Source organism: Ovis aries, chromosome 12 (genome assembly GCF_016772045.2).
Source record: "Ovis aries strain OAR_USU_Benz2616 breed Rambouillet chromosome 12, ARS-UI_Ramb_v3.0, whole genome shotgun sequence".
Classification (NCBI taxonomy): Eukaryota; Metazoa; Chordata; class Mammalia; order Artiodactyla; family Bovidae; genus Ovis; species Ovis aries.
In genome coordinates, this window is record NC_056065.1 from 37366950 (window position 1) to 37439038 (window position 72089).

Consider the following 72089-nt stretch of genomic DNA (forward strand, 5'->3'; position numbering starts at 1 on the left):
ATCTGAAGTTTCTGCATCATTTTTTTTCCATGAGTAGAAACTGACATCTTTAAACCTGAATCTGCGGTACTGCAATTTGGCATTCCACTTCAATTCTTGAAAAGCTCCATTTATATTGATCTTGTCTTTTGGAATTTCCTGCAGGCTGCCTCAGATAAAATAATTTCCAGCCCAATCTTCCTCTTGTGTGTTCTCTGGTTTGACATTATGCCTTCAAAATCAAATCTTATTATTTAACACAAAACAAAAACACCTTATTACAGAATATTAAATCAGTAACGTTAACAAACTGACTTTGTTGATTCATTTTTACCATGATTGATAAGCCAGTGTTTGAGCTTTGACTATTGATAGTCAAAGCTTTGCAAATTTCTTCCAGACTATTCATAATTTAGCAAGATACTCTAACAACCACATGCACACAAATCACTCTCCAACCACTTGTGTCTTAGACCAAGTCCATGCTTTACTCTCTCATTTTTTAAGATACAGCCAAAATTACAAAACTAAGCCTGAGCACAAAGGCCAAACATTTCACCTTCCTGTTTTCTTCCCATTATCTTCCTGAGCTGGTGACTATGAAAATACACTAAGCCCGAAATAACTGTTGGGTGCTGCCAGCTCAGTCTCAGTCATTTCCAAGCCAAATGGGACTTGACAGACCTTTATAAGTTGTAGTGTTTGTAAATATCCAAGGAAATTACTTCATTCAGTCAATTATTTCTAGGGAAAGCTGGCAGAATAATGTAGTAATTAAACTGAAGACTAAACAGGAGAGCTATTTTGCTCAGAAGTTCTAGTTAATGCTTTCAATGCATTTTCCTTTCTCAAAAATGCTTGCAGTGGTAGTGTAATGAAAAAGAATAGCTTTTTCATTGAGAAACATATTTAAAATATTCCAGTGAAGAGAACATATGGAAAAGGAAAGAGAAATTCAGTTTTCCAGTATCTTATTAGATTCAATACTGATTTCTTATTTTAAGGTAAGGAATTCTGATCAAAAAACAGCTGTATTCAAATGCAAATAGAAAAGACATTCCAAAGTCAGGACATCATGTGGTCAAGACTCAACTGCCTTTGTGCTAGGTATTCACTTCATAGTGAATATGTTGTCTGCAACTTATTTTTGGCCCTCTGGCGCTTCTTTGGCTCCTCCAATTGGCCACCTGCATGCTTTGATTTGGGGCTTCCCTGGTGGGTCAGCGGTAAAGAATCTGCCTGTAATATAGGAGACGTGGGTTCGATCCCTAGTCCAGGAAGATCTCCTGGAGAAGGAAATGGCTACCTACTCCAGTATTCTTGCCTGAGGAATCCCATGGACAGAAAAGCCAGGCAGGCTACCAGTCCATGGGGTCGCGAAGAGTTGGACTTAGCAGCTGAACAACAACAACAGTGTAGCCATGAACAGCATACTTTCCCACATTAGCTCTCCCAGCTGTCTAGGTTATACACTTGGAGAGAGACAGCAGTTATAATACAAAGTAATAATAAGAACCCAAAACCAATGGAAAGAACTCTGAATTCTTCCTAAAGGAAAACGCAAGCCATTAAATTACTTGTAGCACTTCATTTTTAAGTCTTTTGCATACAGGTAACTACCATCTTTCCTAGTACCTGATGCCATGAATACAAAGGTTTAAGAGAGAGAGAGAAGCTGTTAAGTCATCTGCAACAATTGAAAGAATGAAGTGGGAGAAGCTAGCAAAAATCAAGACTGGTTAAGGGAAAGGAAGACAGAAAATTCCACGATTGAGTGAGATTGGGAGCGTTAATCACTAAAAAGTGCTTCTGTTGCACTTCAGAAACATTTCTCATTTCTGTTTGTCAGTATACATGATATTTCCTTTACTAAAGATTCCTCTGGATGAATAAGCATACTCTTGAAAATGCAAATAACAGGGGATTAAGAACTCCCAGTCATTCACATTCTGCTCATATAAGCTACATAACAATTTAATGAGATGTATGCCACAGTTCTTTATAAACTGAGGAATACTATAAAATCAGAATGACAAGGTAGGTAAGAAAATAGATTCTAGAGACATATTGTCTGAATTTAAGTCTTACCTCTGTCATCAACAAACTATGCAGGGCTTCCCAGGTGGCCCTAGTGGTTTAGAACCTGCCTACCAATGCAGGAGACCTAAGAGATGCTGGTTCCATCCTTGAGGCAGAAAGATCACCTGGGGCAGGGTATGGCAACCCATGCCAATATTCTCGCCAGGAGGATCCCATGGACAAGAGAAGCCTGGTGAGCTGTGGTCCATAGAGTCACAAAGAGTTGAACACGACTGAAGCAACTTAGCACATACACATAAGAAGCTATGCAAGTTTGGGTAACTCACAGTCTCTTGGTGCCTCAGTGTTCTCGTCTACAAAACAGGAATAACAGTTGAATGCACTCTACAATGTTGAAAGATTTAAATTAGTTAATATACATAAAGCATTTAAAACAGTGCTGAGACTTGTACTGTTGACCAAAATGGAGTAAGAGGGATTGAATTTATGTTCTCTCCTAAAACAACCACAAACAAACAGAATATATGAAACAATGATTTTCCAGACAAGTTATCCCTGAGACATGGGAAACAAATGAAGCAAGCCCTATGACTGCCCCAATTTAATTCCTTAAGAGAGTTCCCAGGCTACCACATGGGGTAGGGGAGAGAGGAGAATCCAAGCAAAGCCAGCTGGACTCCCTGGCTTGAGAAGATGAAGTTCAGGATACCAGAAGGGAAAGAGCTGAACAGGAAAAGAATGATGGAGATCAGAAAAGGATCCCCTGAAAAATGCAGCAAAGCAGTGATCAGCATATGCACGTAAGGAAAGTATGTGAGGCCAGGGAAAGAACTATCCAAAAGCATCAGAGAATACAGTATACAGTACCCCCAAAGGACAAGGAATAGGGACTATTGCCCCCAGTCAGACTGGAAAACCTTTGTAATTCATAGAGTACTTGGTATTCAAAAGATTCTTGCCTCACTAGTAGGAAATTAGTCTTTAGTAAACATTTCTCCGGTCATGTCTAACAAATTTTAAACGTTATAAACCTCAAAAAAATAAAACTGTCTCCAAGTAACTTAACTTCATCTCAGAACAAAGTTCAAAAATATTTACAGGAAAACAAAAACAGGTAACACCCAACATGATAAAATTCACATCTTGAATCAGGTTGAAGATTACCAGGCATACAAAGAAGACAGAAAATATGAATCATATTTAAGAAAAGAATTAATCAATTGCAACTGATCCAAAACTAATACAGATGTTAAAATCAGCAGATGATGACATTAACAGTTATCACGGCTGCTAAGTCGCGTCAGTCGTGTCCGACTCTGTGCGACCCCATAGATGGCAGCCCACCAGGCTCCGCCATCCCTGGGATTCTCCAGGCAAGAACACTGGAGTGGGTTGCCATTTCCTTCTCCAATGCAGGAAAGTGAAAAGTGAAAGTGAAGTCGCTCAGTCGTGTCCAACTCTTCACAACCCCATGGACTGTAGCCTACCAGGCTCCTTTGTCCATGGGATTCTCCAGGCAAGAGTACTGGAGTGGGTTGCCATTGCTGTATTTCATATGTCCAAAAAGTTAAGGAGAAACACCAAAGATATAAAAAGCTCCACACAGAACATCCATAGAAGAAAACTACAATGTCTGTGTTAGAAAAAATATTCTTGATGGGATTAGTAGAAGGTTAGATATTGGAGAAGCAACTATTAGTGAATTTGAAGCATAACAATAAAAACTATACAAAACAAAGCAAAAATGGGGAGAAACCCATGTTAAAAAATAAAAAGAGTATCAGGTGAACTATAGGAAGATTTCAACTGGCTAACAAATATGTAATAGAAGCCCCAAAAGAAGAGAGCTGGGAGAACAGAAAATATATTTGAAGAAATAATAGTAGTCTATTCTTTTTTATTACCAAGTAGTATGCCACCACATAGATATAAAACAACTTGTTTACCCAGTCATCAAGCAATAGACATTGGGATTGTTCCCAGTATTTGGCCTAATGTGAATGAACCTTTTCTGTATATTCAAGTACAAAAAAAAAGGTAACATTAAAGACTTATTTATATATGCAAAAGCTGAAAGAATTCATCAGGAGTAGTCCTATACTGTTATAGTAGGCAGGAGGAAAATTATGTCTGATGCAATTATGGATCTGCACACAGGAATGAAGAGTACAGAAAGTTGTATCTATATGAATAAACATAAGACTTTCTTATTTAAATCTTCTAAAGAAATAATTTTTAAACAAAAATAACGATAACACATTGTGAGGTTTATAACATGTATTAGTTAAATGCTTGAAAATAACAGCAAAGGCCAGAAGGAGAATAAATATTTGGAAGTTTCTTTTATGTAAAGTGGTATAATACCACATGAATGTCGACTGTGATGAGTTAAAGATATATACTCTGATTTTAAAGCAATGACTGAAAAAATAAAGCAGAATTATAGCTAGTAACTCTCACATCCATACATGACCACTGGAAAAACCATAGCTTGACTAGAGGACCTTTGTTGGCAAAGTAATATCTCAGATATGCAGATGACACCACCCTTATGGTAGAAAGTGAAGAGGAACTAAAAAGCCTCTTGATGAAAGTGAAAGAGGAGAGTGAAAAAGTTGGCTTAAAGCTCAACATTCAGAAAACGAAGATCATGGAATCTGGTCAAATCACTTCATGGGAAATAGATGGGGAAACAGTGTCAGACTTTATTTTGGGGGGCTCCAAAGTTACCGCAGATGGTGATTGCAGCAATGAAATTAAAAGACGCTTACTCCTTGGAAGGAAAGTTATGACCAACCTAGAAAGCCTATTAAAAAGCAGAGACATTACTTTGCCAATAAAGTTCCATCTAGTCAAGGCTATGGTTTTCCCAGTGGTCATGTATGGATGTGAGTTGGACTGTGAAGAAAGCTGAGCACTGAAGAATTGATGCTTTTGAACTGTGGTATTGGAGAAGACTCTTGAGAGTCCCTTGGACTGCAGGGAGATCCAACCAGTCCATTCTAAAGGAGATCAGCCTTGGGTGTTCATTGGAAGGACTGATGCTAAAGTTGAAACTCCAATACTTTGACCACCTCATGCGAACAGTTGATTCATTGGAAAAGACTCTGATGTTGGGAGGGATTGGGGGCAGGAGGAGAAGGGGATGACAGATGATGAGACAGCTGGACGGCATCACTGACTCGATGGACATGAGTTTGAGTGAACTCTGGGAGTCGGTGATGGACAGGGAGGACTGGCGTGCTGCAATTCATGGGGTCACAAAGAGTCAGACACTACTGAGAGACTGGACTGAACTGAACTGAACTGAAGTAGAATTTATAACAGGATGCAAGACTCGTATAACATTGGTTAACTGCTCAAGGCAATACACCATATTAAAAATCTAATAAAGAAAATTCATATTATCATGTCAATAGGCCCAGAAAATGCATGCAAGAAAACCCATTATCCATTTCTGATAAAAGCTCCTGGAAAACTAGGAAGAGAAAGGAATCTCATCAACCTGCTAATGGGCATCTACAAAAAGACGTAAAGTTAGCATCATTCTAAATGGTGAGAGACTTTACACTTTTTCCCTAAGATCAGAAACAACAGCGTACCCAATCTCATTCTTTTATTCAACACTATATTGTTGGGTCTAGCCAGTGCAATAAGGCAAGAAAAGAAAAAAAGGCATGTAGACTATCAAGAAGTTAAATTTCAGACAACATGCAGAAAATCCAATGGAATCTACTTTTTAAAATCTGCTATAACTATTAAGTTAGCATATAAAATTAATAGTTATAGCAACATTTTTTAAAGTAGAATCCATTGGATTTTTCTACCTGGATGATCATGTTGTCTGAAAGTTTTACTTCTTTCTAGTCTGCATGCCTAGAGAGAAGAGGGTGTCAGAGGATGAGATGGCTGGATGACATCACCAATGCAAAGGACATGAACTTGGGCAAACTTTGGGATATGATGAGGCACAGGGAGGCCTGGTGTGCTGAAATCCATGTGGTCACAAAGAGTCGGACATGACTGGGCAACTGAACAACTACTATTAAGTGTGTTAATCATGGCTGATCAACACATTTCTATGTAGTAGACACAAAAAATTGAAAAAAAATGTTATTTATTAATACAATAGCAGCATGTTATTAATCACTTAAAGATAAATCTAACAGATGTCCAAGACATATACTGAAAATTATGGAGTATTGCTGAAATGCTATTTTAAGGCTTTATAAGAAACAAAATGACACCTTGATTCTTTTCAGCTTATTTTTAATGTCTTTTATTTACTAACCCACAAGTCCATGGCTGCAACTAGCAATAAGAAACAAACGAGGTTCACAGAAATTCATACTAGAAAGGAATCTCAGAATATATAAGATGTGGAAATGTTTCAACTCAATACTTAACTTTGAAAGGTTTCTTCTTTCAATATTTATGTGAGTACTCAGCAGGCATCAAACACTGTGGTACACTGACTGAGTAAATAAAAGAGAAATCCCCTGAAATTGTGGAGATACTATTGAGTAAAGCGAAATAGAACATAAATGCAGATAATTTAGGAGTTATAACGGTGCTGTGAAAGTAATAAAGAACACAAAAAGGTAGGAAGAAATCTGGGGTGCTATTTGTAGAGGATAGGGTGATCACCTAAGGGGACGTTCAGGACAAAACCTGAAGCAGAAAGAGCCAGTCAGACAAGGAAAAGATCGTTATAGCCAAATGGAACAGCATTTAGGAAAGTCTTGGGTAGGGCAGTATGGGAATGGGAGGAGAGACTGGGATTTTCTAAAACTCCAAAAAGCCAATCTGGCTGGAGTGCAGGGAATGTGGAATAAAAGGAAAAGTATCTTAATGGTAAGGTAAGAGGTAAGCAGGGTTCAGATCCATGTAGGCTCATGCAGAAACAGCGATTTTATTCAAAGTGCAACAGGAAGCTGTTTTACAGTTTTAACCAGAATAGACATTAGATTTTCTTTTTTAGAAGATTATTCTAGTTGCTATGGCAGAGAATCAACTGAAGCCAATGTAACAGTCTAAGTTGTCACAGATGGTCTCCTTTAGCCATAAACACAAAAATGCTGTATATGATACATGTTTTTATTTAACACAGAACTTAAAGCAATGTGGAAAGCAAATCCAAAAGGCACTCTACCTGTATATGGGCTGGTGACTCGGATTTCTAAACACTTTTGAAGGCAAAATCAACGAAATAAAGTTCAGAGCGTGGAAAGGATGGTCCACATGGTAACAGAGGATTAAGGAAAAAACAAAACTCAGCCTACTGCTTTGTAAAAGCAGCAAGGAATGTGGTTGTGTATTTTTTTAAGGGCACCTAAAGATATCTGGAGCCCCTGTTGGCTCAGACAGTAAAGAGTCTGCCTGCAATGTGGGAGACCTGGATTTGATTCCCATGTCAGGAAGATCCCCTGGAGAAGGAAATGGCAACCCACTTCAATATTCTTGCCTGGAGAATCCCATGGACGGAGGAGCCTAGGCTACAGTCCAAGAGGTCGCAAAAAGCTGGACACGACTGAGCAACTTCACTTTCAAAGATATCTCAGCCCTGTATCATACCTGGGGTAAAAGCCTAATTTATGCTATAGCTGAAAAAATTACTTCAAATCTGGTTTTAAAATTATCTTAAAATCTGGTATAAAATGAAACTTCTAGGAACCAGTAAAACCAATTTGTAGTCTCTCAATCCAAGATATAAAGGGTTCTCAACAGAAAGAACTTTGAAGATAAACTCCCAGGAAAATATTCATTAGTTTACATTATATGAAGAAACGAGGCACCAAGAAAAGTGAAAGTCGCTCAGTTGTGTCTGGCTCTTTGTGACCCCAAGGACTGTAGCCCACCTCTGTCCATGGAATTCTCCAGGCAAGCAAACCAGAGTGGGCAGCCATTCCCTTCTCCAGGGGATCTTCCCCTCCCAGGGATCGAACCCAAGTCTCTTGCATGGCACGCAGATTTCTTTACCGTTTGAGCCACCAGGGAGGTGGCTATCTTAAAAAACTGTATGAATCTGACTCCTCCAATCCTTTTGGATGGCCTTTTAATTTCTAAATGTTAGAAAATCTGTCCATATTTTAAAAGAACCATTTGTACACACCTAAATTTAAGAAATCGTTTTTAAAGTTTAAAAGCTTAGAGGTTACAAGAATTCCAAACACCCTTCACCTTCTAATCACCTACTTAAGCTTGAAATACTCATTCCAACTCTTTTCCTGGGGGAGTATTTTTAGTCTACTCCTTAATTTCAACTTGTTTAAAAATAGTGACACATTAAACCCAAAAGCCATACATGTAATTCTTAAATGTAAGCTAAAATAACTGGTTTTAAAAAGGCAAAACAATGAAAAGAGAATAGGAAAAATTAAATGTGATATCATTTAAATCATTCTGATCTACATGTACTTAGACAACGTTTGCATCTTTTAATCTCTGAAATCTTGCTTAAAACGAGAAACGGTAGCCCAGAGTGGTTACCTGTTTAAGGTAATACTAGGACCTTGAGATTGGGACTCTAGGCAGGCGACGCCTAGGAAACATTTTCCCATCCCCCCTAGTCCACGTTTTACACTGCCTTCACTGAACATAAACAGAGAGGAAAGATTGCTTTTGAGGCGGGACTTAGACATCCCTTAGGAGAAAGGTGACAGATTAGCGAGAATCATTCACACATCAAAAAACCGAGCCGCGATCAACAGAAATCTAGGAGCCGCAACGGCCTCTGGGAGACCTAACCATGCTGTTACACGTGTCCGTTCCTTTCCCACTATTATACCCCAGTCTTCTGAAATGATTCTTTATAATTAAAAGCTTAAACCTGGACATTCTTGAGTCAACCTGCAGGATAAAGTCAGTGCAATTTTAAAGGAACCCTCTACAGATCACGCAGTGAAACCTCGCATGACCGCCACGCAGAGGGCTCCGCTCCAGTAAATTTACAAAGAGCCCCTAGAGGCAGGGTCTGTCCTCCCTTCTCCGCCACCGACTCGTAGCCACTTTCTCACTGCTTGTTTATCTCCAGCCTACTCGCATCGGTATTTCCTCTTTTTCCTCTTGAAGCGATAATCCAACAAGCACAGGAGACAGGGAGAAAGAGAAAAGCCAGGTCAAACGGAACGAAGAAGCCAAGATTTCCAAATGCACTTTATCAGGCACTGCCGGAGACAGCCTGAAAGAGATCCGGGTCCTGCTGCAAGGGAGAAGGGGGCCTTGCGTCCAGAGTTCGATGCGCTGATTGGTTGGTCCGCCGCGGCAGGGGAAGAACCCGGATGTGCCTGGGTAGTCGTGTTGGCAGTCGGGGCTCAGAGGTTTGGGGTACTAAGCGTGCTGGCAAGCCAAGGTGGATGGCGCAGGGTTGGGCTGGCTTCTCTGAGGAGGAGCTGAGGCGACTAAAGCAGACTAAAGGTAAAGGGACGGGTCTGCAGAGCTTTAATTCTTCGATCCGTTAAGGGAAGGGGCGGGGCTGCAGTTTTTGAGCGAAAGGGGGCGGGGAAAAGGGTTACCTGTTTTAGGGACAGGGAGCTGTAAATCGGAGGACAGGATTGAGGGGGCTCGGGAGCTGGATGCACTTGGAGCCACGGCTGAGGTGGCGGTGGGGGTGTGTGGCAGACCCACGAGACTGAGATCTACTTTTTAAAAAGAGAGTTATTTCAGGGATTTGACTTTTCCCTGGGAAAGAAATGGGACTTGGGAAAGGAAGTGACCTGTAGGAGGCTTGCTGCACAGATCACTGGTTGGAGGGTTGAGGTCAGAGTAAAGGAAGGAGGGGCACACATCGTATTAGAGTTAAATTGTGGTGTATGTATAGAAGCAGTGATTGGGAAAAGGAAGTACAAGGATCTGAATAAATGCAGAAAGTTGCAGTTTGTCATGATACATCTGGAGTCTTGCATTCACTTCTGGTTGCCAGATGATTTTTGCAGTTCCTTCCAACTCTTGAGAGTCAGCAAACCAAAAGGGTCTTTGAGAGATTAGGTGTGAAATGTGCAGCTATCTGTCTATCAATCTGTAGACATGCATATCTACTGACTTCAGTGTAAGCTAAAAGTTTGTGCTTGCTTCTCCATCTTTATAGTGTAATCACTAAATGGACTTTTACTGTTTTGTTATTTTTTAATGAGGAAGTTAAATTTGCTGATATTTGCTGAGAAACTCGTAATATAAACTGTGCTTTATGATTGAAATTTCATAAAGTCGTGTATAGTGATCTTGCTAGTACACACTTCTTCTGTGAGTTTATACCACTCTTGGTACCATAACTTAACACATTCTGGGGGAAAATTAATAATCCCTTCTATTCCTTTTATTAGAGTGTGAGAAAAAGTTGGATGTTGCTCAGATCAGCTTTTTTTTTTTTTTTTTTTTAGCATGGCGGTGAAGATAATCTAGGCCTGAGGAGTGAAAAGGAAGTAAATCTGTAATGTGATAGCAGTGTAGATTATCTGGATCAGGAAAATTTTGACTGACCCAGAGACCTTTAAAAGCTGAATCATAAAAGTTACACTAAAGTTTGTAATTAACTGACATTCCTGGTACTAGTACCCTGATTCTGATCTGACCCAAAGTTAAGGGGGGCAGCTTCTGCATTAGGGATGCTGATACAATCAGAATTTCATCCCTGCCTTCAAAGAGCTTATAGTCTGCTGAGGAGACAAACTATAATATAATATGATAGTAGATGTTGTACCAGAGCTTGCTACAGAATTAACAGAAATGTTACTCTGCTGGTGGTTGGATGGCGCTTGGCAGTATTTCACGGAGATTGTGTGTTAGTAGAGGTGAGTTTGCCCAGGGAAGGAACACTTAATGCTAAATTGAACACTGCTGCTACTGCTGTTGCAAAGTCACTTCAGTTGTGTCCAGCTCTGTGCTACCTCATAGACAGCAGCCCACCAGGCTTCCCCGTCCCTGGGATTCTCCAGGCAGGAGTACTGGAGTGGGTTGCCATTTCCTTCTCCAGTGCATGAAAGTGAAAAGTGAAAGTGAAGTTGCTCAGTTGTCTCCAACTCTTAGGGACCCCATGGACTGCAGCCTTCCAGGCTCCTCTGTCCATGGGATTTTCCAGGCAAGAGTATTGGAGTGGGGTGCCATTGCCTTCTCTGAATTGAACATTGGATTCATTATTTGAAAGTACATTTCTAAATATCTCCATAATTTGGTATAGAGAGGGGATGAAGGACCTTAACTTTAAGACCTATCATTTCACTGAGATGTTAGAACATAGACAACAACTAGTTTTTGACTATCTTAAGAAAACATCTCAGCATTTTGTGTACTCAGCCAACCACAGTGATTGAAAATAGTGGATCTCGCAGCTCTGCCTCTAAATCTTTTTGTCTTGGATTTCTCATTTGTAAAACTAAAAGAGCTGAATCTTTTATTTTAATGCTCTTTCCAGCTGTTCTCCAGCCTTAAAAATATATGTAAATAATCTATGAAGATGGAGTTGGTTGCCAGCAAAAATAAAGACAGCAATAGTCTAGCGAAGCCCATACGGGCATCTGGGAAAGTCAAAAATGTTCTTAATACTCTTGTTTATATTGTTTATAATATTAAAAAGCTGTCACTAGGAAGCAACCTAGTGTTCATTAACAAGGCAACGGATAAATAAATTGTGGTATAATCATCCACTGGGCTACTATCCAGCTAGTGGGAATTGAACTGCAAGCCGTATGTATTAGCATGTATAAATTTCATAGACTTAATATGTGAAAAGAGCACATTGCAGAAGAATATATACAGTCTGCTACCAAAATCATACAAAGCAGGCATATTCATTTAGGAATATAGGGAATATATTAAAAAAATTAAAGGAATAAAACACAAAATTTAGGATGGTGGGAAGGCAAGGGAATATGATCAAGAAGGGGCAAATGCAGTTTCAAAAGTATTGATAATAGTGAAATCAGGTTAAGCCAAGTTAAGCTGCAGTAACGTATAGCCCTCAAATATCAGTTGTTTGAAATTGTAAAGGTTATATTTCACTCCAGTTTCATGTCTAACGTGGGCTGACAGGTGATTGTTCCATATAGCACTACCCTCCATGATTTGGTGCTGTCATAGTTCACTGTAGTGGGAGAAGACTGTGAAGTGAGCATTGGCAATAAATGCTTCCATCAGTAGAAGATCAGTAGACTCTTAGAGAATATTCTCAATAGAGTATTATACAGCGTTAAAATTAAATGGCTACAGCGACATGAACAACATGGATGAATAATGGCAATATCATATTAAGTTAAAGAAGATTATATCCTGCATGACACCCTTTATATAAAGTTAAAATAACTAAATAATATAACATTTAAAAGAAGTATTTGTAGACACAGTATGACATAAAAATCAAAGGAAGGGAATGATTAACATATGATTCAAATGATGATTGTCTTGGGTGGGGAAAGCAGGGCTTAATTAAAGGATGTAGAACAAAGATCACAAACTCAGCCCACTGGCTTGATTTAAGCCAAAAATATTCATTTTTTCATCCCCTCCCCCCTTTTTGGATTATCTACTCTTAAAACTTCTTTTAAATTAATACTGAGGAAATTATTTCTGGTTCACTTCTCTTCCCAGTAGATTGCTGTTGCACTTGTTATTGTATCAGACCTAGTGCTAGTTCAGCATTGAATTGTAAGCATAAGTGTTATGTCACTCCCGGGTCAGAGCAATTAATTGCTAAACCGAGACCTTCCTAAGCTCTTTTCTTACCTGCCCTGGGGGCTAGCAAACACTGACTGGGTAGTCAGGCTGGAGCCCTGAGAGGCTGATCAGCAGGAAGCCCCTGCTGGCCTTCAGTTGGCACTTAGCTTTAAGAAATAAACCTTTGTTGTTTAAAACCATAAAGTTTCCAGGGTTCTTTGCCCTATAGCATAACCTAGATTTTCTTGATTGATACAGTACTCTATATTTTACATGAAAATCTGAATTTTTCTAGTGAAAAATCAGAATGTCTGGTAACATGGACATAAATTTTTTAGTGACAGCTGTCATCTTTAAGGGCTTCCCTGGTGGCTCAGCTAGTAATTAATCTGCGTGCAATGCGGGAGACCTGGGTTTGATCCCTGGGTTGGGAAGAGCTGGAGAAGGGAAAGGGTACCCACACCAGTATTCTGGCTTGGAGAATTCCGTGGACTGTATAGTCCATGGGGTAGGTTAGAGGTGGCTAATGGATTGTCCCCTTTAAACTATACTTGTGCTCCCAGTTGACCACAGCCTCCTTGATACTTGCAGCCTCCCAAAAAAGTATGCAAAAGAGCATGTTCCTTCCCCCCGCCCCCCAATTATTCCTAAAGACTGAATTTTTTAAGAGCAGTTTTAGGTTGATGGCAAAACTGACAGGTAGATGCAGAGGTTTCCCAGATAGTCCCTGCCCCAACAGGTACATAGCCATCCCCAGTATCAACGTCTTCTGCCAGAGTGACACATTTGTTATAACTTTCATTGGCCCGACATAGTCACCCGAGTCTGTAGTTTACATTAGGGTTCACTCTTGGTGTTATACATTCTACAAGTTTGGACAAATGCATGATGTCATGTATCTGTCATTATAGTATACAGTATATTTACACTGCCCTAAATATCCTCTTTTCTCTGCCTGTTCATTCTCTTCTCTCCTTAAACCTTAGCAATTACTGATCCTTTTACTGTCTGCATAGTTTTACCTTTTCCAAAATGTCATATAGTTGGAATCATACAGTATATAGCCTTTTCAGATTGTTTTCTCTCTCTTAGTAGTATGCAGTTAAGGTTCCCCCATGCTCTGTGTGGCTTGATAGCTGATATCTTTTATTTTTAGCTTTGAATAATATTCCATTGGTCTGTATGTACTACAGTTTATCCATTCACCTACTGAAAGACATCTCGGTTGATTCCAGGTTTTGGCAGTTATGAATTAAGCTTCTATAAACGTCCATGTTCAGGTTTTTGTGTGGATATGAGTTTTTATCTCATTAAAAATACTAAAGAGCACAATTGCTAAATCATATGTTAAGAAATGTTTAGTTGTGAGAAACCACCAAACTGTCTTCCAAAGTGACTATCATTTTGCATTCTCACCAACAATGAAAGAGTTCAGGTTGCTCCACATCCTCACCCACATTTGATATTCTCTGTGCGACAGATTTGGGGCCTTTCTAATGGTTGTGCGGTGGATCAGTTCAGTTCAGTTCAGTCTCTCAGTCGTGTCCGATTCTTTATGACCCCATGGACTGCAGCACGCCAGGCTTCCCTGTCCATCACCAACTCCCAGAGTTTACTCAAACACATATCCATTGATTCGGTGGTGCCATCCAACCATCTCACCCTCTGTCATCCCCATCTCCTCCCACCTTCAGTCTTTCCCAGCATCAGAGTCTTTTCCAATGAGTCAGTTCTTCACATCAGGTGGCCAAAGTACTGCAGTATCAGCTTCAGCATCAGTCCTTCCAATGAATATTCAGGGCTGATTTCCTTTAGGATGGACTGGTTGGGTCTCCTTACAGTTGAAGGGACTCTCAAGAGTCTTCTCCAACACCACAGTTCAAAAGCATCAATTCTTCAGCGCTCAGCTTTCTTTATAGTCCAGCTCTCACATCCATACATGACTACTGGAAAAACCATAGCTTTGACTAGGTGGACCTTTGTTGGCAAAGTAATGTCTCTGCTTTTTTAATATGCTGTCTAGGTTGGTCATAACTTTTCTTCCAAGGAGCAAGCATCTTTAATTTCATGGCTGCAGTCACCACCTGCAGTGATTTTGGAGCCCAAGAAAATAAAGTCTCTCATTCTTTCCATTGGATTCCCATCTATTTGCCATTTGCTATTTGTGTAGTGGTATTTCATTTTAATTTGCATTTCCCTGTGGTATATGGTTTAGATTCTTTTCATATGCATAGTTGTTATGTGTATGTCTTCTTTGGTGACAAGATATCTGTTAAGGTTGCTGACCCATTTTTTAATGCGGTTGTTTTCTTATTGTTGAGCTTTAAGAATTCTGTGTATATTTTAGATTGCAGTCTTTTGTTAGATGTGTCAGTTGCAAATGTTTTCTTCCAGTTTGTGACTTGTCTTCTCTTCCTTTGACATTGTCTTCCACAGAGCAGAAGTTTTAAATTTTCCTCAAGTATAGTTTATCCGTTATCTCTTTTGGTATTATATCTGAAATTCACTGCTATACTTGACATCTTCTAGATTTTCTCCTGTGTTGTCTTTTAGGAGTTTTATAGTTGAGTTTTGCATTAGATCTATGATTCATTTTGAGTGAAAGGTATAAGGTCTGTGTCTAGATTTATTTTTGTGCCATTTGTTGAATATTTTTGTTCTATTGTATTGCCTTTGCACCCTTGTCAAAGATCAGTTGACTGTGTTAAAGTGGGCCTATTGCTGTGCTCTCTGTTCTATTCCATTGATCTTTATTCTGTTCTTCTGCTAATTCCCACTGTCATTACTATAGTTTTATAGTAAGTGTTAAAGTCCAGGAGTGCCAGTCCAACTTTGTTCTTCAATATTTTATTGATTATTCTGGATCTCTTGCCTCTCTATATAAACTTGAGAATCAGTTTGTTAGTATCCACAAAATAACTTGCTGGGATTTTAATTGGTGTTGCTCTGAGTCTATAGATGAGTTCAGGATGAACTGACATTGACATCTTGACAGTGTTAAGTCTTCTTATCCATGAATGTGGAATATCTCTCCATTTGTTTAGTTCCCTGATATCATTTGAGTTTTGTAGTTTTCCTCTTAGATCTTGTACATATTTTGCTAGATTTATATCTAAGTAATTCTTTTTTTGAATGCTAACATAAATGTAACTCTGGTTTTTTATATCAAATTCTACTTTTTCATTGCTGCTGGGAAAGTGATTGGTTTTTGTATATTAATCTTATATATATTCTGCAACCTTGCTAGAATGACTTACTAGTTCCAAAAGGTTTTCTTGTCATTTGTTTAATTCTTAAGTGACCTGATTTGTTGTTTGGGAGTTTAAGAATTAGCATTTTTAATGTCATAGGTAGGTTCTGTGAAAATGCAAAATAAAATGGAAGTTGCATTACTCACTTTCAGAGAGATGTTAATAATTCAACTAACAAGTATAACTGAAAGGTAAGCAGGCTCAATGACATTTTCTGATGGTGTGAATAAAGATCAGTAGTCTAGAATAGGTTTCTGTTGCAAGATATAGTACACTACTTTGTGTTTCTGGCTAAAGTCAATAGTAATAAAATTTTACTTTTGATTATATGTCTTTTGAAAATACTTTCTTTCCATATTTCATTTAATTCTTACACCAACTCCTTGAGTTAAGTAAAGCAAGTAAATTTTCAGCCAGTTTGACAGATGAAGAAAGTGAGGTGTAGAATATTAATAATCGGTTGACTTGCCTAAGGTTACTGAGGTGGAGAAAAGCAACAATGGAAATTTGACTCTCAAGCTTTAACTCTCCTTTGGGAAATTTAAATAATAAGCTTATGTCGTTTCAGAGGTCGTTATTAGGTTTTACAAACCCCATTTAGTTCATTTACAAAAACTTATCAGTTTCATTTCTTGGGCACTTAATGGACTATATCACTTATTGATCTTAAGCATAGTGTGAATGTGAGTCAAAGTCACCAGTTGTCTGACCTACAAGGTTAATACTGGTATGGACAGTCCAAAAAGTACATTTAATTACTTTCTTATCATTTAATTCATAATACTTTTTTAAAAAAATACTTCTCCCGATTATTTTGTCTTCCTCTATTTCTTTGCTCAGGCTGCTATTAAAATTAGCTTGCATACATTGATTAAAGGCTAACTGAACTTTGGGGAACATAGGCCCAGGCTGTTTGGAAGATGAAAGGAAGCAATTTAGGGTTAACTAGCATCCCTAAAATTAAAAGACTTCATTCAGTAATACTTTCTGTATTGTGTCTACCTATGTATTAAATTACCCTAAGATCCGTTAAGATTTGAGAAAGGTGAAGCCCATTTGAAAAAAGCCACCATTTTATTTCAGAAGAACAGACAGAACCATCAATCAAACTTAAGACATATCAGTGAATTCATTTGTCTGCCAACTTTGGTCATATTTCTGACGGCAAATCAGGATGAAACCTTGCTTTGTATTCTAAGGCCTAACTCACTAAAGAAATGGACTTCCTCAAAGATAAATTGACAAGTAGGATAGTTTTTGTTAAATGTTAGCAGTATGATCAGAGAACTGTCAGATTCTGCAGGAAGATGGCAGATTTTCCCCTGGGATTTTAAAGAAGACAAGGGAAGAAAAACCCTGCAGAATTACTAGAGTTGAATGTTAATGCTTTATTTTCTTAGAGAAGTTATAATTATTTGCTGCTCACACAAAGGAATTTTTCTCCATTCTTTTTTTTATATATAGATCCATTTGAACCACAGCGGCGTCTCCCTGGGAAGAAAAGTCGACAACAACTTCAGCGAGAAAGAGCCCTTCAAGAGCAAAGTCAAAAATTTGGACTTCAAGATGGGTCAACCTCGTTACCTCCAGAGCAGCTGCTTTCTGCACCAAAACAAAGATTTAATACTCAGAGACCAAGTTCTTCTCTTCCTACTCCCCTTACGCTCACCTCTCCTGTTGGTGATGGAAAACCACAGGGTACTGAAAGTCAACAAAAGGAACTGGGACTTAAGAATTCCCATGAAGTTCACAAAAATGCTGAGGTTCTGCCTCCAAAACCAGATTGCCAATTGGAAAAAAAGAAAGTGGAATTGTTAGTAAGTCTATATATCCATGAGACTATCTTTCCATTTTACCTTTTTTTTTCCCCAGTGAACTTTGAAGAAATACAGTTTTAATATTTTGTTTGATAGTCTAACCTAGAAATGTGATGAATAAACTATTGAAAAATAGCTATGACCTAAATATAAGTAGCAGTGTTAAGCATTTTATATGTTTTATGTTATTGAGTCTTCACAACAGTCTTAGGATGCTTGTTTGTTGTTTTCACTTTACGGATGCGATATCTTAGAAAAGATACTGTGTTCCCAAAGTGAATACCCTGCTAATAAGTAATAGAGTTGGGGTTCACATGCAAGTCTCTGGATCCAAAGTCTGTGCCCTTTACACTCACCAGAACCAGTTCTTATTTGTATGATACTCCTGCCCAGATTGAACTCATTCTTTCAACTTTCAGATAGCATCTTCAATGACCCAGAAAAGGGTGCTTGTGAAGAGACATGAAGATCTAAGGAAAGAGTATAGGGAATTGAGAGGACAAATTAAATAATTCGTCATGAGATTTCTTTATTTGTTGTATTGGTATCAGAAACCACCTCCTGAATTTAGCCACATTCTTGTGGCAGTTGCCATTCTGTGACTTGTGAATTCTTATAATCAGTTTTTTTCTATTATATAACCTATGTATGAATAACCCTTCTTTGTTTCTCCTGATTTATCATTCACAGGGAAGAAAGAATAGTCTCTTTCTGTTTTCCATTTTCTGAGTCACTCTTTTTCAAAGTGTCGTATGTTTTATCTAATCTCAGCTCTTTTTCCAATCTCTGCTGATCCAGATTCTCTACTAAGTTTAAAGTGTTTCCTGCCCACCAGGGTTTACCGCCAATGAATCATTTTGACAAGAGATATAAAGCCATTTGAATTATGGAACCAAAATTAAATGTGCCTACATTTAATATTTTAAATGTAATCTACTCTCATAGTCCTGAAACAAGTTGGGGAGGGGGGCTTAAATTGGAAAATTGAGATTGAATGTCATTAGGAAAATTATTATTATCATTTTAGGTACTTGAGAAAATTTTCATAGAAGAAATGTCATCTCGGGAATGGTTGTTGAAAAGGAGAAATTCTGAGGCTATAAGAGAGGAAAAGGAAAGCTATATATTAGAGAATGTTCAGAGATGACATCTCACTTTTCTGAAAGAGGCACATGATAGCCCAGAAAATTGTAGAGAATTAAAGAAGTATGAAGAAGGGCTTGGAAGCTGAAGATGCCTATCTAGTGAGTTCCTTGACCCCACAGGGGAAATGATGCTCTGATAAAACTAACCGAGAACATCCCCGTATCAGTGCTGCGGATCATTTGACAGAGAGTACTGGTTTGAGCTGCAACTAAAATATCTGGGGAGGAGAAGCCTGCAAACAGTAAAAATGAGCAAGGACCAGTGGCAGCACTAAGGTGGAGATAATAGGAATAAAGAGAAAAGGATAATTTTGCAAGCAGTTACTAGGTCTCAGAAGGGAGGTTTTTGATACAATGGCTGTGAGAAATGACAGTAATAGGGACAGACGGCTTTGTCATTACCTTGTTTAATTTGCATTGACATTAAGTTTGTGAATTTACAGAAAATTTTAATGTATTTTAGAATTGGATAGATTGGAAGACAATTCATGTTTGTAGATCTTTGGAGTTTTTTTTGAGCCCAGCATTTATTTCTTAGTGTCTCACTCTTTAAAAACAAGAGCTAGAAAGAAGTGAACAAATTGAAAGAAAAATATATGAAATAAACATTGGTTATTGTTTGTTACAGAAAACTCTTAAAAGATTTGACATTAGCTATAGAACAATTTATTTTGCTATCTATTTTGCATATAATACATGATTAACTTAAACAAGTTTCTTTGTACTCCTAAAAAATGCCATAGTTCTCTGGCTTCAAGTTTGTGGATTTCTGGCTTATATGTGTATAATAGATTTCAAAGGGCCAATTATCTAAGCCTTTACATCAAATTATAGTCTTTGTTCCTATTAGAACCAAATAATGAACTGCAGATGGGTTCCTTTTAAGAGAACTTTTTTTTTTTTGGAGAAAAAAAAAATATATATATGTATATAATCTGGTTGATTGAATTTTATACTTAGGAACTGAGACTGGCAAGGTGTGGAAAAGTACCAAAAGCTCATTTGTATACATTTGCTCCCAAGGCAAGAAAAATCTCGTTGGGAAGTCCTCCAGCAAGAACAGCGGCTAATGGAAGAGAAAAATAAACGTAAGAAAGCTCTTTTGGCTAAAGCTATTGCAGAAAGGTGAGGCACCTGAACCAGGAGAGGTTGTTTGTAACCTGTAATCAGTTTTGTCATGTTCTGTATTTATTTTCCTATGTCTGTTCTAATAAATGACATTTTCTCTACAGTCATTACTTTTAAGACCTATTTAGCAAATTATGCTTTACAAGTGATACAGAGATTCCAGTCTTAATTTATTAAGGAAGGCTTTTAAAGCATAGATTATAATGTATTTATGAATATAGATGCAGTTAAAACTTAAGATCATCATCAGTGTTTTTTAGTTTTAACCAACTACATACTCATAAGGGAGCAGTAAATAGCTGTCAGTATAAGTAAATTGGGCTTCCCTGGTGGCTCAGATGGTGAAGAAGCTGCTTTCGGTGTAGGAGACCCGGGTTTGATTCCTGGGTTGGGAAGATCCCCTGGAGAAGGGAATGACAACCCACTCCAGTATTCGTGTCTGGAGAATTCCCATGGACAGAGAAGTCTGGTGGGCTACAGTCAATTGGGTCGCAAAGAGTCAGACATGACTGAGCAACTAACACTTTCAGTTTCTTTCTTCATAAGTAAGTTGGCAACAAATGTAGGTTTTAATTTTGACCTCAGCTTAATCATCTGACATGTAGAGGAATAAGATTATTCCGAGTAAGTGACTTATACTCCCACAAATCTTAATTGTATTTTTTATGGCCATTTTAAAATTTTATCCTGCCCCCACTGATAAAAGATACATGATATAACTTAACTTTATCCATGATTCTAGGTTGCCCTTAAGAGCACTGTTTTATATTGCGTATGATTCTGCTTTTCTCTCACCTTCAGAACCAGTTTGTCAGCAGTCCCTTTTCCCTTGCTGCATTGCACGGGCCTGGAACAGCAACAGTCCTATTTGAGCCTCTTTCCCATCCCTTACCCACTCTTCCCTTTTAGTTTATAGTTTCTGGTATGCTGTGGCCTTAGGAAACCAAGCTCAGTCAATAAAGTAGTGTTTGAGAATAGTGAGAACTAAATGCCAACAACTATTCAGTGGCATTGTTTTTTTTTTTAGATCTCCAGAAAAGTCTAGCAGAATTATTTCTCATTAAAGCTAGGGTATGTGTTAGGGGGAGAGGAAGGCATAGGGCTGGAGAGAAAGGTAAGTAGGTATCAGAGTAATTCAGGATTTTATCTGCCAAGGGATATATGTATTTAAAACTAATGATTTTTTTTTCTCTTACTGTACATCTTGATCTTTCATGAAGCATAGAAAATTTCAACTTGACTTACATTTCAAGAAGGAAAACAGTGTGATTATTGAAATGTATTTTAGTAGTCTTCTATTTGTAAGAGGTTAGGGAGGCTGTTGACTGGAGATTTTACAAAAAGATTTACAGGCTCAGTACTTGTTTTTCTTTATATGATTTTGATTTAAGACAGCACTGCTGTAGACAGAAATGTAAGGAAATGTAACCTGAGTAGATTATTAATAAATGGACAGTGGATATTAAAGCATGTTTGCTCAGTTGTGTCCCATTCTGTGACCCCATGGACTGTAGCCCACCAGGCTCCTATGTTCCTGAGATTTCCCAGGCATGAATGCTGGAGTGGATTGCCATTTTCTCCAGGGGATCTTCCCAACCCAGGGATCAAACCTGCGTCTGTTGCCTCTCCTGTTTGGCAGATAGGTTCTTTACCACTGAGCCACCTGGGAAGCCTGAATCATTAATATTTGAAATAAAAAAAATCACTTGGTTAACTTTTGTAGACAGTAAACAAGAGTAAATGCATAATGGAATAGAAATCAAGTCGCAGTATGGTGGTGTTGCTGAGAGTTTTATTTTCCTTTGAGAATGTGTATGACATTTTGAAACAAGAGAAATCGTGATTAAAGGTTGGCTTTGTATTTGTTTATTGTTTCTGAGGTAGATGATGTACTTGGGAGTGATGAGAGGGCTGAGGTTGCCCTTAAACAAGGGGCCAAATAGAGTGTTTGGTTTTGAGCCCTGGAAAAAATTTTGAGGACCTGTAGTTTTGCCTACAGAAGAGGAGTCAAAACAGTAGAAGTTTGAAGAAATGAGTCCTAAAAATTAAAACCACGTAGACGTTCTCAGATATACAAAGAAATAATGTTTAGCAGATGCTGGCATCTGTTCTTGGTGTCCATTGAGTATCAGACAAATGAAGATGGGCTTTGCAAGAAGAGTTTAAGGAATTTGAAAAGTTGTGTTCAATACTCTAATATATCCAGTTCTCTGTACAGGTACATCCTTTTAGTGCTTAGGGAATGAATATATAAATCATATGAGTGAATGATTTATTGTTATTTTTTTAATATTACTTTTTCTCATGTCAAAAAACAATATATACTAGTAATAAAATTTGGAATCATAAGAGGAAAAAGTGCAAATGCTGTTTTGGAGATATACTAAAATATTACTAGCATTAGTTTTATTTCAGTTTTTCTTTCTAGTTTTTAAAATTATATGCTATAATCGTATTGTATATACAGTAGATTTTTTTCAGTTGTATGTGGACATGTGATTTTAAAATGTTCTTATTTTTCCACTCATGTTCCTCATCTCATAGATCTAAAAGAACTCAGGCAGAAACCATGAAACTGAAGAGGATCCAGAAGGAGTTACAGGCTTTAGATGACATGGTGTCAGCTGACATTGGAATCCTCAGGAACCGGATTGATCAGGCCAGCCTCGACTATTCATATGCTCGGTGAGTTAGGAGTCTGATTTAGTTAATGTATATTGTTAGCTGGGCCAGAGGCATTTATGTATATCATTGTTAAGCCTCATAACAATAGTATTGGTGCTGTACCTATTCCAGTTTTTAGCTAGTTCAGTCGCTCAGTTGTGTCCAACTCCTGGAGCTTGCTCAAACTCATGTCCATCAAGTTGGTGATGCCATCCAACCATTTCATCCCCTGTCATCCCCTTCTCCTCCTGCTTTCAGTCTTTCCCAGCATCAGGGTCTTTTCCAGTGAGTCAACTCGTTGTATCAGGTGGCCAAAGTATTGGAGCATCAGCTTCAGCATCAGTCCTCCTAATGAATATTCAGGACTAACTTCCTTTACGACTGACTGGTTTTTTCTCCTTGCAGTCCAAGGGACTCTCAAGAGTCTTCTCCAACACCACAGTTCAAAAGCATCAATTCTTCAGTGCTCAGCTTTCTTTTTGGTCCAACTCTCACATCCATACATGACTACTGGAAAACCATAGCTTTGACTATATGGACCTTTGTTGGCAAAGTAATATCTCACTTTTTAATGTGCTGTCTAATCAAATTATCTCCTTCTTGAAGTCTTCATTAACTCTTGAATCTGCCCTACTCATTAACCTTGTTATATCCCTGTTAGAGGATTTCTTGCTTTATTTATTTATATTTTAGTCTTTCCTGCTAAGCCATCAGCTGTTTAATATTTGAGACTCTTTAAAAGTCTGAATGACTTCCTCCAGAACGCTATATTATTCTAACACCAAGTCTGTGCTCTTTCTTTAAGAAATTTTGATTATCTGAGATGGTCAAAGGATTAGCCTAGTACTCATTTCAGTTTTCATCAAAGAAAGATCTAGGTGGTTTTTTAAAAGCCTTTGAGTATTTTAAGGAAAATACCACTCTGTATTGAAAGCTTGAAGTTTTTTCCTTTTTTCTTTTTCAATTATGCTCTGTGTAAAATGGTTTGCTGTCACATGTTTCCTTGGTTTCAATGACTGGCATTTTTTTTTTTAAGAGAAAAAATCATCATTGCATGTTCTCAAAACAAACACATGTAAAGAATTACATGAACTTTAAACAGATAAAAGAGCAAAAAATTAAGTCCAATTTCAGGGTTTTCAGTCTTTTCAACATTGCTTTAATCATCCTGGTTTGTCTTTTTTCACAAGGGAATGCTGTGTTAATGACTCAGTTTTGCATCTTTCTCTGTAACAGTAGAAATCAATCAGAATGCCTCATTAGTCCAGAGTAAACCACAGCATCAGAATGTTTATATAACAATTTAATAAAGCGGAAATGCTTGATTGTGGTTTTTAATTCACTGTTTATTGTTTAAGAAAGAGGTTTGTGGTGTCCTTGTGATTTTTGTAATTGTTGTTTGACCGTATGCTATTAGACCTAATGGGTTGCTTTTATTAATTAACTACATAAATTAATGCCATCAGTAGCTGATAACTGGTGGTTCTGTTTCTATTAATAAGGTCATTAAGGAGGTAACCAAGATTTTATTAAGATTAGACTAAGACTAGATTTTTAGCACATTTTTCCTCTGTAACAAGTTTGCCAGAGGAATGTTTTTATGCCTTTTTAGCTCTTTAAATGAATAATTCTGAATATTCTGGATGTCCTAACAAAAATCATTTGATCATGTTTTAATTTTGTCCTAGGGAAGGGCTGGAGAAGGATGCCTTTATACATTGAACATTATATAAGAAATGCCATTGTTTTAGCCTTCAGAGAACCACAAAGAAAGTGGGATTGCTGGTTAAAGGAAATAATACCCCACAGTATATGAGTATTTTTTCATGACATTTTTGTACACTTTATATAGTAAAAAGATTTTACATGATAAATTGTTGCATCTCTTAACAAGCTAAAGATGACAGTTTATCATGGTACTAACACTGAAATAGATGTTTGTGAATATCCTTATTGTATGTGTAACATTATTTTTAAAAACATAAGCTCTTGAATTAAGTCAAAGAGAGCTACAGACAATTTAGCCTAGAACCAGGGTTGTATTTAGCCTAGAACTAGGGTCATGCAGAAGATTAAGACAACATTTTCTAAATTTACAGCTGTGGTTGTTAGGCAATTATTATACTGGAGTGGGTTGCCATTCCCTTCTCCAGGGGATCTTCCTGACCCAGGGATCAAACCCAGGTATCCCACACTGCAGGTGAATTCTTTACTGCTGATAATAGTATTATGGTCTAGACTTGTGCTGAAGGTAATCCCCAGGGTAGTCAGTTTCATTGGTTCTGTGGGAGATTTCCTTGACTTTGTTTAAATAAAAATGTTGTTCTGCCCACAAAAGGTTCTTCTATGCAATTAGGCCAGAATTCACCTTAAAACTGGTTTCTGTAGAGCAGTGTCAGGGTAGACACCTCTGAGAAGATGACACTTGGGATGAGCCAGCTGGAGAGAGTTGTCACGGCTGCTGCTGTTCACAGCTGTGATTACAGTGCTGCCCTGTGCTGTGCAGACCAGCTTGTGAAACTCCCTGTAGAACTTTTCTTTAACCCTCAGTAGACTGGGAAAGATCGAAGGCAGGAGGAGAAGGTGACATCAGAAGATGAGATGGTTGGATGGCATTACCGACTCAGTGGACTTGAATTTGAGCAAATTGCGGGAGATGGTGAAAGACAGGGAAGCCTAGTGTGCTGCAGCACATGGGATCGCAAAGAGTTGGACACGACTGAGCAACTGAACAACAGAATACCAGGAAAAACAATATTCACTATTTGCTGTGCTCAGTGGTGTCTGACTCTTCGGCAACCCCAGGGACTGCAGCCCGCCAGGCTCCTCTGTCCATGGAATTCTCCAGGCAAGAATACTGGAGTGGGTTGCCATTCCCTTCTCCAGGGGATCTTCCTGACCCAGGGATTGAACCTAGGTATCCCACACTGCTGGTGAATTCTTCTGAGCTACCAGGGAAGCCATGTTGATTTGGCAGGACTGCCATAACAAATTATGGAAAAGTCAGTGGCTTAAAACAATAGAAATGTATTCTCTTGTGCTTCTAGAAACCAGAAGTCTGAAGTCAGATGTTAGCAGGGTTGCCATTCCATCAGAGACTCTGGGGAAGAGTATATTCCTTTTCTCTTTTGGTGTCTGGTGGCTGAAGACATACCTTGGCTTGTGGCGGTGCTGCTCAGTTCTCTGCCTCCAAGGTCACACTGCTTCCTCCTGTTTTCTCTCAAAATGTTCTCTGCCTCTTTCTCAAAAGGAAACATGCGGTTGCATTTAGAACCCAGCTGGATAATCCAAAATAAATTCCTCTTAAAATCTTAAACTCTGTCACACCTTTTGCCATTTGAGGTAATGTTCACAGATTCTTGGGAATAGGAAGCGAATATCTTTGGGGGGTCATTTTTTAGCCTGCCACAACATGCATCTTTTGATTTGTCTAATAACTACAAAATTGGCCTCCCTGGTGGCTCAGATGGTAAAGAATCTGCCTCTAATCCAGGAGACCCGGGTTCAAACCCTGGATCAGGACGACCCCCTGGAGAAGGGAATGGCTACCCACTCCAGTATTCTTGCCTGGAGAAGTCCATGGACAGAGGAGGAGCCTGGAGGGTTACAGCCCATGGGGTTGCAAACTGGGATACAGCCGAGTGACTAACACTTTCACGTTCAATAACTGCAGATGTCTTCCTCTGTAAATTTTCTTTGCTCTTCTGGGTAGAAAATGAAAACTAATCCTCACTTGTGTTTAGTGAAAGCTAAGAGCAGATTATAAGTACGATGTTTCCAGTCTAATTTTATACTTTATTAAAAGGTGATGTAATACTTTGGCAAAACAGTAAGGAAACTAAGCAGTTCATTATTGTATTATCCTTTTAGGTCATTCCATCATTCTCTGTTATCTTATTATTTTAATTTTTCAGCATACATGGGAATAACAGATGAGTAATGAGGAAGTAATTCCTAGGGTGAGAAAATGACAAATGTTTCAAAAAATAGGAAAAAGTGTATTTCAGCAATCCCCTAATGTAGCTTAGATTCTAAAAGGGCCCAGTGGACTGATAAAGTAACTGTAAAATATAATTAGTCTGTTTTTTCAAAATATTATAAGTAAATTTTCTCTTTGTTCTCTGGAAAACTTCTAAGAAAGAATAAAAATTATGATATATTGATACTTACAAATAGTTAGAACTGTTCAGAAAAGAAACTAAAGAACTAAAAGGTCTAAGAAAACTTTTAATTTCAGTGGGACCTAATGCATGCCAAGGGTTAATGGTGTTTTAAAAAAATTTCAGGGATACTGAAACCAAGAGATAGTTTCTAGAATCCTTTAAATAACATTCATTAAATCATTCAAGATTCCTTTACAATAACAAAATGATTCTATAATTACATTTCCAGTTCAATTTGTCTTACTGTATCATGTATAATGCTCTTATTATTCTGTTCCAAAGTATGTCTTCATAGTCTGATTTGGTATTATCCACTTGACCCCCAGACTTGTAGTGCAGTTTGTGAAACTAATCAATATTTTTTTAACATAAATCACTGTAATATATATATGTGTATGTTTCTGGCCAGAGGACTTTAAATAAATAAACAAAATGCAGAATCTTCAATGATTTATTCAGAGTGAAAGATCAGTAGAAACCTAGGGACCGATTTGCAAATTTTATTTCAATTCAGCATTCATGAGCCTAGTCAGTAAATCTTTACTAACTGACTTTGACTGACTGAGGCTGACCACAGACTTGCAGAGAAGTGGGGCTTGAGTCAAGGGGAGGGACAAGATACATATACCTCTAGAGAATGTTGTCAGAGCTCTCAAGCTTGATGGAAGAACATTCATAGGTAGGATATTATAAAATATGGGAATAAGGGATCCATATACCCCACATACCCTCCTTTGTAACAATTCTTTTAACATAGGGGTAGTTGAAAAACAGCTTGTTCTTATTCTGATATTTACTAGATGACAGTAAAATAATTAGATATGAGAAGTGAACATTATGTAAAAGTTTTCAAATGTAAACCCTAAGTCCTTAGGTTGTTTAATAAGTTTAATTGTAAATATTTGTGTGCTTAGTTGCTCAGTCATGATCCCATGGACTATAGCCCAACAGGCTCCTTTGTCCATGGGATTCTCCAAGCAAGAATACTGGAGTGGGTTGCCATGCCCTTCTCTAGGGAATCTTCCCCACCCATGGATCAAACCCAGGTTTCCTGTATTGTAGGCAAATCCTTTACCATCTGAGCCACCAGGAAAGCCCAGATACATGTTTAGTGATATACTAACAGTACTTTTCAATTCTGGTGCTCTGAAGAGGAAGTTCTGTTTCTTGAATGCCTACCAGGCACTGGGCTAGACACTTGCCCTGTTTTTTCTATTTAATGCTTAGTTAACACTCCTATGAGGTATTATTATCATCACCATTTTATAGACAAACCAAGACTTAGTTCACGAAACTACCCCTGCTCACCATACTGGAATATTTAGTCACTGCCTGCCTTTTTTTCAGCCTCTTCCACCGGAATGTGGCTGTGTTTTGTTTTCATGGTGGCAACATGTGCCTGGGGGCACACTTGATAACAAAAATGGGAACCCCACAACATTTAATCCATAAACTGAACTGAGGGGCCTGGCATGACCTGGCACTAAGGGTTCTGTTTAAATTGATGTAAGTCAAACCAAGCCAACCCAGCCAGAAGGAATTTTGGAACATGGAGGGTTTGATTGAAGAGAATTTGATATCACATAGCTGGTGGCCATATTGGGCTGTGAATATGACAGGAAAGCCTAAAAGAAAGAAACTCTGGTTTCTGACCATTGAAGAGAAGAGCCCTTTATTCTGATGACATGCCTGTGAGATTGCCTCTTACATCCTGCAATAAAACCCCCTCTGTACTTGAGCTAGTATGACTCAATATCTGTTCATCACGTCCAGAAAAGGCTTTTGCCAAAAGATGTACACACATTGTAAATGAAAAAGGTAGGTTTTGAACCCTGGGTTCTCTAAAAGCAAGGCCTGTTATTTATTTATTTTTCACTGTATTTCCTTCTGAGACTCTTGCATAAGGAGATCATACCTATTTCTCTTTTTGCCATAACTCTATTACTGGAAATTACTATTACATTGAGTAAGGTAAGGCAGGGCTTCCCTGGTGGCTCTGCAGTAAAGAATCCGCCTGTAATGCAGGGGACTCAGGTTCGATCCCTGAGTCAGAAAGATCCCCTGGAAGAGGGCATGGCAATCCACTTCAGTACTCTTGCCTGGAGAATCTCATGGACTGAGGAGCCTGGCAGGCTACGGTCCATAGGATCGCAAAGAGGTGGACACAACTGAAGCGACTGAGCGTGCACGCACTCAAGGTAAGGCAATCATAACGGGTAAGGCAGCATAGCCTTCAAAACTGGAGGCTACACTAACTTCTGTTAGTAGTAACTAAATAGAATAATTAGTTGGTAGGTAGGAATCAACCTCTTCTAGACAAAAAGAAAAGCGACACATTATATGGAAAGACAAATGAAAAAAACAAAAGGGAGATCATAAATTGACATTCTCAGTAGAATTACCCTGCATCAAATAAGACTGGCATTATCTACCTATGGAGTTTCTATATATGTAAAAATAATTGGCTTTTCTTAGTAAAAGGCTCACAGTAGTCTGTTGCAGAGTGAACAGGGTGAAAACAACCTGGGTCTTCTCAACTGGGGGCAGTTTTGCCCCGTAGGAGACATTTGGTAATATCTGGAGACATTTTTGGTTCTCACAAGCAATAGGTGCTACTGTCCATGTCTTTCTCCACCAAAAGGTTTCTCCCTTTTCTAATCCATTTGGTCAAGAGATACAGATTTTTCTGCTTTCTCCATCCATTGTTATACCTCTCATAAATTTAACTGGCTATATGCTAGAGCCGGAGAGGGCAATGGCACCCTACTCCAGTACTCTTGCCTGGGAAATCCCATGGACGGAGGGGCCTGGTGGGCTACAGTCCATGGGGTCGCTAGGGGTCGGACACAACTGAGCGACTTCACTTTCATTTTTCACTTTCATACATTGGAGAAGGAAATGGCAGCCCTCTCCAGTGTTCTTGCCTGGAGAATCCCAGGGACAGAGGAGCCTGGTGGGCTTCCGTCTATGGGGTCGCACAGAGTCGGACACGACTGACGCGACTTAGCAGTAGCAGCAGCATGCTAGAGCTGGCTTGCCCTGGTTCATGAGAGAGTTTGTGTATCTCTTCCCAATTCTGCATTCAGGGATATCACATCAGTAGCTTGAAATTGGCCATGGTAATCATAGTTTTACTACAGAAATTGACAAACACTGCATACTAGGGCTTTCCCCCACTGCAGCTAGCACGCCACTGAATTAACTTTTCAGCCTGGTTTCATTCACGCATAGCCTTGGAAAGAGAAAATGGGTACAGGAAAATGTGGTTAGGTTAGGAGAGTCCAGACGTGCATGTTGTGGAAGTTTCCGCAGCAGTACCCTACTTGGTCTAACATGTAGACAGGTGTTTGTAAAGTATTAATAGCCATATTTTCTGCATACATCATTTTTTCTGGTGTTGGAGTTACTGTGTCTAGCCCTCTGACTGTCTCCTTCAATAGCTAGCTAATAGACCAGTGTTTCTATCTGCTCCTGCAGGAAGCGGTTTGACAGGGCTGAAGCGGAGTACGTGACAGCAAAGCTAGAGCTGCAGCGCAAGACTGAGCTTAAAGAGCAGCTCACTGAACACCTCTGTACGATCATCCAGCAGAACGAGCTCCGCAAGGCCAAGAAGCTGGAGGAGTTGATGCAACAGCTGGATGTGCACGCCGACGAGGAGGCTTTGGAGCTCGAGGTGGAGGTGGAGAGACTGCTGTGTGAGCAAGAAGCAGAAGCAAGGAAACAAGTGGTTCATTTAGAGAGGTCCTGTCAGCCTTCTGGGGAGAGCGCAACCTTCGAGTTGGCTAAAGAGAACAAACAGCCTCAAGACCAGGCTGCTTCCCCAAAGGTAGACAAACAGGGGGAGAACTCCAATAGCATTGCCCTTCTTGATCCAGAACGGCCAAACCAAGAGGTCGAAACTGCCGTAAAAGACATTTCAGCTTCTCTCATCACGTGAAGTGTCCGTGTTTGTTCTTTACAATTAAATGGGGTATTCAGTAGACTTTCTGTTGTAGATTCTGCCATGACCTATGATAGATGCCCCTTCAAAACGATATTATTTTTTAAATCCATTAGTTTTAGTATAACATGTTTGGAGGTTGTAGAAAAATTTCAGATTATGATAGTTTTTTATATGTGGACATAGTTTACCTTGATTTTAATCCAGGTCTTCCATTGTATCCTTATTACTGGGTGAAAACAAGTGATTTTGAAGGATAGAAGAAAAACTACATGGTTAATTGTTTTTCTCAGACCAGGTGAATATAGAAATGTAAAGTAAAAAATGATAATCAGTACTTAATGGAACTTATTTAACTTCTCCTAGGAGAAATGTTGGAAATGAGAGTTCTATTTCATGTAATCAATGCTGCTGCTGCTGCTAAGTCACTTCAGTCGTGTCCGACTCTGTGGCCCCATAGCCGGCAGCCCGCCAGGCTCCCCCATCCCTGGGATTCTCCAGGCAAAAACACGAGTGGATTGCCATTTCCCTCTCCAGGGCATGAAAGTGAAAAGTAAAAGTGAAGTCGGTCAGTCGTCTCCGACTCTTCGAGACCGCATGGACTGCAGCCCACCAGGCTCCTCTGGCCATGGGATTTGCCAGGCAAGAGTACTGGAGTGGGGTGCCATCGCCTTCTCCGCATGTAATCAATAAAGAGACACAAAAGCGAACATGTGGAAAAGAGAATGAGAGACAAAACTAACAAAAGTACGAGGTTGAATTATCTATTCAGATCTTACTCGTGTAAAATACAACTTGGAAGTTATAGTTTACAAAAAGAACCAGACACCTTAAGTTGGCTGTTGATATACATGCACCCACATATAAACATAGGTATGTATAAATATACCACGGTATATATAATTGTACTATTAATATATTATCTCTTTTCTAATCAGCACATTGCTTAAATTTAGGCAGTGAAAACCCTTCTACAGGCTGAAAATAATACAGAAAATCTGATTGCTACTTTTGATTATTTAAAGGTGATATATTTTTTTCCTTAAAGTTACGTGTGTGTGTTTTATATGTTGGATATAAATTATCCTGTCATGGAACATTAAAATTGTTAAAATTTGTTAATTGCGATCACTAATACTTGACCACTACATTGTACTATATGTGAATGTGTAACTATCACATGAAATTATGATCTATTTATCAGAAATTCTGAAAGTACAAATGTTACATTTTAAGGCTTAACGAACTATTAAAAGAGAAGATAAGGACAAATGTAATATTGTATCCATTATAAGTTCTGAAAAAGTTGGGGGCATCCTATTTTAAAATGAGTTTGTTTAAAGATATTACCTTCTAGTAATGCAGGTGAGCTTTTTATGTTATGTAATTTGAGTTGAATTTATAGCTTTCCATTACTGACCTCTCTGAACAGAAACACTTAGATAGTTTTTTTATTTATGAATTACGTACATAAAAACTGAAAGCTTCATTGTTCAAAACAATTATTTTTCTAATGAATAAATGATTCTAATGCATTTATAATGTGACAAGTTTAAACAGTTGAGTGTGTATTCTTAAGCACTTTGTGGCAATAATGCATCCTGTTTGTTCATGTGGTAGGGACTTCCCAGGTGGCTCAGTGGTAAAGAATCCACCTGCCCAGGCAAGGGACGCAAGAGATGTGGGTTCAGACACTGGGTTGGGAAGATCCCCTGGAGGAGGAGATGACAACCCCACTCCAATATTCTTCCCTGGAGAATTCCTTGGACAGAGGAGCCTGGCGGGCTATAGTCCATGGGATTGCAAAGAGTTGGACACGACTGAGCAGCTGAGCACACACAGTCTGGTTCTCAGTTTATACTTTTACTTAAAAGTACAAGGAGGAAGGAGAACTGTGAAGTAAATGAATTGGATGGGACCTCAGAGGTGACTCAGTTTAATCGTCTTACTTTACAGTTGAGGAATTAAGAGAGTCAGAGCTTTTGCTTACAGCATGCTGGCCAACTTGCTCATATTAAAGTGCTGGTAAAGTTGCAGTTTTAAACTCGTGATATATCTCTTACGTATGTAAGGCCATGAAGCTCACTGCATTCTTCCACTTGAAAATTTTGCTCTCTAACATATTCAGGATTTGTGTTTGTACATGTGAAATGCTTTCAAATATGTCTATAAAAGTCCCTGAAACCATTATTTTACCTTGCTTGACTTTCCCAGGGTGGTATCCAAGTGCTCAGGTGATGATATAAGTGACAAAGTTATATTGCATCAGTTTTGTGCAAGGCAGCTGTCTCCCATGTGTGAGAGGAACAGAGCAAATGAATGAGAATGGGGGCTTATTGGTATGAGGACCACATGCACTGGCTTTTCCAGGATAGCCCTGGTATCTTTTAAAATCATAAAATACATTTGAAAGGCTTTTGATATATGAATTCAGAAATCCACAATAATTGTTACTTCTACGAATGAAACTATTGGCTCAAAATTCCTGCCATGAGTTTACTGGGGTGCTTCATTGAACTGTTCCTCTGGTGGTGAACTCCTTTTCCTTCCACTGCTCCAGCTGTTATCAAGGCTCTTAATAATATGCTATGTAATTTCAGAGTTAACTGCTTTGTTATCTCGCTTGTTCTATTTAAAAGATAGTGTTTAGAAAATTGTAGTGATTTTCACTCATTATCTTTAAAAAGCATACTTTGAAGAGTAGTAAACTTGAATTCCTGAATTTAAAGGTTCTTGCAACTTGAGGCCCTACTTTCTTTATTATATGAGCCATTTTTATAGGTTTCTGAGAATCCAGCTTCCCTAAAGCATGGTTTTTAAAATTGCATTTAAAAATGAAGAGTTTTTTCAAGTGTTTCACATCTGCATAATTGTCCTGAATTATAGCAATTGCAGGTGGTAAATCTTTGTACTCACTGAGAACACAGCTGGTTTCCAAGTCAGATGTTAAAAATCTCTGATTGGAATTCCTAGAACGTATTTCATTGCTGGATTGCCATTTGAATTACAGAGTGAAAAACTCAGCTGTAAACTTCTCTCATTCTTTGTTTGGATTTGGCAACAGCACTCTCAAGGAGCTTAAGTATTCAGCAACTTCCTCTTTTGAGGCACTGGCACAAAACGAACTCAAGTTATTCTGACCCAGGCCATTCCCCGTGACCTTTATAAATGATGTTATGGGTTTTGTATTTCTAAGGAGCTAAGTCAGCATTTACAAAGGCCTTGATAGATATAACTCAGTCTGCCAGACAAGACCTGGGGCCACTCTGGACCAGGGTAATTATACCCCTTCTCAACATAGATCTATCCCAGGCCAGACTTGAACTACTCTCTGGAGGGATGAAGCAGGACAGTATTTTCCAGTCTGCCTTTACCTTAATGTGAGGCCACTTTTTCAAGCTCCTAATCCCAAACAGTTTTTCTTGAAAATAAAATATCATCTCTTCATGCAGCTGATCAAAAAACAACTGTGTAAGATATATGTGCTGTTGCTGCTGCTGCTAAGTGACTTCAATTGTGTCCGACTCTGTGCGACCCCATAGATGGCAGCCCACCAGGCTCCCCCATCCCTGGGATTCTCCAGGCAAGAACAATGGAGTGGGTTGCCATTTCCTTCTCCAATGCATGAAAGTGAAAAGCCAAAGTGAAGTCGCTCAGTTGTGTGCGACTCTTTGCGATCCCATGGACTGCACCCTACCAGGTTCCTCCGTCCATGGGATTTTCCAGGCAAGAGTACTGGAGTGGGGTGCCATTGCCTTCTCCAAGATATGTGTAGAACTATATAAATGATATGGTATACATTCTGTGCCTTTTGTCCTTAAGAAGCTTATAGTCTGAAGGACTAAGATATACTTGCATAAAACAAACACTGGTAGCAAAACATAATGTATAATTTGGGGGAAGCAAAATAAATGACCAGTGATGCATCCTCCAGAAGTCCCCAATTTTTTGAGTATGTCTAATTTTAAATAGCCTATCCAGTTCTGCAATTTCTGAATATATTTAGAACCTATCATATCTTAGTTTGTCTTTAGCACCAAGGAACAACATATATACAACAGAAAAAACAACAAAAACCCTCTGCTAGACAACATGTCCAGATTTTGAGTTAAAAAATTGTAGTCAGTAGAGCAAAAGTGAATTGGAAAAAGGGGAAGTTTTTGCATGACATGATTTAAAACAGGGGCCCACTGAGATTTATCAGTTAAGAAAAAAATCAAAATTGGAAAAATGAAATTTAAGCATGTATCTTTCTGACAAAGAGTTGGTAGTATCTTATATGGAGAAGAGCATAAAAATAATAGCTCATTACAATAATTCAAGGTGTTGCTGAACCAGGGGGCAATAATTATTGCCCAAGCCAGAACAAGATGAAAATGGAATGATCGTATAAACTCAAGGATAACAGCATGGATGTACATTCAAAGATTACACATAAGAGAAGTCTCTTCAAGCCAAATGACCCTGGGCGTCTAAAATAGAGCCATAATTAAGCAATAAGACGTGACAGGGAGCACATTTCTCAGTGATTATAGCATGCCTCAAGGGATAAGTCACTAGGCCAAAGGTTTGTATGAGGAGTGAAATAATAACCTTGCAATGTATAGTATCAAGCTCATAGAGGGAAAAAGAAGGAAATGAATAAGGGGCGTTAGAGGAGTCATTTCATGAGCTGTGATTTCAGTTGTTGGGTAATACTGCCATGTGTACGTTACATGTAGCCATTAGCCGTACCCACCATCCTGAAACTGTATTTACACCAGAGCCCTCATCTAATTTAAACCCTGCAGAATTGTCCATTTCTCATATTGGCCAAGTAGAAACAAGCAGTTAAGTCACAGACTTGCAAGTTCATAGCCATATGTGAGGAATCCCAATCTGGTAGAACTTACAGTTGCTTAGACCTGGCTTTTATAACTGAAAAAAATAGAAGCAACCACAAGTTATTTTTATTATCTTGGCTCATTTATCTCATGTACATTTCCCTCAGAAACTACCAATAGCCATGGCCCCGGGTGTCACATAGATCCAGAAATATGTCCAGCCTTCTAATCTGAGCTTTCCCTTCCCTACTGCTGTGCTAATGGGAGAGAGGGAGAACTAGAGCTAGTGACCAACTGGACCTCACAATATGATGGAGGCAGGCCTCTCCCCAGGATGAGAAGTATTCCATCTTCAGTAGCCATAAGGTGGGGTAAACAGTTTCTAAGCTGGCATGTCCTGAAAAGCCCAGCAGACAAAGGTAGGTATCTTATTGCCAGATGTCTCTCCATGTTTCTGTGATTCTTTATCACTTCAGAAGATAGCTACAAATCTGAACCAAAGTCAGAGGATTAAGATTTTTTGTATGTATGAACCTCAGCATCTCCCAGTACCAGTAAATTTTGTCTCAGGCTACACCCTGGACAAAATTCTAGCCAAGCAATCGTTTATCTTAGGTATCTTAGGCCCTCTTTCTGGTGATCAGTACTCTCACTCTTTCTCTCAAAATCTATTCTTGAGGAAAAATCTGAATACAGTTCCTCCAAGATTCTTATGTTGAAATCTAAACCCCAGTGTGATGGTATTAGGAGGTAAGGCCTTCGGGAGGTGTTAGGTGATGAGGGTAGAGTCCTCATGCATGGTATTTGAGCCCTTGTAAAAGATGGCAGAGAAAGGGGAGAAGGGGACCACAGAGGATGAGATGGTTGGATGGCATCACCAACTCGACAGACATGAGTTTGCGCAAGCTCTGGGAGTTGGTGATAGACAGGGAAGCCTGGTGTGCTGTAGTCCATGTGGTCGCAAAGAGTCGGACACGACTAAGCAACTGAACTGAAGAGACAGCAGAAACGTCTCTAATTGCTTGCACTGTGTGGACACAGGAAGTCATCTTTGAACCAGGAAGCAGGTCCTCACTAGACCGCAAATCTGCCAACACCTTGATCTTGGACTTCCCAGCCTTTGGAATTTGAAAAGTAAATTTCTATTGTTTATAAGTTACCCCATCTATATACTATTCTATTAGGTTTTCAGACATTTGGTCCTGTCCAAAGCTTCTATGAGCATTATTTGGTCCATGCCAAATGGTTTTGGATGGAACCAAATATCAAGGAGCTTTTGGCATGAACCAAATGTCTTATGAACCAAGTATCTTATGGGCATTCTGGACAGGACCAAATGTCCTGTAATTTTCTGTTATAGCAGCCCTAACAGATTAAGACAAAATTACTTACATCTTGGGAAAACTTTAAGTTGGTAGGTTAGTTTTCCCCAGGGTGTCTGCATTTTAATGAATGGAATATTTTAAAATAATGTACTTTAATTTGTGTAGTGGAAGTCTTAACCCCCAGCTAAAGGAATGTCAAGCAGCAAAAAACAGGTGTGAGAATAGTGCTGCTGCCTGGAGAGGACTTGAGGAAATTCTGAAATCAAACCCTACTGTATGAGCTGAGGAATGAGTCCCCAAAGCCTTTATTGCCCATGCTGGAATAATCCTTAGATGAGGACAATTACCCCAACCCGTCCTCCCCCAACTTCCTGTTGCTAATGCAACATTCTATTCAAGAGAAACCAAGGCTGTCATTCAGGCCACATATATCAGTTATCTACATATATCGGCCAAAACTTACAGCAATTGCTTCTCTTTGCTCGTGGAATTCTGTGTGTCAGTACTTTGGTTTAGGCTGTGCGGAGAAGTTTACAGCTGTTGCTGGGGAACACTCATCTGGTTGCAGCATTTTGATGGCTTTCCTGGGGCTAGATAGTCTAAGAATGCCTCACTCACACTCCAGCTATTGGTGATGCCTAAAACCTGGGCTTTCTTGTCAACATTTAGCCTCCTATCCCCAAGAGGGATAGCTTGAAATTATATTCATGAAGGTCCCAGGGTTCCATGATAGTGAGAGCGGAAGCTGCGATACTTCTTGAGATCTATACTTAGTAGTCACATTCATTGTATCTGCGGCATTCCACTGATCAAAGTCACTAAATTAGCCCAGATTCAAGTGGTGGCAAAACTGACTCTACATCTTGAAGAGAGGAACAGAAAAGGCATGTAGCACAGGGTCAACCAGATAGGAATGGGAGGAACTGTTGTGACCATCTTTGCAAACAGTGTAACACAGTCTGTTCCCCTCACCCCCCATTAATATAATTTTCAATCATTCCACATGCAAAATGTACTCACCTCCTCCCCCAGACATCCTTTTCCATTCTGGTTTCAGGCATGGAGTTCAGGATCTTATCATTTGATCAAATGCAGATATGAATGAATATGGGAAAGCTGATATATTGAATATCCTCCAAACTAAGAAACTGTGAGATCAAGACATGAAGCAGGTGACTCCATTAAGTGCAAGGATGAAGTTTATTGTGGTATCCTCCACACAGGCAGAATCAGGAGGATAGCGATCCAGAGGCATTCACAGCTGTCCTCCCCACCAGCAAAAAGGATACAGGGGAATTTAAAGGGGTTAAAGCCCCAAATAGAATCTGATTAGTAGGGAGAAGTATGTCTGTGTTGGCAGGAACCAGGAGGTTTTCCTACTCCCCAACCCCCGGGGGGGTCTCATGACCACTAACCATCTGTGTTAACAAAATGCATTCTTCCAGTTTTTGTATTAGATGAAGGCAAGAGTAAAAGTTGATAGAGAACTTATCTAACTTGGGTGCATTCCTTTTGAGTTGGCTAAAGCTCAGTCATGCAGAAGGAGGAGAGGGCAGGACTGCAGGTCTAAGATGGAGCTGACAAAATGGAGTCAGTGCAGTTCAGCCATGCAGGTGAGGCTCCTCAGGTGTATCCCCCCAGCGTGGCTCCTCACAATCTAAAGACCTATAAACTAAAATGAAAAGTTACCTGTCCTGACTACGTATCAACGTACAATGGGGAAACAGGAAGGATAGCTTCAGGAGAAGGTGAGGGTGGGATGATTTGAGAGACTAGCATTGAAACATGTATATTATCATATGTGAAACAGATCGCCAGTCCAGGTTTGATACATGAGACAGGGTGCTCAGGGCTGATGCACTCGGATGACCCAGAGGGATGTGATGGGGAGGGAGGTGGGAGGGGGGTTCAGGATGGGGAACACATGTACACCCATGGCTGATTCATGTCAATGTATGGCAAAACCACTACAATATTGTAAAGTAATTAGCCTCCAATTAAAATACATAAATTAAAAAAAAAAAAAGAACATGAGGCAAATAGAAGGCATTCTGAAACAGAAGGCAAACAGAAGCCTAGGATATGTTGTCAGGTCTCTCTTCTGGGACCAGGGAATGTAATGAGAGCCTAGTCCTACTCTCCGGGAGTGACTCCCTAGTTCACATTCTCAGCTCCACGCTCTAAGATCTCTTACCTTTTCCATAAGAAATGACCCATATTTGCAGATGAGTAGCTTTCTCAGCCTGCTTCCTGTTCATAGAAACTTAAGCGTCTGAAGGTCTCTTTTCATTTCAGAAAGTCTTAGTCTCTTTTCGTTCAACCTGCTGGTGATTTTGTCAATTCAATTCTCTTAAACCTTTGTAGGTTTCTTCAAATCTCAGTGGTGATCACTTATAACTCCATAGTCACATTTAAATGTTAGGGAGCCAATATAAGCCTCCCAATGCCTCATATGACCCAGTGCCTCCACTGAGAACTGAACTGTGTCCTTCTGAAATGTTATGTTGAAACTCTAACCACCAATGTGACTGTATTTGGAGACAGGGCTTATTAGGTGGTAGCTAAGGTTAAATGAGGTCATAAGGATGGGATCCTGATCTGATCAGAGACAACAGAAAGCCCTCATATTCTCGCTTTCTCTCTCCCTTGTGTCCTCTCCTCCATATGAGGGCGCAGCAGGAAGATGGCCATCTGTAAGCCAGGAAGAGAATGCTCACTAGAAATCATATCAGCTGGTACCTTGATCTTGGTATTCCAGCCTCCAGGGCTATGAGAAATACATTTTTAATGTTTGAACCATCTAGCCTGTGGTATTTTGTTATGGCAACCCAAGCTGACTAATACACATTTTGACAGCAAGAAGAGGGATGCTGTTATAACAAATTCCATTCCAATAGCTCCAAAACTCTTAACTCATTCCAGCATCTAAAGTCTAAATCCAGTCTTATCTAAATATCATCTAAATCAGGTATGGCTTTTAAAACTAAGCATTTAGAAAGGATGAATTTCAGTCTATATAAACATGACTCAATAAACAAGACTTTGAGGAAAAATAGTGACTTAAAACAATTGTGTTATCTGTTTTGACCCCATTCTGTGGTTCGTCAATTTGGATGAGGATCAGAGGGCTAGTCCTTATGTTCTATACACAGAATCAGAAGCAAATAAAATTATTATTGTTTTAAATGGATTAACTTTTAGGGATGGTTCTTTATGGAACAGTAAACAATTTAGGAACTCCCCAGTGGTCCAGAGGCTAAGATTCTGAGCTCCCAATGCAGGAGGCCTGGGTTTGATCCCTGGTTAGGGAACTAGATCCTACATGCTGCAACTAAGTTTTCATGCTGCGACTAAACAAAGACCCCTTATGCCAGAACGAAGATCAAAGATCCCATGTGCTTCAATGAAGACCCAGCACAGCCAAATAAATAAATATTTTTATAAATAAATAAGCAATTGATATGGTACAATAGTGGATTGAATCAGAAACTCTTGCTTTTATATGGTGACTTAGTCGCTAGGTTGTGTCTGGCTCTTGTGAACCCATGGACTGTAGTCCACCAAGATCTTATGTCCCTGCAATTTCCCAAGCAAGAATACTGGAGTGAGTTGCCATTTCCTTCTCCAGGGGATCTTCCCAACCCAATTATTACCTTTACCAACCCAGGTCTCCTGCATTGCAAGCAGCTTCTTTATCACTGAGCCACCAGGGAAGCCTTGCTTTTATATGAGACAACAAAATACAAGTTGGCTATGAGGAAGGTCAGCATCCCTTAGGGCAATTAGTATGCCATATCTAAATGACGCCTAAACCACTTGATCATTTCCTTCGTTTGGGAAAGCATGCAGTGCAGAGTGCAAAGAAAGAATTGTGGGTCAAGTTCAGATTGTTATCTGAAGGAAAGCTGAGCTACTTTTCCAGAGTTGACTTTACATGTTTAAGGGTCTGGTTTTTACATGCCCAGGTTGGCATCCTCTAAGTTGTATATGGTACCACTTGTCCTTCAGACTCTATCCATGTGGATTACATCTTCAATATCCCTTGGACCAGACTGTGGAATTCTTCCCTGTCTGGCTCCCTCTTGACTGCTTCTATACCTTTCTCAGGATCTAAAAAAATGTTAGGCTCACAGTGTCTTTGCCACTGTAGGGCCATGGAAAATTCTGAGGCGACCCATACTCTTTTGCTCTAGATGTCCCAGGTAGTGTCTCTAGTACAATGCTGTGTAGAGGGTATCTTGGAAGTTTGCCATCAGTTGGCTTGCAACATGGAAATAAGGCATCAGCCTCTTTGTTCTCAGAACGTCATGCTCAAGTCAGGGTTCAGCCTGACTGTGGAGGATGTAAGAATAGAGTGCAAGATTCCCTTTCCGGGACTCACCAGCATCTCACCCTTTAGAAAAGCTTTAGAAAAGCTTGTCTCCCAGCCAGGGGAATTTTTATTTTACGTGGGCAGAAAAAAATTGGCTCAAGTTGATCAAATATTCTTCCAAATCTTTTTTGTCTGAAGCCTGAAGCTCAGCTTTTTAAACTCAAAAGCCAAGCATTTGGCTCTTTTGTTCTCTGGTTCTGCTGTGACAACCCTCCCTTGAGGCAAGGAATGACTCACAGTCTAGCTGCCCCAGTGGGGGAGGGTCAAGGGTAACAGGAAATCATGGGGAAAAACACATTTGTTAATACATAAAAATATTATCCCACTACACTAAGATTCCTATTCTCTCTCTCATTCTTTGTTAAATGACAAACCCGTCTTTTGTCTTTCTCCTTTCTTAGTCTTCTGCGTTAGAGAGGGTTCTTTGGGATGTAAGTAATACAGATAAACCCATTCTTGCCCACTGGCTCCCTGAAAATGAAAAGCAGGTGCTGGGAGGAATGGAAAAGGGCTGAAGACTGAGATAGAAATGTAATCACGCTCTACAAATGCACCAAGGACCTAGATTGCTGTTATAAGCCATCTTTCTCTGTTTTCACGTTGCCTCTGTTTACTCCATGGCTTTCTCTGGCCCCAAATCTGGATTCTTCCCTGCTACTGTGCTGAGACTGAAATCTTCTTGTTCTAATATATGAATTCTATTCATATATTCATATAGGGAACTGACTGATCAGTGTGGTCACTGATCAAGCAACAATAGCTGAGAGAGTGCTTGTAGGGAAGAACAAAATCTCATTTTAGGAAAAGACGGCCAAAGTGCCCACTTGCAATGGAAGAAAGGAAAATTCTTGAAAAAGAGGAGGTTGGACAGGTAACTCTTCAAATGTCCAGTTTACTGCTCCCTGGGTGGAAGTGACTTCACCTCTATCTTGGCAGCTTATCTGTATCTATCATGTAGTACCTACCAGACTGCTTATTTCATAGCCATTTAGGGATATGTCTAGCTTCTGTTTGGGGGCTTCCCAGGCGATGCAGTGGTAAAGAATCCACCTGCCAATGCAGGAGATGTTAGAGATTCGGGTTCAATGTCTGGGTTGGGAAGATCCGCTGCAGTAGGAAATAGCAAACCACTCTAGTATTCTTGTCTGGAAAATCCCATGGATAGAGGAGCCTGGCAGGTTATAGTCCATGAGCTCTTGAAGAGTTGAACACAACTGAACACACACACACACACACACACACACACACACACACACACACACGGTCTCTATCTCCTCTCTTCTATTGGGACCAGCAACTGTGGGCAAGAATTTGGTTTCTCTTCCCAACAAAGGCAAACACCATGTCCTACAGAATATAGGATTCCAAAGCATCCAGTGAAGAATCAAATGAATCAATGAATGGGAACAAAGGAAAGAGTTAATTGAATCAATAAGCCCCCTCCTTCCCAAATCAATGGATATTACAGGAGGAGACATATAAGGCATTTACACGATAGGCATAATTTTGAAAAAAAAAAAAAAATCCAGATACCTTCTATTACATGCTACAATTTTCTTCGGGAAGGGAAAGAGTTAAGCAGTTTTGCACCGTGTTCATGGACTTCTGACATGATATAAAACACTACAATTTTGGCTTTTCCATTTTAGCTGACATAGTTTAAGTTGATGAATATTTTGATTTGTGCCAGTCTCAGGCAGTTTTAAATGCTATCCCTGCAGGAGTCAAGAAGTCCAGTCATAATCATAACAATATGCCTGTCAGTCAAAAGCACCGGAAGATTGTTTAGGTGCAAAGAAAGCGTTTTCCCCTGAAAGGAAACAGGGCAATTGAAATCACCTACTTTTCAAGGCATTGAAGTCAAAACTGTTACCAGCTTCATGGTGTGAAAATCCAGGTCTCGGCACCCCCTTGGTCAGACTCCAGTATGTCCTGGGGCTATCCAGCCAAAAACAAGTTACAGTCTAAAGTTCAGAAGAAATTAGACGAAAGGGAAAGCACGGCGATCAAGGTTGATTTCCGCATCATTATTTGCAGGTCACCATTTCAGCAGGGAGTATATAATGAATTCCCTTCCATCTCTGCAGTCAATGCACCTTGGGATAGATTTGCAGAGCCAACTAAATAACTAAATCAGAGAATTCATGCAATTATGTGAAATCTGGGCAGAAGTGATTTTTTTTTTTTTTTCCCTGAGCTGACCAAGCACATAATAACTTGATAAAATTGACCTAAAGTTTATACCATAGGAACTGTTTGCATTAGAGCAGGTAAAATTGAAACATCCACATGGTATTGGGTTCATTAGGAAAAAGGGAAAAGCCAGAAACCAGTGTGGGAGAAGAAAGGGAGAAACGAACAGCCTGAAGAAAAGGATTTCAGAATTGGAGGCAGCCCAGGATTATTCAGATCTTTGGGTATGTTGATGTCAGGACCTTCTTTTTTCAAAGTTAGTGTGACCTTAGCCATTCCAGCTGCTCAACAAATTTGCTCAGCAACTTTGCCCCACCAGAGGAAAATTAAAAAACAAATCTGATATGCCTCTTCTAATTTTATTGTATCCATAGCAGCTTTTACATGGAAACGAACTGGTTAAATAAAAAGTTACTATAATAGAAAGAACACCTTTCACCCCCAAAGAATTCCATATACCCCATGCTGATATCAAAAGAATCTCCTCATGGGAAAGAGCAATGTGGAAAGCAGAGGGGAACAAAAATCTGGTGTTCAGAGTCCACTGGGAGCTTCAGACAAATATGAAACAATGACTTCATGTAGTAGATAAATTTCTCACATTCTTCAACCAGTTTTATTGGCTAAATACTCGTGTATCCAGTTATATGAACACCAAGCCCTCTCAAGGAAGAATCTGAGTGGGTATTAAAAAATATGTCCTGGATAGGAGTCTAATCATGGGCTTACCCTTTCTCCCGCAATTAACCAATGTTCCTATCAGTTGGTCATTGTTGAAGTCACCTAAAAAAACTGTCTATGATTTCCCCCTATCTCACTGACAAGGAAATGATAACTTTGAAAAGGTAAAAAAAATCTTTTAGCAATAATGGAGCTAGAGGACATATACTGTGGCTCTGTCTCTTTAGCTTTGTTTCCAAACTTTTCCTATGAGACTCTTTCATTTCATTTAGGCCGTTTCTACTCTTCTGAAACCAGGTCATGCACACATGTGCCTCTGGACCTTCATGTCCTCTGTTTCCCCTTTTTTCTCTCATCTAAGCTCTGTCTTCCCATCCTTCAGACTGGATGCTTCTATAAAACATTCATGGGCTGCTCCAGGCTTTCCCAGGTCTCTCTCATCTAGATTATTCTCAGTTGGTGCTTAGCCTAGTTGGTACTAACCCTGTTATGTCTCATATGATTTCATTAGCCTCTGAAGGCCAGGTAGGAACAAACAAAGTGCACAGGCTTTGGAATCAAATAGACTTAGTTGGAGATTTGGGATCTTTCCCTAATAAACCGGTAATCTGACCTCTCTGAAGTTTCGTGTACTCGTGTGTAATCTGGAAATAATCTCTCTTACAGAGTTCTTAGGAACATCCGATAGAGTCACATATACGGAGTGAAAGTGAAAGTCACTCAGACATGTCTGACTTTTTGCAATGCCATGGACTGTAGCCTGCCAGACTCCTCTGTCCATGGAATTCTCCAGGCAAGAATACTGAATGGGTAGCCATTTCCTTCTCCAGCCGATCCCTTCCCTGACCCAGGGATCAAACCTGGGTTTCTTGCATTGAACAGATATATTCTTTACCGTCTGAGCCCCCAGGGAAGCCCAACTGGTCCCTTATACTACAAAGTAAGTCAGAATGTTGTCTCTTGTTCCTTGCTTTGTCTTTGGCACCCAGAAGACTTCCAAGCACAGAGACAGTGCTCAAATAATGTGATGAATAATCAGTGTGCAATAAGCCTTGGTTCTCAACTATTTTTAAGAATTGGAAAAAGTGGAATTGGTTCTCTATTCCACTAGCCTAGAGGACAAGGCTTGTGAATGTATCTGTTGGTATACTCACTGAAGGAGCTCTACTGAGTGCTTGCTTCTCAGTCCTTGGTCTCCCTAATTATTAGATGACTCTCAATGGCCCATAGTGATCCATTTGTAATTGTGGTTAACCCATTTGTATATGGACTTCAGTGCTACTCCCCACTGATGGAAGCAGTAACAGATTAAGAATAATAACCATCTTGGAAAAAATCATGAGAGCCAGAAGAAGACATTTGACAAATATGTACCACGTATTAACCTTTTCCACCTGCCCAGCATGCCAAGAAATATACCATGGAAGTCAAACAAACAATAACGAAAGTATTGTAGGAGGAAAGAAGGAAGGGAAGGAGAGAAGGAAAGAGGAAGATAGAGAGGGAGGAAGATAAAGAAAGAGAGAAAAAGAAGTGTGTGTGTTGGGGGAAATGCCATGAGCATTTTGCTGTTGTCTCAAGGTTGCGTGTCTTATGCTTGTTCCCAGACCTCTCGTGATCATTCTGGCTCAGGCTGGGAACAGCCTCAGAAGAGTTTTAAAGTCCCAAAAGGCTAGTGGTATTTAGAGTCCAGAAATCTCATAGTACACTCTCTTCTTCAGAGAGCATGCCAAGCCACCATACATACATCAGAGACACTCCCTGTGTCTCTCAGAATAAGAATCTCGATCTATGATCCTAGAAGATCCCTTCCTGATTTTAACCCAAGGACTTCGCCACAGTTTTTTAAATCATCCTGGGCTCTGAAGTCATACACTGGAGAGACAGTTTAGAGCAGTTAAGACAGGCTTCCCCTTGGCATAATGGAAACCACATGCACTATTATGGATTTCTAATGCGCCATTGAGGTGGGTACACATTGCTTTGAAGAAAAGGAAGCCATTTCCAACTACATTTCTCCTGATTTATGCCTGAGCCCCAGAAGGTCCAGACAGGTTGGAAAAGATCTGGTAACTAGAGAAGTGACAGGGGGTGAGAAAGTATACTTTGTAGAAGACTGCAAACTTGGCTTTCACTTTAAATCCTCGCCTCGGGCAATGTGTGCATTTCAGAGTTTAAATCATGTTAGTAGTTTAAGTCCAATTGAGGGTGAAGGACTACATAGCCCTATGAATTAGGACTGAATTGTGTTGGTAAAAACATTTTCTAAGTTGCCTAAACATAAATCAGTCCTAACAAGGCACCTGTGATTACAAGTAGGTCTAATGCCCTTCCACATTATCCACCCATTCTTATTTCTCTTCAATTCACTTTTTTTTTTTTTTCCAAATCAGGAACGTGGAAAGAAAGAAAAAAAAAAAAAAAAACAGGCTGTACTGAGCCTCAAAAGAGAATAGAACAGTCTAGAATGACTCAAGTCCAGAGTACGGGTCACAGGTGACTGCACGTGTCTTAACAAGGGGGCCAGGACCAGGCAGGACAGGATACAGGAAAGTTTTTCTTCAGACAGCGGGACATGGAAGTCCTATATTTCAGCATCGTGTCCAAGAGCTGACATCAGCTGTCACCTGGCAGCTGGCGCCCCACATTGCTGTTCTGGGGGGGCTTCCAAGATGGGACACACAAGCCTCATCTTTCTCTTCTTCTCACCGCTAGTCTTTTGGTCCAGGAGATTCTAGCTGCCCATCCTTTCATGTGACTTTTGTTTATCCATGGATCCTTATATTTGTTTTCCTATTAAATCATGAGTTTTGACCTTAGTATATTTTCCCATGATTTTTTTTATTGCTATCTTATTAACAATGGTCTCATCATTGAATGAATGCTTTATTTCCATTAGCGAATGACTTTCTTCTTCAAGTTGCATCAGGAACAGAACAATAACACTGAAAGAAAGACAACAGGGTTATTTTGTCCTCTTTCCTACATGGTAAACTGGTCAAATAGGTTTGAAAGTTTTTGTTCACCAAATCCAGTGATCTTGGGAGTATGTGTGTCTACTTCCAGTCTTTCATCTATTTTTAAAATTTGATTTAAATTATCTCCCCATATGTTATATGCCATTCATAAACATTTTTATAAGTAAAATCTTCTTACTTGTATTGTTTGTAAATCATCACAGGTAATTCATTTTTCCAATTGACTGATGTTATTTTAGTATTCCATAGCAACTCCTGCTCAAGTTAGTGACTGAGTTCTGAGATCTGATGGAAAACAATTATTTTGTTTGTGAGCATCATATGATCAAGGTAGTTAATTGGTTGAAATTTCTTGAGTTCTCCTGAGTCACATCACCAGTAGGAAAACAGATTATGGCTTCATCTTCAGGAAATTTATTTAGTCTGCACTATATATTTTATATCAGTCAGTTCGGTCGCTCAATCATGTCCAACTCTTTGGGACCCCATGGACTACAGTACACTAGGCTTCCCTGTCCATCACCAGCTCCTGGAGCTTGCTCAAACTCATGTCCATCGAGTCGGTGATGCCATTCAACCATCTCATTCTCTGTCGTCCCCTTCTCCTCCTGCCTTCAATCTTTCCCCAGAATCAGGGTCTTTTCCAATGAGTCAGTTCTTTGCATCAGGTGGTCGAAGTATTGGAGCTTCAGCATCAGTTCAGTTCAGTTCAGTTCAGTCACTCAGTCATGTTCCACTCTTTGCAACCGCTTGGACTGCAGCACACCAGGCTTCCCTGTCCATCACCAACTCCCGGAGCTTACTCAAACTCATGTCTACTGAGTCAGTGATGCCATCCAACCATCTCATCCTCTGTCGTCCCCTTCTCCTCCCACCTTCAATCCTTCCCAGCAACAGGGTCTTTTCTAGTAAGTCAGTTCTTCACATCTGGTGGCCAAAGTATTGGAGTTTCAGCTTCCAATGAATATTCAGGACTGATTTCCTTTACGATTGACTGGTTTCATCTCCTTGCAGTCCAAGGAACTCTCAAGAGTCTTCGCCAACACCACAGTTCAAAAGCATTGATTCTTCAGAGCTCAGCTTTCTTTAAGGTCCAACTCTCACATCCATACGTGACTACTGGAAAAACCACAGCTTTGACTAGATGGATCTTTGTTGGCAAAGTAATGTCTCTGCTTTATAATATGCTGTCCAATTTGATCATAGCTTTTCTTCCAAGGAGCAAGTGTCTTTTAATTTCATGGCTGCAGTCATCATCTGCAGTGATTTTGGAGCCCAAGAAAATGAAGTCTGTCACTATTTCTGTTGTTTCCCCATCTATTTGCCATGAAGTGATGGGACTGGATGCCATGATGTTAGTTTTCTGAATGTTGAGCTTTAAGCCAACTTTTTCACTCTCCTCTTTTACTTTCATCAAGAGATTCTTCAGTTCCTCTTCACTTTCTACCATAAGGGTGGCGTTATCTGTGTATCTGAGGTTATTGATATTTCTCCTGGCAATCTTGGTTCCAGCTTGTGCTTCATCCTGCTCAGCATTTTGCATGATATATTTTATATAGTGCACCAAGTTTCCATTTATTTACTAAATAAATGACAAGATCTAATTTGTCAAACTCTTGAAATTCTCCACATATATATGTTCATTTAAAATGATCACATTTAAAAATCAAGCTTATATGAACAAGGTACCCAAGTGCTATGTCTAGCAACATGGCAGTTAATTTATTGTTATGTCCATTCTAATATCCACATAGAAAAAAATGAAAAGAAGTTCAGAAAAATGAAGTAACCCATACAAAATCATATCATTCCGGTATAAAGAACTCAGGATTTAAACTTATGTCTGTCTAATTCTAATGCCCTACTATCTCTTAAATAGATTGTTACATGAAAAATTATAGCTCTTTGAGTGAACTCCGGGAGTGGGTGATGGACAGGGAGGCCTGGTGTGCTGCGATTCATGGGGTTGCAAAGAGTCGGACTCGATTGAGTGACTGAACTGAACTGAACTGATAGCCATATAGAATTTCAGAGGTCTCAGATACTTCCTTGGATAATCCTAACAATCATTTAAGACTGACAAATCAAATGTGATTTCTGTTTTATAGCTGAGGAAATGGAGGATCAAGAGGTTATGGAATTTATCAAAGACCCCAGTCTCCTAATTCCGACTCTGGGGCTTTTTTTTTTTTTTTTCCCCTGGGGCTTTTTTAAGGACATGCTACTGTCTCCTGAAGTTTTCTTCTGGGCGTTCCCTTTGCCTCTGTCCCTACTTCTCTCTGCAGTGTTTGTGAGCCCACAGTGGATGATGAAGATGGGGATAATCACATTGATGATGAGGAGGAATAATGCCCTGCTACACACTCACAGAAGCTGTGCATGGTTTTTTTTTTTTTTCCGCCCCTATGAAAAGTTATATAATTGCCCCCACCTTATGATTATATATGGTTTCTATGTTTGCCTGATTAACAGATGTACTCTTCAGGGTAAATGAACAAAGATGAATAAATGGCTAGGTCTCAAAATCATGTGCTTCATATAGTTTAAGGTGTGGTGGAAGATTAAAGCCTTCTTTCTCAGAAGAGGAGATGATTTCAAGAGGTTTAGTCAAGATTTAAATTCAGAGATTTAATCCACTAAAGTGATCTCCTTTGAGAGATTTCATTCTTTGAAAATATAATTCATGAATACCTATCATATAACAAGGGCTGTGATACTGGAGATATATCAGTGAAAATCAGCAAAGTTTGATCTCCAGATTGAGTAAAAGGGTACTCATAGGTGGGGAAGTGATGGGTGAAAGAAGGGACAATAAATGCACCATATCCAACTTTTACTTTTGCATATCCATAATAACATATATACAAATACCTTTCACAGTTGATTATCAGCTAGAATAAAGAAGTGGTAATTGCTCTACTGACAACATACATGTTGAACCTTAAACCTCGTGTAATGTGGATATTCTGAAATTGTGTTGTTATTATTCATTATTTTTATCTTAAAATAATCATCCTTACTCTATCTACTCAAAGAAACAATTAAAGGGGAAAAAAATCATAATATCCCAAAACAGAAATTGGATGAGTATAGCTGGTATGGACTTTTGAGCTCTTTTAACTAAGTTATAGGGAATATGTTTATAATGACAATTATAGTTATATTGCCCTTTCTGGTGTCATTTATGCTAATCAACTGGGCAGGCCCTTCAGTTGTTCCCGGACGTAGAAATTGTGATATAGATAATTAAAGTTTTAAGGAAAATAGTCATTGGTTCTGCCCTATGTCTCACTTATTGATTTTTTTTTCTTTCCTGTAGTCACTTTTTTCTTAAGCTTAATAATTACTAATAATTTTCCAAGGATAATTTAAGAGTATCTGGAAGCTGCCTTTCATTATAAGTAGAGGACTAATAATAATAAGGAGCTCTACACTTAGAACCTAATATCTTTTCAAGGGCCAAGTTCTCTATCTCGTTTTGCCCAGAGATATATTCTGAGGAGCATTTAGCTTTGAGTATATAATTTTAAAGACTGAGACAAGAAAGCTTGATGTTATGGTGTTGTCTGGTCACTTCTAAGGGCTAATATGAATAGAGTTTTAATTGAATACTATTTCTCTGGGACTTGTTACATACTTTCTTTAAAGATGAAGAAAAGTATATGATATCTTATATAATCATCAACATAGCGCAACAAAAACTGCTACTATAAATAACCTAGGAAACCTAATTTCCATCCCTAAGACACTTCAGCTTCCTTTGAAGAGCGGCAAAATGGATGCCCAAATGTAAATAAACTAAAATAAAAACCAATACACCCTGAGGGATGGGATTGTTTAGCTCACACAGTGGAATGAAAAGTGGTTTTTGTTTGTTTGGGTCTGTTTAGTTTGTTTTATTGTTATGGTTTTAACTTCCCCATGGTTAGGACTCAAGTAATTTTCTTCTTTTCTATTATAAGTTGCTGGCAAGCTGGTCACGATTTGGTCTCATTCTAATGTTTAGAGAAAATGATCTTCCTGTTCCATATTCAAAGGTAAAAATATCTCCCAGCTAAAGAGATTGTCAATGCCAGGGCCAGGTCCCTTTTCAGGAATTTCCTTGCTGGACTTGGCACTTCAACTTCCGAATTAATAATTGCGTTTTGGCTTTTCCGAAATGAAAATGTTTACCAACGGGGGGTTGATTTTATGGCATTGCATCTCCTTCTTTGGCCTGCTGGGATAGCTACATCAGACTGGGTGGTGGTGAGGAGCAGTGGAAAAACCAGGAGGAAACCTGTGGTCAGAGAAGAAGGGAAGGAGAGAGTGAACAAGAAAGAGAAACATGTTCTGACTATTTGACACGCACACAGGAATTTCAACACAGGCCACAAGGCCAAGCATCCAAACAGAGAGGAAACATCTATCAGATGAAACACCCACACTTTGATCTTTCTTAGAATGTAGCTCTTTTTGGCAAAAATGCTTTCTCCTCTACTCTCATTACAGAAAGGAACTTGTCCTTGCCAATCAATAAGGATAAAACAATAACAAGAATGTTAACATTTCCCAATAGGAAAACAGTGTTGGGAACCGTGCATGCTATCTGCTCTTGGCTTGGTTTCATATTTTAAAGGGGATTTGGCAAAATAACTAAGTGCTTCTGTCTACCTCCCTTCTATCCTACCCAAACCCTATGGAGCTTGATAAACTGATGTTGGAGGAATTTGGCAGGGTCCTTCGTGATAGCCCCTCAAATGAAAGTATAAGTAGGGCATAAATAGTCGTTCTGGAGGACACTTCTTATCTCAATCCCTAATGTATTAACTGGTGGCTCAGTGGTAAAGAATTCGCCTGCAACGCAGAAGACACAGGTTCAATTCCTGGGTTGGGAAGTTCCGCTGGAGAAGGAAATGGCAACCCACTCCAGTATGCTTGCTTGGAGAATCCCATGGACAACGGAGACTGGCACAGGGTCACAAAAGAGTCAGACATGACTTAGTGACTAAACAACAAAAACAACAAATGTATTAACAGTTAATGCTGAGTAATGCTAATCTCCAAAATCACTGCAGATGGTGACTGCAGCCATGAAATTAAAAGATGCTTACTCCTTGGAAGAAAAGTTATGACCAACCTAGATAGTATATTCAAAAGCAGAGACATTACTTTGCCAACAAAGGTCCATCTAGTCAAGGCTATGGTTTTTCCAGTGGTCACGTATGGATATGAGAGTTGGACTGTGAAGAAGGCTGAGCGCTGAAGAATTGATGCTTTTGAACTGCAGTGTTGGAGAAGACTCTTGAGAGTCCCTTGGACTGCAAGGAGATCCAACCAGTCCATTCTGAAGGAGATCAGCCCTGGGATTTCTTTGGAGGGAATGATGCTGGAGCTGAAACTCTAATACTTTGGCCACCTCATGCGAAGAGTTGACTCATTGGAAAAGGCTCTGATGCTGGGAGGGATTGGGGGCAGGAGGAGAAGGGGACGACAGAGGATGAGATGGCTGGATGGCATCACCCACTCGATGGATGTGAGTCTGAGTGAACTCTGGGAGTTGGTGATGGACAGGGAGGCCTGGCGTGCTGCGATTCATGGGGTCGCAAAGAGTCGGACACGACTGAGCGACTGAACTGAACTGAACTGAACTGAGTGCTAATCTCAGGTTATAATGATGTTGAGATGGGAGGAGGTGGTGGTGGGGTAAGGGGATTGCATCATTTGATTGCCTTTTTCTGATAAGAGTGACATCCTCCAGGGGCAGAAAGCACAACCAAATATCAGCACTCCTCATGAAACAAGGCAGGTTATGACAGGATGACATTTTAGTCTCTTGATTAACCTCAAGAACAAGCTGCTATTTGTTAGACCTTCCTTGTTTTGTGAAATTATCCTTAGAAATGAAGAAGGATTATCATTTGATAAAAGAGGAAGGTGAAACTCACTTTCACTTGGCTAGATGCTTGAAATGTTTATTTCTTTTAGTCTTCATAATAACTTTATCCATTTCTGTTATTATCCACAGTTTGGGTAAGCGAAGTATAGGTTGGGCTTCCCGGCTGGCTCAATGGTAAAGAACCCACCTGCCAATGCAGGAGCCCCAGGAGATGTGGGTTTGATCCCTGGATGGGAAAGATCCCCTGGAGGAGGAATTGGCAACCCACTCCAGTATTCTTGCCTGGATAATCTCACGGACAGAGAAGCCTGGCAGGCTACAGTCCATGCGGTCGCAAAGAGTCAGACGCGACTGAGTTGACTGAGCATGCATGCAAAGTACGGGTTAAGTGGCACAAAAATTAAGCATCTTGTCTAAGGTCATATATCTAGTCGGAGAGGAACTACGGTAAGAACCAAGAGAACAGATCCTCTACTTGTCTTTGTAATGGTCATGGTGGTGCACTGCCCAGATGACCCCTTCAGGACTGAGGCACCCCTCCCCCAAGCTGTGGGAGCATTAGTTGCTAATGGCTCACCTCACTGGAGAATCTCTCTCCAGGGGTTGCCAGAGGTGAAAGAGAGTGGCCTTGCCTGTATTTGTGCCCCCTTTCTGGGAGACAGCCTGCAACCAAAGACCAGGAGTTATGGGGGTACAACTGGTCCCTATGCCTCAGTTGGGAAGAAGTGGGGCCAGAACTCCCCACAGGATCAGCTCTAGTCTTTGTTGTGTGTGTATCATACCCGGCCTTTCTCCCTGCCCAGTCCTACTCCCTTGACCACTTACAGTCCTCATCACACACTCGCCAATAAACTCTGGCACACACATCTCCATCCCAGATTCTATTTTCTGGTAAGGCTGATCTGTGACAGCCTTCTGGAATGCATGTTAAAAATGAAAAAAACAAAAATATAAACTTTTTAAATGCCGGAACATAGAAAATACCAGAAAGAGAAACAAATCATACCCTGCCTCATTGTTTCAGTAGAGTGGCCCTAGGATTCTACACATGGATTTCTGGATATAACACTCTTATTCCAAGAAAAATGTTATAAATCATAGGATCTTACTCTTTTCAGAAACCAAATGAATGTCAAAGAGATGTCCTCCCCTATATCCTACTCCCAACCACTTTGATTTTACGATTTTAAAAAGTATTGATAAATGAGGCTTTGAGAAAGTAACTGGCTTGGTTATGGTCACCCAGCTCTTTGGCAGATGAGGGCCTAATGCTGAATGTAAGATGTCACTACAAAACATGAAGCCAAGGTAATATTAAACTTTTAATCTGATTAAATTAAAATGTTTTTATAGTACCTATTATGCACAAGAAAGTACTCAGAAATGCCAGGTTCTTTCATGCCAATTTTAGAGTTAGTGATACATAACTATTGCCTTTACAAATGTAGTAAAGCAACTTAATATCATGGAAGCAAACATTACTCTCTGCTTTAACTGGATCTTACTTGATTCTACCTGTTTTAACCAGTAGTGTATTGTAATTCACATGGCTTAAAGTGATGCAGTTTCTCTCTTGGCCATCCTGTGATAATTTTAATTTAAATTTCACCATGCTGCTGCTAAGTCACTTCAGTCATGTCCGACTCTGTGCGATCCCGTAAATGGCAGCCCACCAGGCTCCCCCATCCATGGGGTTTTCCAGGCAAGAGTACTGGAGTGGGGTGCCATTGCCTTCTCCAAATTTCACCATATTACATGATAAATTGTTTATTTTCTTAAAAGGAACAACTTTAAGTGTGCCAGAGCTCTGGGAGTTCTTTTTCTTTTCAATTGGATTAGTTTATATATGGGGATCTTGGAAACTGAAAGAAGATTCAGTTGCAGAAGGGAAAACTTTGTGCATGACTCTGATGTCTCCAATACATACGTGCTCATGTGCACAAACACACACACACCATCCTCCATCAGGAGGTTAAAGGACCATGGCCTTTTGTTCATGGGATGGATTAACATTGCTGGATTTCTTGGAGGGAGAAAGGACTTTCCAAGCTGTTATATGCTGGACGTGTTGAGAGTGCATGGTTATGTAACACCATATTTTTTAATACGACTGACAGTCTGTCTTGAGATTTAAGTGTTTTTTGACAGTTTTTATGCACCTGTTAATTCAAAGCTCTTAACATATGCCAGTTAAAAAGAGCCAGGCACTAAAACATCTAGCGTTAGAGGCTAAATATGGCTCAGCTGCAATCCCAGGCAGGCAGGCAGGAGGGCGGGTGGGAGGGAGGCAGGCAGGCTAACGGGAAGAAGTCCTTCCTCCAGTCTGGAAATCAGCTGAAGCCTCCTCTCTGTGACCTGAACAAACCATTTCTAGGTGGGGTGGTTGAAAATAATACCATTTGATTTCCCAGGGAAGAGTTATCAGAGCCAACACAGGTCTTCAGCATGGTTGGTTACCCTGGATAATATTCTGTTGTGTTCAAGTGGAGGACTCAGAATCTGAAAAGACCATTATGTTCTTCACAGCATCTGTTTAGGAGAGCTCTCCATCTGTTCTCTGTTCCACACCTTCCTTCCATACCCACTTACCCACACCCAGCAAAACTGTGGACCAGTGATCCAGTTTTTCCAATGCTAACTCCATGGATTTTAAGAACTGAGGCCTTACATTTCTGTGTACCACAAAGACCAATATTTCTGGTGTAAATAAAGAAATAACTTTCGTCAGACTTAAGGCTGATTGAGGAATATTCACTTTAGTACTAATTACATGCCAAAAGAAAAATGATCTCTCTATACCTACAAGGGGGCTTCCCAGGTGGCGATAGTTGTAAAGGACCTGCCTACCAATGCAGGAGACCTAAGAGATGCAGGTTCGATCCCTGGGTTGGGAAGATCCCCTGGAGGAGAACATGGCAACCCACTCCAGTATTCTTGCCTGGGAAATCCCATGCACAGAGGAGCCTGGCAGATTACAATCCATGGGGTCACAAACAGCTGGACACAACTGAAGTGACTTCACACACAAGCGCACACTGTGCTTACAAAGTACGCTGTACTCAGGGCATTAAAACAGCATTGAGTAGAAGATAAATAAGCATTTGCTTTTCTTTTTAATTTATTTTAATTGGAGGATAATTACTCTACAATATTGTGATGGTTTTTGCGAGACATCAATATGAATTGGCCATAGGCATACATGGTGTGCCCTCCATCCTGCACCCTGCTCCTACCTCCCTCTGTTCTCTGACTGTCTGGGCCAACAAGTGTGGATTTGATATCCTCTAAACATCTGATACCTTCCCACTTGAGGCTACAGAACAATTGCTGTCCAGCAGAAATGTAATGCAAGCTACAGATGTTAAGTCTACGCATATGTAATTTAAAATTTTCCAGTAGCCACATTTGCAAAAGTAAAGGGAAATGGGTAAAAATAATTTAAATAATGCATCTATTTAATGTGCAAAATATTGTCATTTTGATGTGTAAGGAATTCATGAGAAATCTTATGTGAAATCCAGCATATATTATGCACTCAGCGCATCTCAGTTTGGACTAGCCATGTTAGTCAGCCACATTTCAAATTCTTAATATCCATGCGCAGCAAGCACAGTTCTAAAATGTTGGTCGTGAAAATGTTCCAACAAATGAAAAATGACTTTTCTTTTTTACCCTGTATTACATTTATTTTCAGGTAATTGTTTGAAAGTCCCTCTCAGCTTCACAGTGATGATTATCAGATTCAAAGTAATTAGCACAGGAAAACAGAACTATTACAAAGTGGAATGAATTACCTAGATGGAAAAGTGAATTTTGAGTCATCAGGGTATCTGAGCAGAATCTAAATGATTGTCTGCAGTGATGCTATGGTTAAATTCTGTATAAGGCAGTATACACAGTGGTTAAAAGCTTGGTATTTAGAGCCAAGTAGAACTGGATTGGGCTTCCCAGGTGGCACTAGTGGTAAAGAACCCACCTGCCAATGCAGGAGACATGAGACACGGGTTCAGTCCCTGGGTTGGGAAGATCCCCTGGAGGAGGGGCAAAGCAACCCACTCCAGTATTCTTGCATGGAGAATCCCATGGACATAGGAGCCTGGAGGGCTATGGTCCATTGGGTTATAAAGAGTCAGACGTGACTGAAGCGACTTAGCACATACACACATGGAACTGGGTTACAATCTCATCTCCACTATTTGGGTTGTGGCAAGAATTTTAGCATTTTGAGACTTAATTCTCTTATTTGTAAAACAGGAATAATGACTTCGTACAATTGTTATGTGAAAAAATTAAAGAATATATCTATAGCTCTCACAAAAAAGATATTATGATTATTACAGCATAAGAAAACTGCCTACGGATATTTGGTACTAAAGATGGATAACACAGAGTATTAAACATTTAAAGCAGTATATCTCCTTTAACTTCTCAGCTACTGTAATCTGTCATGGTATAGCAAGGTCATTATTTGTTAAAGACTAAATCGCTAGACTTCATAGTTATTTGCAACAAAAATGGTTCACTTCTAAAACCGTGATTTTGTTACATTTTTAGGGGGAAAGAAATAACTAACTTTCATTGAATGTTGAGGATTTTGTTTTTTATTTTTTTCCCCCATTTTCTGTTTGTTTCTGCAGTGGACCAACTATTTTCTGCATTCCATCTTACAAATCCCTCGAGGGGGTGTTCATCTTAAAGACTGAGGATACTGAGGATCTGGGAAATCAAAGGTACACAGTTAATATATAGTGTATTAAATTATGAGTTCAGACCTGTCCAACTTTAAAGCTTGTGCTATTTCCACTACATGGAAGTGTCTGGATTTGACTTTCACTTGTCTGCCACTTTCAATCAGTAGTAGAAATAGATAGAAATAGTCTTTCAATCAACACTAAAAGACCAACATTCTGGCTCCTAAATAGACTGTGGTTAAAATACATGTATCCCAACCAGCACTATTTACCTGCTCCACCTATGGGTCATCACCATTATACATCATCACAGTCTGCTTGGGCACTGCTTCTTTACTGCACCACTGAAACATTCACTCCTTTGAGGAGGTCACTTCTGATGAAAAGAAATACTGGAAATTGGGACCCATACGTTGAAACATACCTCAGGAGACCTCTCTTAGAGGATGCTACTCTAGCATTCTCGGGGCCACACCGGCGGCCACCCTAGAGGCGGGAGTCATGCACACACTTCTCCAGAGTGACTTTGCAGGTGTGTCTAGCACAATACAACTAGTTTAATGGTGATATCGGGGAAATGGGGAGAGTGGAGTGGCAAGGAAGAACAGAAAATAGATGCTTGAATGCCACTCTTTCGGACAATCATTCATGATTAATCACTATCAGTACCTTTAGAACATGTCTGCCATAGAAGAAAACAGAAGGACAAAAGCCCTGGCAGTTGTCCTGAGTGTCTCTGATCAAGTTGGTAGCTGTGCAGCTTTTGTTGTTTAGTCACTAAGTCATGTCTGTCTAATTCTTTTGTGACCCCATGGACTGTAGCCCACCAGGCTCCTCTGTCCGTGGAAGTTTCCAGGCAAGAATACTGGAGTGGGTTTCCATTTCCTCCTCCAGGGGATCTTCCTAACTCAGGGATTGAACCCACATATCCTACATGGGCAGGTGGATTCTTTACCTGTGAGCCACCAGGGAAGCCTTGTAGGGAGAAGTCCAGATAAGAATACCCATAGTATGGGCTCTGATTTTCAGAAGAGTCAAAATTCTCCAGTTTTGATCCTGGAACAGAAAGGAACAACCTGGTTCAAACTACATTTGTATTTCTTATCTGTGAAGTATTCCATTTAGTTTAAACACACTTCTGTGTTTCCCTTAGGCTTTCTCACTCCAGAGAAGCAGTTTCTACAAATTATATATAATTACCACTTCTGGTCAAAGGTGAGAGGGAAATTAGCATCACAATGGCAAATTTTCTCTCTGGGTGTTGCCAACTTACACAGTTCCATGGGTGATTGTAGTGTGTTAAGCCTCCGTTTACAAGCAGGAAAGCTCAGCAGAGCCCATGAGGACAGCATTAAAAATTCCTAATCATAGACAAGCATTTCAGACATTCATTACCACACAAGCCATCAATGGATTAGATCTAATAAGCCAAATACTTGCAGACCTCAGCCCTGGGGCTGCTTAGACTATTCACAGTAATGGAAAGTCAAATGGGCCTGAGTTACACCCTGCCTTCTTTTGAAACAAGCCAACATCCTCATAACGGGGTGTTAGGATACTAGCTGAAAGATAGTAGGCTCAGACATTTGGGTTTTAGCACTCTATTTAGTTAGAGACAGTAGGAAGTCATCTAGTGATTCAGCACCTACCCACCTGTGTGTGTGTGTGTGTGTGTGTGTGTGTGTGTGTGTGCGCGCACACACACACACACACACACACACACACAGGCATTTTTAAAAACTGTTAAGCTAGAGGAGGTAGGCTTTTGGAGGGAAGATAGAGGTGTTCTCTCCACTATGCTAGGAGAATGAAAATAACTCATCTTTTTCAGTAAAAAGAAATTGCAAAATATTCTTCCATAAATAAAAATGAAAAACTATACACATGCATAAATTTCTGAGACAGACGCCAAGAACTGCTCCGAAGCCATGTGAATTTTTCTCGTGCATTTGTCAGCCTGACTCCAAACCATTTTATTCTTTCCTCATTTCTCCTCCCTGCTCTGTCTGTTTTTAGTTAGTTGCTTCTTGGCATAGCTTCCGTTGGAGCAGAGAGTGCCTGCTCTTTCTTCTTTTTTCTTTTTTTCCCCTCCTTCTTCTTCTTCTCTCCTTTCCTTTTAAAACTTTTTTTTTTTTTTTCAGTGTTCTTTCTCCTGGTTCTGAAGTGACTCTGCAATAATTACTCCGGCCAGAGCAAACAGGAGGGGGGTCTCTAGAGCCGTCTGTCCACCTCCATCAGGCCTTCACACAACACGTAAAAAGCCCTACAAGGAGGGGCACAGAGACACGTTCACGAATGCAAGTACATTCTGCCCCTGATTCGCTTCTCTGTGAGAGTGTGCAGCTCCCCCACCACCTTCCTTGTGAGCGGATCTGGCCCACAACGCCATTTTGTGCCAAGGACTTCCTGCTGAGGAAGCCTCCAAATTGCTTTTGCTTTTAAGAACTAGTTTCTTGAATCCCAAAGTGTAGGGGTTACTGTGCTCATTTACTTACAGAGCTCCATTACATTGAAACCCCCTTTTTTAAAACCGGTTTCATCACAGTATGTTTTAAGTTGTGGGAAAATGAAAAATAGAATCGCACTAGCCATGCAGCCACATAGAGAACTGAGAAGAAGATGGCTGTTTTTCATCTAAATGTAAGCAAACAAGTTTTATATGAATATGGAGCAGGTCTTTAAAAGCGTCATGAATACACAGAATATAAACTGAAGCACACTGTCAGGGCGCATCTTTGTCCTTGTTCTTTTTGTCTGGGGAGCTGGAGTGGATTTAGCTGGTGTTACTGTTTCTAGCACTGTGTGGCCAGACGTTGGAAAGGACACCATAGCAGAACACACTCATAAGCGTGCTTTGGGTCAGGAATGTAAGAAGAAAGAAAGACAAGTCCATGCCTTTAATAAATTGAGAGGTTTTTTTTTTTTTTAAACTTGAGTCAGCCCTGTAGTTTAATGAAACAGTGGAAATTGGACTATTTGTTCCTGTCTAACCATTACCAAATTCATGGACACAGCTTCTTTGAACGACTTAACTGGGAAGCATGAAGCCCACTCTGTCTTTAGGTAAAACTTGAAATAAGAAGATTCTTTCCCTCTCTATCAACAGTTTTTTCAAGGAGACGTAGAAACATCAAGGCATGTGTTCATGGTGTGCATAGGATATATGAACAAAATTTAAATCTCTGTCATGTACAGAATTAAAAAAAATCATGTTCATTTCAAGAAACAAAAATAAAGGAATCAACACATCCAAATGCAAAGACGGATGTGAGAGAAAATCATCTTAAGTATGAAATGAGAGATGTAAATTGGAATAACTTAGCTTGGCTGCATGCAAGAAAAAGTGATCAAACCTTACCCTTTTCAAGTATGCAGCCTGGAGAATGTCATTTCAATCACTTTTACAGTTGCTCTACCAAGTACTTTTGAAATATCCTGTATCTACCAATGACAAGCACCCTCATCAGAGAGGGAACACAGCCTGTGGCCATGTCTACATGATGCCAAACACTTGGGTAAAAACTGAAACCATTACACCAGTTCCTTGATGATATTCAGACACTCAGCTCTTTGGCATTGTAAAGGGATACAACTGTGATTTTTCAGTTTTCATTCTGATATTTTTTTATTGTGTAGCTATAGTCAATGGCTAGATAAGTGTATGTTTATCAGTAAAATAATTTAAGAGTTATGCATAATAATATACATAGTAGTTCAAGAGAAGGAAATTTGAAGATACATAAACAGTTAAATCGTCATGCCATGGTCACCTGTGTGTTTTTATTATACACAAACTCATAACACACGTGTGCAAACATACACTCCAGCACCAGGTTTTAAAAATCCAGTTAAGTGAGATTACCCCTCTACCTTTAATTATTTGATGTGATATTATCTCAGTCTTATTAATCCATATGCCCAACAACTCCTACGAGAATAAAACTTTGCAGAAGTACATGACTTCTCTTTGTAAATCTGCAAACCATTTTTCTTTCTATCACTTGAAATATTGTCACTGTGGTTTCAGTTTTGCACAGAGTATATTTTAAAGGCACCGCTCAAACCCAGAATGCTCTGAGACGCTCTGTTATTTTAGTGAATCATATGGTTGCTGAAATACAGCTTCAGCTTCTAAAATATAAAATATACTTACTGTTTTTTTAACAGAAATAAAAATTGTATCCAAAGAACATGTGATTAATATTCTTATGTTAAAAGATCCAAAATCAAGATGAGAATAAATATTTTGTGTTTTGGTATTTGCCAACAGAGTTACTTAATGTCTGTTAATTAGGAGATGGAGAAATGAGGAAATGTAATTAAAATGAAGAAGCATTTTATAGTTGACTTATTTAAAATGAGTTTTTAATGATTTCTAACCTATGTTCAAAAATAAATGGTAAAGATAGTGTATAAACTATTTGATAAAAGTTGTTTTCAAAAGACCCATAACATACCACTAACCTTTTCCCTGAGCCTTCCATTCTACAAAAATTCTCTTGACTATAAAGCATATTCATAAATGCCACACCAGTAGAGACATACTTATCATACCAAGTCTTGTTATTCATTGTACAGGAAAAGCTCCTCTTCCTATTTTCTCAGTTTTAAAATGCAACTGCCTATAGGTAATATGTACATGAAATGGCATTCCTTTTCAAGATATTGAATGTCATAAGTCAGGTCATTTTAAGATTAGAAGAATCAGTGTTTTCAAGACAATGTACTTGAATTATCTATGCAGAGACACCCATGTTCTTAAATAAGGTTGGAATTGTGTAGAATCATTCATAAAGTTATAAATTAAACACATTGTTCAAGAAAATACTTGAAATGGGCACCGTGAAACCATGTAATTAAATAAAAATTGAAAGCCTTTGAACATGTCCAGATTGGTGTAATTGGTTTCACAGACATAGATTTCATGTTTTCATTTTAATAGCAATAAAATATTTTGTTTATGTACATTCACTTTAAAATTCAACTTGAAAAGCATGGCATATATAGCATTTATGCACATGTTTACCATATATTTAAATATTTTAATGAGCCATGACTGGAAATCCATAAAGGTTTGCATGTCAACACTGGCTTCATTACAGAAAATATTTTCCTTTCTCTATTTTATTTCTAAAAATATGAAATGTTTGGGAAGTATGGAGAATAAGAGGGAAGAAATGCTTTAAATAACATAGATTTTGAAGGTGCACTATCCTTTCTTTCTTTCTTTTTCCTCTTTCTATTGAGAACAAGAATAAATACATGAGTAGGTTAGTGCAGAGGAGAAATTATACAGAAACTGAGATGAAAGATATCACTGCAGCAATAATGTATAAATACTATCAGCTCTGTGTTCCTCTATCGCTTATGAACATTTAGAACATACTCAGCGTGTTTGCTGGGTCAGATAAACTTTTGAAAGTCATTATTTGCCTATTTTTCAAAACTTCAAAATTTAGTGCTTTTTAATTTTGAACAAAGAAATTTAAAGTGGTTGCAAACTGAATGTTATTGTATAAAACAAACACACATACACAAAGAAGAAAAGAGAAAACAAGAAGAATAATATGGAAACAGAGGGAGAAATAATTTTAGAGGAGGGCAAAGGGGACAAAGTTAAAATCAGAATTGAAAGGGTCTAATAACAGAATCCAACATAAACTTAAAAATACAGAGGCAGAGTAAACATCGCAAAATAACCTTAACCAACCCCAATTCTTCAGATTTTTCTGCTGCTACACAAAAATATATTTTTCAAGAAAATTGGTTACAGCAGTTACCGTGCCTTCGAATAGCAGCAAGTAGAAATAAGGCAGGACGTCTGGAGGGGCACTTCTTAGAGCCGCATTCCCTACCTTTTCAATCCTTTTCCCCTTCTCCTGAGCCTGACCATATGGAATCCATCTCACTCAAGGACATAGATGAGGAGAGGGGCTTTGGGAAACCAGGGCTGCTGCTGGCTGTTTTAACGGCATGCCACAGGAAAGTTTTATTTCCAATTGATTGGTTACAAATCAGATAAATATCGCTTCTAATGAAAGCAGCTTTGAACCGCTGGAAATGTTATCTATAGGAGTCTGGGGTTTATCAAAAACCAAATGTAGCTTTAATCACATCAGCATGCTAATTATAGGCAAACAATAAAAGCTTTAAGAAATGATTGTGAGGGTTTTATTACTATTGACAGTCACTGAGGTATATTTACTTCTGGAGGTAATTGTCAGAAGACTTTCTCCAGAAAGACTTGTTTGTATAATTAAGTGCGTGTTATGCAAGCTTATCTGCTGATCGGCTTCTGCTAGTTATGCAGCTCTCCCAGTGCCTCAGAACACAGAAGCAATTAAAAAAGAAAGGCCCAGGGAGATGCTTTCTCAGTACTTCATTTGTGAAGGAGGAAAAAAAATAAAGACCTTACTACTCTGGAAAAAAAAAAAAAAAAGAAAGTACTAGAGTGAGAAATGTGATCAGTCACTAAAAAAAATACAGGAATAAAACAATATTCACAATCAGTGATGTGAAAGTAGGAAAAAATAAGAATGGAGCATGTACATTTTCATTAAGAGGACAAAGGAGGTGCAAACATTTTCTCTTTTGTATACAAAATATCATTCAATGAAATGAGGCTATTCCAACCTAAAAATATATGTGATGAGAATGAAACAAAATGAAAAATAACAATATATGGCTGTAGCACCACTGATTTTGTTATTTTATTGTGGATTATAGCATAATTCCCCAAAATGCCTAACTGACAAGTAAGAGACTCAACTTTGGGTAGCATCATTTCAGATCTGCACAGACACATGTGGGTTTGCATCCAAATAAAACACAAAGGTAGATTTACGGTTGCCGCCCTGAGCATATTTTTTTTTTTAGGCTAGGTCACCTGAAACATATTTTTTGAAAAATGTTTCCGTCTTATTTTTAATGACAAACTGACTGCATTATAACTAAAGAGGAAAAAATAAACCTTTCAAACTATAAACTATTTTCGTGCCATAAAGAATCATTCAACTCTAAAAGGAAAAAAAATCCTAATTTAAAAAATATCATGATTATATGGAAAGGTGTTGGACTGGATTTAATTCTTTCCATTCCCAAATATTGGCCTCACTTCAGTTTCCATCTCATTCAAAGCAATTAAAAATGTGGCAAATCCTTGATCAAATTTTTTACCCTTAAACAGGGTCAGTTCTGAAGTTGTTGTCACATTTTAATGGGTTCAGAGTCAGTTTATGCAAGAGACAATCAAATGTTTGCTTTTAAAAGCCCTATAAAAAGTAAGAGCTTTTAACCTTTTGAATGCATTAATAAAATGCTAATGACATCATGGCGAAGACCACATTTGGAGGTTCCTCAAAACTCCAAATGACCGTTGTGAAAAGAAAACAGAATTTTAATCAAATGATCTGTTATTTTAATGGCCACTTACAAAACAGGAGATTTATTGAGAAGCATAAAGTTTGTTTGCATGAGTGAGGGCAAAGCTTTTAAGAATTACCTTCTTCTGGGTTTTTTCCCCGCAGTTCCTTGCAACATAATACTACCAAATATTTGTGAATTGTGACTCAAGTCTGCAATCTTATTTCTAGCAGAAAATAAAAGGGAGCCTGGAGAGGAAAAAAAAAAAAGTGGTGCCAATTTGTCTGCCCAGGCTCTGATTATTGGATACAGAATTTTTTTTCCCTCCATTTCAGGGGAGAAGGATTTGGTGGGAATGTTTCTCCCTTCAGGGTGAGATATCTGATATCCATCCCGAGACCAATCATAAGCCAAACTTTCATGCAAAACTGCACAAGGGAAAAAAATGAAGTCTTTGGGTAAAATTCTCATCTAAATTTGCAGCAGATCCCTAGTTTCCGCTGGGTAATTATGGCTCTTCTTACCAATTCTGATTGCGAAACACATTGATTCAAAAAAAAAAAAGTTATTTCTGATAATTTGAGAACCTTCGATCCCTAGCCCCCTCCCCCAACTCTTCGTCCTCTCTTTTGAATCTCTGTTCCTCATTTCTGTCTCCCCTGTCTAGAAGTGCTATCCAGTGACCCCTGGTGCTGATTAAAGTTTCTTGGGTGACCCCTGAATGCATTTTATTACACTGGCTGGTCATAAAATCTGCTTAAACTGCTGGCTTATCCAAACTCCTACCTCTCCTGTGGAAAGCCCTACAGTTCAGTCCAACCTCAGGCAGGGAAAATACAAACAAGCAAACCAGAAAAGGCCGAAACACAGACTTTGTCATACCAGGGAGTCGTCGGCACAGGGGAGGGAAAAACTTAAAATGAAGACAGACATTCACAAGGATCCTGGAGCAAATCAACTTAATACCAGTGTAGGTGGGACATGGAGAAGTAGAAACATGCGCAAAGAGGGAAAAATGAAAACCCTTTGGTGTTTTGTTCTTTTTAATAATATTGCAACACTGACATAGCTTACAAGGTGAAAGACAAGCATCACTGACACAGGTCAGCATAAGGCATTGCTGAAAACAACATACTCCTAAAATGGATCTCAGCAAAACATTTACTTGGCTTCTGGAAGCAACAGAAGGTAGTTAGAAGCCTTTGCATATTTATATATTTACTATATCTAGGTCAAAATATGTATTATTTTATTTACACGGCTCAGGAGAAACCAACATACAGTTAGGCTCAGTTTAGCTGTTTATTTTCCTGGGCTGCAGAAGGGAGACAAAATCTATAACATTCACACTCCTGCCTGGATGGAATTGCTGTGGCAGGGATAAGGCATGCAAGGCTTGTAGGAAAGGCCAGAGAAATCAGCGTTTGAAAGGAGAATAGTGTTACTGGGCATCTAAACCTATCAGGGCTTGTTTTTTTTTTTTTGTCCTGGTACTAAAACTGAATGTATGTGTTTTGTTTCAAATCTGATTTAGCATTTGGAAATAAAAGTGTTTTGAATCTCATTCTCACTTGTGAAATCTGGAAACAGATCCATGGGGTTGGTTCTCATCTGTGAGTCAGAGTAGGAGGATACAGTCTGGAAGTTCGCTGACAGCAGTCTCTCTGTTCAGTTCTGCAGGTAAGGTGCTGTGCTGTTCTGTGCTAAGTTGCTTCAGTTATGTCTGACTCTTCGCAACACTGTGGACTGTAGCCTGCCAGGCTCCTCTGTCCATGGGATTCTCCAGGCAAGAATACTGGAGTGGGTTGCCATGCCCTCCTCCAGGGGATCTTTCCAACCCAGGGATTGAACCCACATCTCTTATGTCTCCTGCATTGACAGGCAGGTTCTTTACCATTAGCACTATCTGGGAAGCCCCCTAGGTAAGATGCTACCTGTTATTAATACCTCTCAAGCAACAGGGCAGGGAAGCCTGGTGTGCTGCAGTCCATGGGGTTGCAAATAGTCGGACATGACTAAGCGACTGAACAACAACAAGCAGCAGGATGAAGATCTGACACACAGAGTTAGCTCCTGGCAGCTGTCCTGCCGACCATGGTAGAGATCCACAGAGGCAGAAGGACACACTTTTCCCATTCCAGTGACACTGAAACTTGATCAGATCCAGACTCTGCTCAGAGCCCTTGACATTCCTAATGTCCAAACAACAGGCTCCCAAACCGCTGGGCAGTTTTTCAATACTGCCATAGTCTATAGCTTTGGTCATTTTCAAACTAGCTAGAGTCCTTAAGAAGGTAAAATCAAGGGCCCAAAGTGAATCATCAATGACTATTTAATATAATTGGCATTGTGTGATTTGTGACACTTACTCTTGGAATCATTTTCTTTGTTCATGTGTTTGTTTAAACTCTTAGGAAATTTATGTCATTATTTTCCCTTTCATTAAAAGAAGTACAGAATAACTATGAATTCAATTCCACTGTAGACCAGAAAAGGTCTCTTTCACCTGTTTGTATTTTTCACGTCACTAAGCAAAATTCAAACATTTCCCCAAAGATACTGCTAATGGAAGCTGATGACATTGCTCTTCATAGTAAATGATAAATCTGATACCAATGACATTCATCAACCACTTTTTATCTTTTCTACACAGCCTATATCTTTTATATAGGCTGTATTTTGTCACCCTGCTTATTTAACTTATATGTAGAGTACATCATGTGAAATGCTGGGCTGGATGAAGCACAAGCTGGAATCAAGATTGCCAGGAGAAATATCAATAACCTCAGATACACAGATAACACCACCCTTATGGCAGAAACAGAAGAAGAACTAAAGAGCTTCTTGAGGAAAGTGAAACAGGAAAGTGAAATAGTTGGCTTAAAACTCAACATTCAGACAACTAAGATCATGGCATCTAGTCCCATCACCTCATGGCAAATAGATGGAGAAACAATGGAAACAGTGACAGACTTTATTTTGGGGGGCTCCAAAATCACTGCAGATGGTGACTGCAGCCATAAAATTAAAAGACACTCGCCCCTTGGAAGAAAAGTTATGACCAACCTAGAAAGCATATTTAAAAGCAGAGACATTACTTTGCCAACAAAGGTCCATCTAGTCAAGGCTATGGTTTTTCCAGCAGTCATGTACGGATGTGAGAGTTGGACTATGAAGAAAGCTGAGCACAGCAGAATTGATGCTTTTAAACTGCAGTGTTGGAGAAAACTCTTGAGAGTCCCTTGGACAGCAAGGAGATCCAACCAGTCCATCCTAAAGGAGATCAATCCTTAGTATTCTTTGGAAGGACTGATGCTGAAGCTGAGACTCCAATACTTTGTCCACCTGATGTGAAGAACTGACTCATTGGGAAAGACCCTGATGCTGGAAGGGATTGGGGGCAGGAGGAGAAGGGGATGACAGAGGATGAGATGGTTGGGTGGCATCACTGACTCAAAGGACATGAGTCTGAGTAGGCTCCGAGAGTTGGTGATGGACAAGGAAGCCTAGCATGCTGCAGTCCAAGGGGTTGCAAAGAGTTGGACATGACTGAGTGACTGAACTGAACTGAACTGAATATGCAGGCCATATTACATCAGGAGAGGGGTTTGGTACTGTTCTTGTTGTTGCTTGCCTATCCTACTAGACTTGGCAATTTACAGATGTAAACTCTTCTTATCACAAACAACAGAGTTAATGTAATTATTCTCAGTATGAGATGAGAAGACTAGGGCTTAGAGAAATTAGATAATTGCCCAGGTTCCCATAACTAGTGAGTGTTAGGGTCAGAAATGTGTTTCTGGACAATCTGACTCTCTACACTAACTTGGGTTCCACTTTACTCCTTAACCAACATCTCTTAATCAACTTTACTGAGTCCCCTAAAGAGAAAATGGAAAAGAAAGATTTGACTCAATAAGCAAATGTACATTTGGTCACTTGTTTTATTTTTCTCAATGTATTAAGTCCAGAATATATATTAAGTCACAATTCAAGGTTATTTTCTTCATGAAAACTTCCTGAGTAAACTTGTTTACTCACTACTTAATAAATCTATTCCTCACTCCTCCTTTTCTCACTGAAATCTAAATTTCTTTTAAATTCTATAGATTTTAGTTGGCTACATATAGTATGTCTTCTTAAAAGAAGTGATACTTGTTTCTTTAAGTGGTGAAGGTTTTAGTAGTGGAAAAAAAAAAAAAGAAGAAGAAGCAGCAGCTTATTCCATGCCTTCAGAAAGAGACTGTAAGGAAGGAAAGTGGGTGCCAGATGTGCTAAAATGCTAGACAGTTTGGAGTTCAAGTTGAGGCAGAGAAACAGAGAGGGTAGTAGCTCAGCTGGTAAAGAATCTGCCTGCAATGCAGGAGACCCCGGTTTGATTCCTGGGTCAGGAGGATCCCCCAGAAAAGGGACAGGCTACCCTGCTGGCTTAACTGGTAAAGAATCTGCCTGCATTGTGGGAGACCTGGGTTTGAGTCCTGGGTTGGGAAGATCTCCTGGAAAAGGGACAGGCTACCTAGTCCAATGCTAACCTGGAGAATTCCATGGACTATATAGTCCATGGAGTGGAATTTCACTTTCTTTCAGATAGGCCAAAAGTGGTAGTCAGACTTCACGTATTTGATTAAAAAAATGGTGAGTAAAGTGGTGGATTGACAGAGCTTAGGAAGTAAAGATATAAAATAACCCAGTAAACACATTTCTTGAAATCTAGCCTGAAAAAAAAAAAAAAACTATGAGGGAAAAGTTAAGTGCAGGAAGATATTCACAATAGCAAAAGTTTAAAAACATTGGAGCTATCCAAATTTGGGAAAATAAATAATTAAATGCGGACATACATAGTGTGAAATATTATTACAGTTACTAAAAGTGGTAATAAAAAGTGAATAAATTTCATGTCATTACACTTACTGTTACTAATCTAGGTGAAATATATATACAGATGAATAAAGATTAGAAAAGAATGTATAGAAACTTTCAAAGTTTTAAAGAAATTTTAACAAGTATTACTTTTGAATCTTTTTCCTCAATTGTCCAAAGTTTCTGTAGCATTTTCTATGTAATACATTACATACCATATAATAAATAATGATATATTTACTATACATACACAGTGACAAGCCATTATGTGTATGGCAACATTCAGGATTTTTCTCTATAGTATTTCTATAGTATCACTATTGAAAAAGGGTATTTAATATGCACATTTATAGAAATCAATAGACTGATTATACATTTTAAACTGGTATTTTAATCATTTTCCTCTTTTTCTTGACTTCTCCCTCCACTTTCCTCTGTCATTTTCCTATCCCACTCCAATAATCTAAAAAGTATCCACCAATGAAATTCCAGTGGCTTAACACAATAACAATTTGTCACTTGTTTCAAATCTGAGGAAGATAAGGTCCTCTTCTTCCAATTTGTAACTATACCATCTGAAACATATGACCTTTAAAATCACTATGGGGCTTTCCAGGTGGAGCTAGTGGTAAAGAACCTGCCTGCCAATGCAGGAAATGTAAGAGATGGGGGTTTGATCCCTGGGTCGGGAAGATCCCATTGAGGAGGGCATGGCAACACACTCCAGTATTCTTGCCTGGAGAATTCCACATACAGAGGAGCCTGGCGGGCTATAGTCCATAACATCGCACAGATTCAGACATGGTTGAAGTGACTTAGCCTGCACGCGTACAAGAGGTGTTTTAAACTATTTTGGCCTGAAGGTGACACACAAATTCTACTCACGGACCATCAGCAAGTTCTAATCCTGGACCATCAGCTGAATTAATTATATAGGGAGCCTGGTGGGCTGCCATCTATGGGGTCACACAGAGCCGGACACGACTGAAGTGACATAGCAGCAGCAGCAGCAGCTGACCTGCAAAAGAGGCTGCAAAATCAAGGCAGCTCATGGCGCATATAGTGAGCACTGTCATTGTGACAAATAGCCCTTTTCCACCTTCCTTTCCATAGTCAATGTCTTCTCAAAAGAGACAACCCAAAGTCCTGTTCATGGGGCTGCCTCCATCTCAGAGTCCAGGATGTAGACTAGCATCTCCATCAAGACTGGAGAACTTTGAACTAAATACCCAAGAGATCATCACACGCCCAGCCCCCTGCCCAAAATGTCAATAAATAGTGTTGGAACATTAAACATCCCCATTCTGAAAGGGAAGAATGGAAGATACAGAGCAGTCACTGGTTCATAGCAATTCTGAAGTGCTCTGGGAAGGCCACATAAAAGCTTCTCAGCTGACACAGAGGTGTGTATGTAGGATAGCACCTTGGGCAGTCCCAAGTCTGCTCTCTGAAAGAATTTTCACTGTCCACTGTTCTCAGCAACCTTTGTCTTCCCATCTGAAAGTTCTTTTTGAATATCCTCCTTGTCCATACCTGGAAAAGTCATTTAGGGAATACACCGTCCTTGGAACTGTATACCTTTCTCAATCTATTTTCTGCTTGCAGAAGTTGAGGTCCCAAGGGCCTACTTTTTTTTTTTTCACAGATTTATTGAGTTATAATTGATATATAAGTTGCCCTTATTTAAAATATAATTTGATAGGTTTTTGCATATATATATAGACAGAAACCATCATATTCAGATGATAAACATATCCATCACATATCAAATTTCTTTAAGTCCTTAGAATTCTTTCCACCTCCCTTTTTGCCTCCGCCCCCACTTATCCTTAAGTAATAACCGATCTGCTTTCTAGATCATTTCATTTTCTCAAATTTTTTATTCATGGATGCATACAGTATATACTTTTTTCTTTTTTGATCTGTCTGCTTTTAGTCAGCATGATTATTTCAATATTCAATATTATTCATATTTCAAATGAATATTGAATAATCCATACTGAGTTGCAAGCCTGAACATCTTCTTTCTTCTTATTACTGAGTAGCATTTCATCGTATGCTATAGTTTATCTTTTCCCCTGTTAATAGATATGTGGGTTGTTTCTAGTTTTCAAATATGGCCAGTACAGCTGCTATGACACTCAAGAACACG

The 72089-nt window shown here is 39.3% G+C and overlaps 1 protein-coding gene across 1 annotated transcript; it reads left to right on the forward strand.

Annotated features, from left to right (window-relative positions):
- Window positions 1-9284: 9284 nt before the first annotated feature.
- Window positions 9285-32964, forward strand: GORAB (golgin, RAB6 interacting). Its single transcript, XM_004013683.5, has 5 exons — window positions 9285-9435; window positions 17382-17730; window positions 19903-20004; window positions 22552-22692; window positions 30312-32964. Exons 1-5 carry the CDS (start codon window positions 9300-9302, stop codon window positions 30769-30771), a joined length of 1188 nt encoding a protein of 395 aa, XP_004013732.1. The 5' UTR covers window positions 9285-9299; the 3' UTR covers window positions 30772-32964.
- The last annotated feature ends 39125 nt before the right edge of the window (window positions 32965-72089 follow it).

What these genes read in the sequence shown, in the direction of transcription:
- GORAB (XM_004013683.5), top strand. Translation starts at nt 9,300, where the DNA reads ATGTGCCTGGGTAGTCGTGTTGGCAGTCGGGGCTCAGAGGTTTGGGGT. An exon ending in GCGACTAAAGCAGACTAAAG is followed by an intron (nt 9,436 to 17,381) that starts GTAAAGGGACGG and finishes TTTTATATATAG; the next exon opens with ATCCATTTGAACCACAGCGG. An exon ending in GAAAAAAAGAAAGTGGAATT is followed by an intron (nt 17,731 to 19,902) that starts GTTAGTAAGTCT and finishes TTTGCTCCCAAG; the next exon opens with GCAAGAAAAATCTCGTTGGG.